Consider the following 67,400-nt stretch of genomic DNA (forward strand, 5'->3'; position numbering starts at 1 on the left):
CTTGCTGAGTTTAGAAAGAGTAAATATTTTTTTGGAGATTCAAGCAAATGGTTTTGTTTTCTAAATACATGCCGGCCTGGGGTCTGGAAAGAAGAAATATGAGCGCAGATTAGGTCTAGGGAACAAGAACTCATTTGAGCCCCAACCGTGTGCCAGACACAGAGCGGGGTGTGTGCGCGGTCCTCTTCTTACTCCTCGCGGCTGCCCGTGAAGGGATGACCATCACCCTCGTTCTACTACAGGTGAGTGAGGAGAGCCTCAGAGAGAGAGGCTATCTGGTCTACCGCAGACACACACAGGTGATAGGACGCGTAACAGCTTGGGGTCTAAACCCAGCCTGCGCATCTGCAACGCCCACGCCGTTTCCAGGGCACTCTGCTCCGTTGACTTGCCCAAGGTCCCCCTTCATTGTCAGGCAGCCGAAGAACAGACATACCATCATGCCAATTCCTCTCCACCTGTCTGAAACCACAGCTATTTCCCCCTTGGCAGATTAAAAAAGTAGCTCCTTAGAACAATAAAATGGTGCCGAGACTCTTCCATCTCACCCCAGAAGAATAATGAGCCATACAGAAGTCGACATATGCTTCCCCTGATTTTATTTCGTACTCAATTGCTAGATTCGATCTGCACGTGCCATGCTGTCAAAAGGCGGAGGATGGTGACAACGAGCAAATCGGCCGATTACAGCAGGCGGTGAACTTGAGCAAGGGTCCAGCCTGGTGACAGACCAGGGTTCCTGGGAGGAAGCCGGCCCCCTCCGGCAACAGCAGGGGCTCACTGGCCTCCGTTCCTGTCACTCAGGGAGCGACAAGCCGCCTCCGGCTCGCGGTCGCATGTCCCTGTTCGTCGACCCCTCCCCTAATTCTCCTTGCTGGGACTCGAACTGTGATCCAGCGTGACAGGTGCTGGGTCCTGTCGAAGCTTGAAATGGAAGGGGAGGTTTGCAAAAGGTCTGGAAGAAGCATTACACGTCGTCGTTAAAAAGTTCAAAAATGAAAGATACCGAGAAAGAAAGAGATAGGTGGAGGCGGGTGGGGAGGGAACACGGTGCCAGGGAGAGAGAGAGGGAGGGAGGGAGGGGGCGGCTTTGCCTAGGGAAGGGGGTCACAGTCGAAACGCAGTCAACTGTATTTCTGGATGCTTGGTTTTCGTTGCGGAAAAATCCAACAAGGTCTCATCTGTTTTATATCATTGAGCAGCTGCTACCCAGAGGCCACTGGTCTGTCGCTCTGCCCACTTTGTCTGGAACGGGTGCTCCCCGAGCATGCCCACACTGCGCCCCCGTGACGGCTTCCGAGAGAAACCGGGGATGGAAGTGAGGAAGTGGGGGGGAGGGCAGGGCAGCGGAGGGAGACTCGGCAGGGCGAGGAGAGACGGAAGACGGACGGCTCTTTGCTGGGGGCCTGCGTGCTCCGGGCGCCCGGCATGGCTGCTCCCAGCGGGTGCGAGTGCCCCCACGGGGACAGGAAGCTGCAGCTTTGGCCCTGTCACTGTGGGCGACCAGCTAGCTCTCACGGAGTCACTACGCTAATCTGATTCGGTGCTGATAAATGGGCCAAAAAGAGTTCTGCTGGGGCAAAGGGGGGGATAAAATTTCTCTCTTCCTAAAATAATCACCATGTCACGATGGCAAAGCTTAGAGTTTCGTTAGATTACGGGGATAGTTACCTTCATCATGAAGTTTACGTTCGTTTTCCACACAGACAGTCCTATTTGGATTCCCGCGAGGTACAGTTATAACCAACACTAGTGCTTCACACTTATTAAGTTTTTGGACTTTTTATTAAAATATGACAAGCTCGGGTCATATACTATCAATGGAAGCTGCAACGGATCCTCGAGGCCAATCAGGCTTTGACTAGGGATGCAGGGTTCGGAGGGTGGGTATTAAATGCTTCCTGGAGGAGGCGCTGACGTCAAAACCAAGTGCATCCTGTGGGTCAGAGAACCTCAGGGACTACGGTCTAGAGCGCAGAGCAGGAAGGAGAGCCAAGGAACCAGGAAAATGAAGCGCCGGCCGCACGTAGTGTCAGACGGAGAGAGGGCAAGTCTGCACCCTGACATGCCTTTCATCCGGCCCAAGTGCACTGTGGGTAAGCGGACCGGAATCGTGTAAAGGACCCATCTCTGACACACTCCATCTTGTCAAAGACTATATTTTTCCTCGCGCATTACAAATTTATCATTCTGGTTTCTAACCAGTTCTCGGAGCTCTGCCTGGCATATGGTGGGCTCTCGATAAATATTGCGAAGTATATGAACTAACAAAAATTCTTTTAGTGTGCCCAGAGATGGAGGTCTCTACATTTATAAACCTTGACCGCACCTGAGAAGAGGCCCACCTGAGTGGCCTGCGGGCATTCACCTCTGCCTTTTCATTAACCACTGAAACCCCCAGTTTGAGAACACATTCTTCCCTGACCAGGAAGCCATTTCCTCATTTGTACAAGAAATCTGAGCTCACCTCTCCGATCAGTCAGAAATATGGACAAAAGACACCTATGGCCTTGTCCTTTATCCTCAGAGGGAACAGTCTAGAAGAAAAATCTATTTCACGAAAGCCAAAGCATGTAGCTGAGCTGCAACCCCACCAAGCTCGTCAGCCAGACAGCTCACCCCGGGTGTGGAGAGGCCCTCATGGAATTCAGCCCAGATACACATTTGCTTTTATACCTAATTCCCTCTAACCGCCGTGAACTCGCTTCCAAGGCTTCATGCACCGATCTAATGTCAAAGCAGAGTCCCTCAGGAATTTCTAGTGGCCAAAACAAAGAGCCAGAGACTTGAGGAAGAAAGAGAAAAATCCTACACGAGTAAATCAGAAACATGACCAGGAAACAAAACTACCCAGAAAGTACCAATATTTTGAACACCATTTTTCTATATACTCTCTGCCTATTTATTTCCTTCTCGCCTTCTCCCAACAGACTTAAGACATATATACATATATGCATATTCATTCCATGGAAGGAATAAAGAGGCAAAAAAATTATGTGTTTTATTTAGGAGCAAGACCACTTGGGGTTTACATTCTGTACACCCCATTGATCACCTGCGGGACCCTGTGTCGATGCCTCTGGCCTCAGTTTTCTCGCTTGTAAAATAAGGATGGTGAGCGTTGCTTACCTCCTAGGAACAGATGCCGAAGAGATAAGTTAATTACATCTACTAATTATACCCATGAAGCACCAAGGCTGTGCTAGATACTATTTCATCCTTAAATTCAATAACTCTAACAACAGTCTTACAAAGTAGATACCACTATTTGCATCTCATAGATGAAATGCCAGAAGCTCAGAGAGGTTGAGTAATTTGACCAAAACGACACAGACAGCAGGGCAAGGCTGCTATTTGAATTCGGGTTTTCCTGACAGCAAAACCTCAAAGCCATAGACGGGGCTCCTCCTGAGAGCCCCGCCCTCACCACCCCCTCACCCCCCCACCCCCCACCCCCAACCTTCCCCCCCCCCCCCCCATCACGCCGCACTTCCCTGTTCTCACAGCGATGGGTGATCGGCCTTCCTCAGGGCTCCACCACCCCGTACTCGGAACCTTCACAACACGGGGACCTCTATGCATGCGCCAGATGACATTCCCCTCTCACGCCGAGCTCTGACTTCTCTCCACTTGAGACGTTAAGGACCCCATTGGTAAAAACAGACTTGGACCACGTTAGAAGAGCACAAATATCACTGACCATACCTTCGAATGGAATTGATCATGGAATTGATCGGGGCGCAGCTTGAGGCCTGGGGACCTTTCAGAAGCCCTCCTGTGATTCCTCAGCTCTGAGAACGACAGACTCAGCACTTCATTCTCATTGCCAAATAAGCGATCCTGATGCATATGAATTAAAGCATGCGACTTTGAAATGGCAGAATGAACATATGAAAAGAATTTGGGAAGTGATTCGGCCCCAGGCAGTATTCAAAGTGTGCTATTTTTTTCAAAATGTCAACGTCAATTTGACTTTAGATTGCCTTTCCTCTGTAATTCTTCCATCTCTATTAAATGGATCAACCCAGCTGATGCAATAAAAACCCAATTATTTTGCACATTTCTGTGACTTTAACACAAATTTTTTTAAGCACCTCCAAAATCATCTTTCTTTCATGTAATGATAACTTCCCTACATAATTCTTCCCAATTTCTCAAAAATATGGCCTTGGAACAAATGCAAAATTCTGCCTATCTGGGACTTCATGATAGTTTTTAATGAATACTTTTCTCATATCTACATGATCAACTCTTACTGTCTAGGTTAAAAAAGAGAGATTAGCCAGATAATCTGAAAATCAAAATACCACCTTTCTCTCAAAGATCACACCTGTCCTAACAGGAAGATATTTTTAACTGAAATATTTTCATCTTTACACCTTAGCTAAGGCAAGAACAGCCTATTACCACGTGAACTAAAGGCTTCTGGAAACAGAGTTCCCAAACTTAAATTTACATTCAAATCTCTTTTAAAAGTTCCCATGCCAAGCTGTACCTCATAGAGTTAAATCAGAGTCACCATGGATGGAAGTCAAGCATTTGTAAAACTGCTAAAAATTTCCCAGGTGGTTCCAATGCTCAGCGAAGATTGGGAACTCCTGTCTTAACACTTTCTGCTAAATCTTCTGTCTTAACACTTTACTGTCTTAATACTTTACTGCTAAATAAATCTTCGTGGGTCTGTAAGCAAAATAGATTTTTCTACATCTCAAACTATTTTAAGAAAAAACTACCTACTTAGATTGGAAATATTCGCATATCAAAATTTATTTCCTGGGCTACACTATATTACCCAGCGAAGAACTTAAAGAATTCAAATCTTTCTTCATTTACCAAGATTTAAAATTAAAATAGAATTCATACTATTTTAATAAAGTGCTACCTTTTGGATTTGGAGGCCAAACAAAAATGTGGTCTATTAGTACCCACTTTTTGTCCCTTTATTATAGCTAACCGACTTGTCTAAATGGCATCAATGTTTCACAAATAAAGACCAAATTTAATAATAAAAATAAGTTGTTTATATTTATTGTAAGAAATAACCATTTATTAGCTTAACTCACAAAACTTACAATCTATATCATTTTTCATTTCTTATCATATATTGCTGCCATGTAACTTCATTCATTAGCTAATTCATATTAATTATTTTCCCCCCAGTTTTATCGAAAGATAACTGACATGCACCAGTATATAAGTTTAAGGCACATAGCCTGATGGTTCGACTTATATATGTTATGAAATGATTACTATAATAGGTTCAGCTCATTAATTCCATATGGCATCTTATTTTTAATGTCTGTCTTATCTTAAGACCCTTAAGAGAAGGGATCATGTTATTTATTGAGCATCTGCTACATGCCTAGAGCTACATTAGCCCATCAAAGGGTTTTCATGTTCCCTATAGCTATTATCCAATTTGTAGTTTACAGTCGGTAGTAAAATCAACTTGGGGGCCTGACCACCTTTTTATTGATGTTGTAGTATAAAATGGAAGCAAATAAAAAGGGACAGCAAATAGCTGCGTTATTCCCACAAACTAAGGGTAAGTTCCACTAAATGAAACTTTGTTTCAGTTGTATATATATATTTGTGTGTGTTGGTGTGTGTGTGTGTGTGTGTGTGTGTGTGTGTGTGTGTGTAGAGTGGGGTCTCAATGCAAGATATTTTTCTCCATTAACATGATTTGAAACGCATTGCTATAAAACAGTATTCTGTGTATCACAGTGGTCTGTAAATATTTACTGATTAAATAAAGTCAAAAGTCCTAGAAATTATTTTTTTAATTGGAAAAAGAGCTGTCGGCCATTTCTCTGGCTAGGTGTCAACAGAAGCCACCTTGGAACAGGCCCTCATTTGGCGACTCGGAACACGTTTGGGGCCTCTTGTAGGGAGAACAATGCTCAGGAGCCCAGTGGTCTGGAAGACCAGCCCCCGGGCCTGCTTGCTCTGCAGAGCTGGTTTGCTGGGTCCTGGGCCTTTTCGTCGAAGTCAGCAAAGCCTCCTGGGAAAGTCAGAGTTGAAAGCCTGACTCCCTCGCAGCCAACGTCCAGAGGCAGCAAAGGGGACCTCTCCATGAGGCGGGCGGTCTGGGCGGGCTCGGAGCTCACAGGACACAATCAATCCTAGCACAGCAAAAGGGAAGAGGCTTTGATGCGAGAAACCATGCTTTCTACTGAAAAGGACTAGCGGAGCCTTAGAAAACCAAAGAGAAAAAGATGGTCACTCTCCTAGACCGATTGTTTTAAACGCATGTTAGTTATTTGCAGGACTGGAACCGACACCATCCGTGATATTTAGGCACTTCACGGCTCACGAAGGGTCAGTAATCGTCCTAGGATTACAATTAATGCAGTCATTCGTTCTTGCTGTCATCCATTCAACATATTTAACCTCTACGACCTACTTATACTTTTAACTCCTTCGATGACCTCACCTCGCTGAGATGAGGGGAATCTGGCCACACTCGGAGTCGGCCAAGAATTCTACAGGGTGCGGCAGAAAAATGAAGCATTGTGCAGCTCACACACAGTCCGGATGCTGGAAAGTCACACGTAAACGGGTTTCAGTTAGCCGGTTTCTAGGTGCTTACCATACGCTAAGCACAAGAGAGTGAAATATGATTGTTTATGCTGTGGAATTATGACACAGCTCTACCTGAACTGCTTGTAGTTATACGTCGAAGCATGTGGGTTCAAAGCAGTGAAATTCAGAGCAGGCATTAAGGTCACCTGAACAAATTTTAAAATATTACCTGATGACACAATGTGAAAATGGAAAAACCATTGAAGACAGGTTTAAGAAGAAGCCACCAACGTACACCTGACTCATCAAGGGGACAGACTTCAAACAGTCATTATCTGGGTACCCGTTTTCATGACTATGTCTTGATGGATAGAATTTATAGAAATGTCTAATCGTATAATCTGTATCTATTATGTTTCATCCTCAAGATGTTTAGAAGTGGAAAGTAATGTTTGGCATACTTGCTTCCTTACACAAGTCATCACAACATTTTCATATAATTTTCTTTCCAAATCGATATGCATTTACATGCATTTTAATAAAACAGCCTGTGTTCTCCATGGTTTAAATTGTAGTGTGGGTGATCAGTGGCCTTCCTTTAAGTAGGAGGCAGTAATTTGACAACAGGCTTCTCTCACTGCAAAGAGGAGAAAAATGTCTCTTTGTGGAATGTTTTTACCCTCCATTATCTTCCCCTCTGTAAACTACCATTTGACAACCCTTCGACATGCCGTGATAAGGAGGAGTGCTGTCGTCATAGACAGGCTCCACGGGGCTGAAAAATAGCTTTCTTCGGGAGGAATGTCATCTTGCTCTCAAGATCTGAAGAAGAAGGGTTAGGAGAAAGGTTTGATGATCTCTCTCTAGGCCAGCTGAATTCTGCTTCGAAGAACCAACTTTGTTTCAGATCTTTCTTCCTCAGAAGACAGGAGGCTTTATTCGTGCCTAGTATAATCACGGTCTTTGTGGTCTTTTATCTTTCTTCCAGGGAGAAATAAGATACCAAGATACCAAGGACTCAAGGAGCTATCTTATCATTCTTTGCTCATGTATCTTAACTTTTAAGTTTCTTCTCGAGTTTTTGTTTCTTACAGCTGTTGTTTTCTGTTCTGGTTATGATAATTATAGAAACTTCCAATCATATTTTGTAATTACAGCTTGTTCAAATCAACGTAAACTACAATTAAAGATCCACGCATCCGTTCAGTGTGCATGAGCCAAGGCCCAGGCCCCGACGGCCGGGTGACCTGAGTGCCAGCTTCCTCTCTGTCACCACCAGCCTGTGTGATCCTGAGCAAGTGCCTCAGCCCTTCTGGACCTGAGTCATCTCATCTTCAAAATGAAGAGTTTAGAGGAGATATTCTTTTCCTCCTTTAGATATTTAGACCTCGTTTAGTGCAAAAAGTATATGATTTGGGCTTAGCGTTGTCTGGCCTGCCAGACCTTCATATAGACTTCGTGCATTGGCTAGTCACAAATACGCACAGTCCCCTCCCTCTTTCCCCTCCTCAATTAAGAGCTGGGGAGCTAATGTTCTTGACTCTCAGACGCCCTTACATTTAGGTGGGATGGCCGTGGAAGCAAGTTCTGGCCAATAACGTTAGTTGAAGTATCTAGGAGAAACTCCTAGAAAGGCTTTCTAAAAGTTTATCAGGTATTATATTATCAGGTATACTATCCCTTCATGCTTTCTTTCCCTGCTTGGACGTGGCCATGAGCCCGAAGCTCCAGCATGTGCCCACGAGGCACGAACGCAAGCACCGAGGCTATACGCTGACATTCGCAGAGGAGAGAGAAGGAAAGTGTGTTACACATGTGTCTCTCGACCTCGCTGGCCTACATCACACTCTCGTTGCTTGAGACAAAGAGATCCTGACGGATTAAGGACTGTTCACCGGGCTTTCTGTGAGCTAAAAATGAGCATGGTCCTCAAAAGCCTTTAAAACGATCTTTCCCAAATAGTAATGATTTCAGAACATACTTCGGTACCCTTTGGCGCTAACCCCCCTCCTGAGAATCAGTTTCCACCAGAGGTGACTGACTGTCCTCGGCCTCTGTTCAGGGCCTCTGGGGCACCTCCCTTCCCCATCCGCCTCCACGAAGGCTCCCGAACTCTCTCTTCAGCGGTGCTGGCCTCAGCCTCCTCTTGCCGCCGCCTGCCCCGCCGCCCTCCTCTACTCATGCTCCTCTCTCATTCAGTCGAACTAAACAGGAGTCCCCAGAAAAACACTCAGCGTGTCTTACGCAGCTTCGTTTAGCCCAAAGCGTGGCTTCGGACCTGGTACATAATGGATGTTCAGGGAATGGCAGTTCGGCTGTTTAATTTTGAGTGAGTGCAGTAATTTCTCAGCGCCGCAATCATTTGGCAAACATCATGACGTGGAAGCGGACGCAGGCGACTAGACTTCACGTTGATTGGTCTATAATATAGAGACTGTGTAATTCTGAACAGTTCTATCTGGACTGTATAACTGACGCTGTCGTTTACCTCTAAACACATGATAAACTTACTTTCAAAAAGGGTTTCTTTCCAGCGTCAAATCTATGCCTAACTCGGCCACTCTCCCGCCTTTTCTGATGCAGCGATAAGATCGAGCCTGGATTTGGTTATTAAATTAAGGGGAATAAAAGATGTCATAAAGGTCCTGAAACTCGTGGGAATGAAAAACGAGTTGCTCTTCGCAAACAACGCCCAGTAAACATTTATTATGCCTGGGAGGCACGCATTACGCCTTTCCTGGGACAGCATTATTACAAATGGAAGGCAGAGCAAGATATTAATTCTTTCTGATCGATTGATTTCCTTGGCATGGCACAGGAAGAAGACATTCAGAACTGCAGATCGTGTGTGTTTTTAAGGCAAGAACTATCCTAAAAAGGTCAAAAAAGTAATTGGGATGTAATAGGATTGTGTGAGATTACATTAAAGCCTACAGTTATTCAGTTTATTACATTTTGCTGTGAACCACTAAAATGTCTATCTATCTAGGTAAATTGAAGCTGATTCAGTTATGCTTAAGAATACTAAGATAATTAATATTTCAGTGGCCCTCACTCACTGAGGCTATGGATAAAACATGTTTTCTCAAGGAAAGTGACTTGCCTGGTGAAAAACAGCATGGTCAAGGAGCGTTCTGAAACTTCAGTAATTCACACACCAAATTCACAATTCGGGCTGTAATTTTGCTTGTACCATCATACAATGAATGAGCTGGCTGCTTTTCTTTAGGAAATTTGTGCTTTTTCTACTCAAGCAAATTTATTTTGAGAGGAAATGCAACTCCCCTGCCACTTCGTGATATATGTATCACGGTTACTGTTATCTGCAAGGCTCTCAGCTTGAGGGTTGATGTTTCTTTTTAAAAAAAAAGTTGAGGGGTGTTAGAAACACACTGGTACTGACTTGAGGTTTTTTTTTTTTTTCATTGACATAATCATAAAGATAATTAAAGATGTGAAACTGTGGTTCGGTATTGTCTCCAAGTGCCATGCGCATACCGTCCGATGTACACACCTGCGGGTTAGTGAGAACGAGCATGGTGGTAGGCGCACAGTTTTGGGAGCTCGAGAGGGCCGGACGGACACTCCGGCCCCCGCAGCGACGCCGCAGTCTGGACACGTTCCTGGAGCTCTCTGCGCTTTCTCTGCCCTCGTCTGTAAGATGGAAGCAACAAAGTGCCGCGACGGTGTGTAATTAGAGAAGAGAAGGTCATCTTCTCGACAAAAACTACTAATAAGTTATCCGAGCACAGACTCAATTTTACCCCCTGACCGTATCCGACCTGGAAGAGAGCTCTGCTTCTTGGAACGCTCCACGAAGCCACCCGGTGCGAGCTTAAACCCTGAGCTGCTCCCCGGCGCGGTCCTTCTCGTGGTGACAGGTAACCCAGGCAAATTCGTTCCTCTACAGATGTGCTGTTGGTGACCTTTGGCTGTGGGCGATGTCAACACCCGTAACTACTCTGAGTCGTTGATCCAAAAATGATCAAAAGCCACAGAAAACGAAAGATACAGAAATAATGAGCCCTCGCCAGACCCGTGTCGGAGGTATTTTCACATGGTTTCCTTCATCTCGCACATCAACGCTAGCAAGTGCCCTCTGCTCCCCACACCAGCCCCCCACCCCACGCAGGTCCCCTTAGCTCCACCTTCAGAGACCATCCCGAATCTGACCAGGCCCGGCCACCACGGGCCACCGCCAGTAGTGTTGCCGCAGCCTCTGGAAAAATCTCTTGACCTCAGTTCTGGCCCCCATACCCCTCCCAGGGTCTGTTTGTTTCATTACAGCCAGAGCGAGCTTTACAAATAGGCAGTATATGTGCATATGGGATATTGAGCTTATGAAAAGACGTTTAATCTCAGCAGGCGACATTTTCAAATTAAAGTTACACATTGCTTAGTGTAGTGCTTGGCACGAAGGGACTACTCCATGAATATTTATTGTATACGTGAAAAACAACTTCTCGTCTGACAATCGGCAAAGATTTTTAAAAATAGAAATTCATGGTGTTGGCAAGAGCTCACAGAAACAGCACTCTGTGTACTTCTGGGGAGATTGTACGTTTTATCAGCAAATATGTCTCAGATATCTCTGAAATGGCCATATACTTTGAGCAAGCAATTTCATATTTAAATGTTTGATTTAAGAATCTAATCAAGGACGTGCACAAAGCTGTATTAATATTTAGTAGTCCGGGCGTGTTAAGTAGCGATTTAGTCTTACATGTTTAAGAACGGATTTTTTTGTTTGTTTTTTAGGTTATAAAAATTTACCATGGAATAAAAAGGGGCATTTTCGTTGTTGAGGGGTGTATTTGTTCCCTACAGCTGCTGTAACAATTTACCACAGACTAGCGACATAAAACAACACAGATTTATTACCTTACACAAGGCCAGAAGTCAGCACTGGGTCTTACTGGGCTTACTGGAGACTTCAGGGGGAGAAGTCTCCAGAAGGAGCACAGCCCTGCTGACGCCTCGACTTTAGCCCCGTTCCCTCACCTCTCCCCGCTCCCAGAGGTCTCCTGCACAGAGGGTCGCCACGTTTCTTGGCTCATGGCTTCCTCCTCCGTCTCCAAAGGCAGCAGCAAATCGTCTTCAGATCTCGCTCTGAGTCCGACTTCCTCTCCGTCTCCCGCTTCACTTTAAAGGACCCTCATAACTGCATTGGGCTCACCTCCATAAGCCAGAACGATGTCCTGTTTCAAGGCCACCTGATCAGCAACGTAGTTCTTTCCGCAGCCTTAACTCCACCTCGCCTGCGACAACATAACGGTCAGAGGTTCTGGACATTTGGACGCGGACACTTTTGGAGGGGCCACTGCTCTGCCCGCCACAGAGGGTATGAAAATTTTGGTCTCACTCTTAAGCAAACTGTGACCCTTCCAACCTACAGGCGGGCGGGTCTTCAAACTTCAGAGAAGGCTCGGGGGCCGCGGATGAGGAGCGGGACCTTCCGGCACATTCCGAATTCCCGCAGGGTGACCTCAGCATCGCTCTTACTGTTTGAAATCCAAATATTCAGGCAATGGAGGTGGCCTGCCCAGAGTCCAGGTGGATGACTGGTCCTCAGGCCCTAGGATGAGTCTGCCTGAAGCAATCGGGAGGGGAAAAGGCCAGATCTGGAGTTCTTAAGCCATCTGAGAGTCAAAGTCAGGGAAACAAAGTTAAAACACAAAATCCACGCGGCAGAAGTTGGGCCGATGCTGTGAGACCGAGCTAATGCCAGAAGCCAAGTCTGACTGGGATGCAACCGGAATTTCAAACCCCAAAAAGTGAAGCTCACTGAGCTAAAGCCCCCACTACGTGCCCACTTGACAATTGCTCTCATGGTGTTTTGGTAGGTCAGCCAGGGTTTACAGTGCAGGTTTGGCTGGCATCGTTTTTCTTAGAGGAGAAATTAAAGCTACCCTCTTGTTTTCACTTATTTTTATTTTCTCCCACAGATCGAAGAGTCTCAGTAGTTAGAAAATGGAACTTTGGCCCCGTGCCTAATAGTAACCCTAATGTGGAGTTAGCATGGGGAGCCACTGGCTGGGTCTCCTCCCCTCGGCATCTTTGCAGGTTACTCCCTTGTCGTGAGTACAAACCAAAGGTAAGCGGGATGCAAACCAGGCCCCTTAATGCACATCACTCACACCATTCCAAAGCATCCGTATTGCAAACGATTCCCCTCTTCTTTCATGCAATAATGGAATTGCATGGGCGAGGGAAACAGAATACTATCAGTGGTGCTCAAATCCTCTCGTCTATTCCCCTGTGGCTCAGAGAAAAGAGCTTTGGTGTCAGATTTCTGATCAATGCGCTTCCTGGATCTGAACACGTAGAGGAGAGGAAAAAAACCTACGGCTAACGTCGTACTCCAATGCGGAAGGTGGGAAGGGTGGTATGGGGTAGAGGTGAAGCAAGAAAGCACCTCGGCTTATTCTATTTTTCCCAAAAGAGGAGCAATAACACAAAAGCCCAAATTTGGGTTGCGAGCTGCCAATAAGCACCAAAATCCCAGAATTCTAAGGACTTATGAAGCAAGAACGAGTTACTAATAAGCTAAAAGAAACCAGATCAGGGACCATCTTGAGACTCAATCACAAATACCAGTCTCCCTTCTCATGCCCATCAAAGTGTCAGGCTGATATGGAAACAAATCCTCTCAGTTTGGCCACGAGCTAAGCTCAGGGAAGAAACAGTTCCTTCTGCCTCGGCCTCGGCTCTACCCCAGGGCTCGTGTGTCGCTCAGGACCAGAGCTCTGGAGCCAACCTCAGGGGCCAGACTTCTCCTCAGCCCTAACGGTGGAAGCCGTGTCGGAAGCCAAGTATTTGATTTCGAAAGAGGAAGGCCTGGTTCTCGAGGCCTAAACATTCAGCTGTAAAACGTGTAAACTGGTCATGGAATTCTGGCTGTGGTATGCGCCAAGCTAAGAAAACAACATTTCATCTCACCACTGTAAGTAACACAGAAGTACAGAGAGGCCGAGGGGGATAAACATGTACATGTGCTGTTCGTTGTGACGTTAAAATAAGGGAGAATTTCTCTGCTGCTGAGAACTTAGAGCTAAAAGCCGTGCAAATTTTGGCTTCATATCTCCATCAGTTATTAAGCAGTGGCTACAAACTTCTGGAGCTGGATATGTACAAAGATAAGGAAATATCTTGTTTTTCCAAGAGTACGGTTTCTGAAAATGCACAGATTTTTGTAAATAAAATCGCATTAGGCATACCATGATTTAAAAATTTTTTATGTAGCATTTATCACCTTCTACCATGCCGTAGAATTTACTTATTCATTGCATTTACTGCTTGCTGATTCTTTGCACGTGGTGGCCGCTGCTGGAGCCCAGGATCCAGGCATCCTGCTCCACACCTGCGGCCCCCCCCTCTCCACTGCTCCGCCCTACGGGCCTGACCCTAACAGGGTGCTGACCCTAACACCTGTGTATCCTAAAGGTGCTCCAGGACTGTGGAGTCCCCGAACAGGCGAGAGCGGCTTCCCTTTTACCAACCTCTCCGCCCCAACACATCGTCCGTGGGCCTGTTATCCCCACCTCGACGTGACCTGAGTCACTATTTCGAACTTAAAATTTCTCAACGACTAATACTTACTGAACACTCACCATGTGCCAGGCACTGTTCTGATTGCTTGGTTGGGATACAAACGCGGACAAAATTTTTTTAAAAAATTGAAAAATTAAGAAGCTCCTTAATGAATTCAGCTAACATTTCTTGAGTGCCCAGTGAAATGGGTCCTCTCTACGAACTGATGCAACGCCTCTCTGTGAACTTACGCTGTATCTCCAACTGGTGTTTAGAATCAATCCCACATTGAAATCTCAGCCTGACGACAGTTTCTGATGTTCGCCTCTAAGATAAGCCAGCAAGAGGGCCTGTAGCTCCCGCGATCGCCAGGGTTTTTATTAAAGAATCTTACTTCACGCTTACTGTAAACGAACAGGCGCTCACCTTCCAGAGAACCGCAGGAAAAGGATCAGAGTGCAGCTTTGGGAGGCTCGTTGCACTCCCAAAGGAACCAAAAAGCCATATTTAATTATTATACGATTCTGGAATAAACTTCCTAGTCCCCTTGAACATCTCTGCCTGCTTCCATCTGACACTACTCCCCAACCCGCCCATGTGGAGACTATTATTCAGGGAAATCACTGTCCGTTTTCAGTTGGAGTGTAATTTATGTGCCAAGTCAAAATAACTATCTTGAAAATATTAGAAAAAGTCAATATACTGTAAAGCTTTCCCTTGTCTCTTTCTTGAAATTCTTCTCCAGCTTAACCCAATTGCCTAAGTCACTTAGAGGCCTTTAAACCAAATGAAACCCTAATGACGTCTCTGCCATGAATAATTAATTGCTCATGTACGATCTTCTCAACGAAATCCATTCTCATTAGATTAGAGGCTTCCTCGAGATATGTGAGTTCATTACGGACATTTTTAGCTCCTTGTTGGAGCTTTCTTTCTTTGCCCATCTTATCTGCGTCTGTGATCTGAGAGTCCGTCACCCCGGCAGCCTTCCAAAGAGAAAGAGTTGTAAGGCAGCTGAAGATCTTTGAGAAGTGGGCAAGTGTCTCTCTGCTTTAAAACATGGCGGCCTCACCGAGGGCACAAGCATGGAGCGTGACCGTCTGGCGCTGCCGGGGGAAGGAAGGGTGGTCTCGTCTTTCCGCGGGAGTAGAGGAGAGTGGAGAAGGTCTGTTTGCCTCGCCACCTTCTTAGAAACTGACTTTTGCAAATCCATGAGTCTTTGTCTTCATGAGAAAGGCCTTGATGACCGGAAAGCTTTGGGAAGAAAGGAACATTATAACAACAGATTTCTCTTCAGATGATGGAATGCAAGGTCGTGGACACAATGGAAGAAACTTCAGAGGTCATCGCCCACCTGTCCGTGGGTGCTAGCCCCTGGACGGGAGTGACCCTTGTCCCTGACCCCTTCGCACCTCTGCCTGGTCCTTCTGCCCTCCTCCGGCCTCACACGCGAATGTGTTCGATTCGTCTAACCGTATCGCTGAATCGAACGAGATGGATTAAATCTCTGTTCGAATTTTTTAAATTAACCTAGAAAAAGAAAAGAATCTCATCTATAATTTCAAACACGTTTTCTAATTTCCTCCCAAACGTGAAACTGGATTACGCCTAAATTATGGCTGTTTTTCAAAGTAACGGTCTGAAGAACACCGAGACATACGTAGCGTGGACTTGGCAGAAGCCACACACTGAGCGTTTTGTTTCACGATTTTACACGGCTCTACTCTTCCAATAGACAGACTTTGTATTGTTTCTTTTTCATCTAGCCGATCACACACACTGTTGAGGTCACCACACCATCTTCACAGCCACCGTTCAGAAAAGCCACGCGACCTTCCACTGAGTGACACGCTCTCTAATGAACCACGCTCCTTTCTTTCCAGTTTCCATTACTATTAATAATACTGCAAGGAGCACCTTTCCACATAAAACTTTTCCAATATTTAGGATTATTTCCATAGATTCAACTCTTAGAAGTGGAGCTACCAAATCAAAGGATAATATTTAGGTCGTTGAGGTATACTGCGAAAAACTTTCCCAAAACACTGCTCCAATTATCCTATTCAATTAACAGGCTGGATAACTGCCGATTCGAAGTGGTCATACCACACAGAAGACGGCGAGTTTAAATGTTTATCGTGAAATGTGTCATACATATAGAAAAAGTATATAAAAGATATGTAGTTTAAAGAACAATAATCAAAGTAACACCCATGTGACCTGTCGCCCAGTTTAAGAAATGGTATACTACAAATAACAGACCGATCTCATAATTAGCTTAAAACGCACACACGTGTGCACACAGACACACACACACACACACACACACATACACATATCTCTTTCACACCACTGTCTATGCAGGCCAAGGGGCTCTCCATGACACTTCCCACAATACTTTAAGACTTTAGCTTGCTTCCATCTTATAATCCTACCATCTTGGAGTTTTTTCTTCTAGTCAAGTATGACGAGTAAGAGAGAGAGTACAGAACAGTCGAATCTGCTTTTAACTGCCTTTCTCAAGAATTGACAGATCTCTGTTTTCTTTGGGGAGAGATGCTGCGAGACCTCAGCTTTACTGCAGAGGAGGCTGGAGATGTGGCCTTGCCTTGTACCCACATGGCCGCCCACCGCACTGCTACCCAAGGCATGAGGTGCTATCTCATTATCAAAAACTGTGGTCTTATGGGTGGACTTTCTGAGAATTTGCCTGAAGTAGAGGCTCTAAAAATCAAAATGTGGTCTGTGCCCAACTCTGCACATAGTGGTCTGTGCCCAGCTCTGCACAGAGTGAGAAGACGATGCTCACCTCCAAGAACCACCCCTCCTCCGGCACCCCTCCTCCAGCGTCCCCCACAGCACCCCGGGGTCGCCTTGGCAAGTGGTTATTCCTATTCTCTATATTTTTCTTTATATTGAAATAAACCAAAATAATGTCAAGGTGATGTTTTTATAAATGTTTTTCCTAGTGAACTTTCAATTTTTAAATCATTTCAGATGACAAAAAAAAAAGAAGAAGAAGAAGTTTCAAAAATAGTACGAAGAAATCCTGTAAACCCGTTGGCCGGCTTCCCCAAACGTTAACTCGGAAGCTATACTGTCACCTAAGCTGCAGACTATATTCAGATGTCACCACCGATTGTCCCATGAAGGTCCGCCGGCCAGGATCCCACGTTACATTTAGCTGCCATGCCTCCAATCTGGGGCAGTTCTCCCGTCTGTATTTTTCATGCTCTAAACATATTTCGAAGAGTCAAAGTAAAAGTTAAGCCCATTGTGTTCACAACCATCTCCCCAAAAATGGTTGTATTAAAGGCGGCTCTTCAGACAGGTGTCAGCGCGTCAGGGAAGAGCCCTGGTGTGGGTTCTAAGCCCAGATGACTCTGTGACCTTGAGCAGGTCCCCAGAAGAGGCAGGAAGGGGGGCTGAAAGTGGTTTGGTAGGACCAGGACTGGACCTCACCGGGTTAACAGACAAGCCACGTTTTTAAATCTCAGGTCTCCCGAGCACCTGACTGCAGCGCCGTGTGCTCCTCGATGCCCAGAAACTACACCCCATTTGCAGGAGCTTCTGAGGTAGGTGAGCCCCGTTGTGGTGTGTGCGCCCTTGTCCGCTCCGCTGGGCTTTGCGGAACCAGGAGTTCAAGCCTGGACCGTCTGAGAGAAGTCCAGGCTGTCGGGACTGCACGTCCTGGAGCTGACTGGGGGCCACCATCTTCACCCCGCCTTCAAGGACCAGAAGCCCAGGCCAGCATCCTGCCCTCCAGGGCCCAGAGCAGGAAAGATATGTGGTATTATAGCGCCATCTAGTGCTGAGGATTATAGAGTGCAACAATACTGTCTGCCTCTCCAGTCACAGCTATTGGGGGGAGGCGGGAGGGTAATTACAGATAATTTGGCAGAGGCTGGCAACCTTGAGGAAGCAACACATCAGGATTTGATCAGCTTGCTCTCACTTCGTAGTGTAGCAAGCCAATGGTTTATTGGGAAGAGCCATTGGAGTCAGGTGACCAGGAGAGAATCTCCTCTCTTCTTGTTCAGTGTGACTTGTTCCGTCTGAATGTCCCTGAAACCTATTTTCCTCATATCGAAATGAGGCTAATAGCAGTTCCGTTTAAGGCTGTTATAATGTACCTGGATGAGCACTGGTTCACCTTAGGCCTCCGGTCAACACCTGTTTCCTCTCATGCTCTTCTCTAACCCCTGGGCACACAGAATTTCCACGACGACCTGGTAGAGGTATGATAACGTTTATCCAAAGAGTCAGGCAAGCTGTAAAGTCCAGAGGCCACAGTGCATGGCTTAGAGCAGAGACGCTGGCGGGGTGTGGCCTCGCCTGAACCCGGCTCTGCCAGTGGCTGGTTTTCGCATCTGTAAAATAGAAACAGTAATCAAGATACCTACCCGCCATCATGAAGATAAAATCAGTGCATATGCAAAGCACTTAGAACCGTGAGGATTTGCTAAGTTCGATCTGTTATTAACAGCATTTCTTAATGAGGCTGACCCAAAAAAGCAGCTGCTGGGGGCGGGTAAGCTCAGAGCCAGCACTTACATTTTCTTTATAAAAAGAAAATGCTACATTTCTTGTCCTTTTGAGAGCCTCTGCTCCATTCCTTGTGTTTTCCCCTGAACGTGCATGTGCGCGTGTGTGTGTGTGTGTGTGTGTGCGCGCGCGCACACACACACACACACACGTACTCTATCTTCAAATACTCACGTCTGGTGCCTCTAGATTGTTAGCTTCTTGGACCATCACCAGGATGAGGCAAGGCCCAGGCAGCCTGTCTGACCTTGATACACAGCGTGAACGCCCCAGCGAGCTGCACATTCACGATAAACTGACCCTTTTTTTCTCGCCATTCCCTAAACCATACAATATCACAACTATTATTAACGCTTACGTTGTATTAGGTATTAGAAGTGACCTGGGGATGATTTCAAGTACAGGGGCGGGGGGATGTAGGTGGGTTATGTGCAAACACTAGGCAGTTTTGTCGTAAGGGGTGTGAGCACCCGTGGGTTTTGGTATTCTGGGGGTGTGGGGGGAAGTAAGAGGGTCTTGGAACCAAACCCCTGCGGATATGAAGGGACGACTGCACTTAAAGTATGCCGTTTTTAAGTCTCGCAGAATTAGGTCTGGTTCTTTACCCAGGCTGACAATACTGTCTTTAACTTGTAGCATTTAGTCCGTTTATGCTTAATGGAGATATCGATGCATTCAGGTCTTCGTACTTTGCTTCCTACATGTTCCCATACGTTCTAGGCTTCTTTTAGCTCCTTTTTTTTTGCCTTCTTTTGGATTATTTTTTTTAAGTTTTATATTCCCCTTCTTTTCACTTTTTAGTTTTCCATTTTTCTAGAAAATTATAGAAATTGAAATATGCATCCTGTTTTATTAATTTCTAATATAAATTAGTGCCTTCGCCATTCCCAGTTTTAAGACAATTCAAAGACCTCAGGATAATTGATTCCATTTGCCTCCCGTCCGACTTTTAGACTATTTTTGTCATGAATTTTAGTTCTTTATACATGTAAGACCCCACAAACCATAAAAGTATTTTAAATCAATATTTTTTTAGATTTATACCCATGTTTACCCTTTCCATTGCTTTCCGATATTTCCTGCACCTCCAAGCTGTGACCTGTGATCATTTATTTCCCTTCGGCTCAGTAGTATTTTTCCTTTAGTACTTTTGGTGCTATCCAATCATGACAAATTATTTTCATTTGACTGAAATTTATTTTTGAAGGGTATTTTTGCTGTAGACAGTCTTCCAGGTTGGCTAGTTTTTTTTTTTTTCCAAGGTCTTTGAAAATATCACCTATTAGACCTTTAAAAATAACATTTTCTTGACTACTTTTACAATGTGTCTGTTTGCAGCAGTTTCACCATGAGGTAATCAGGTGTGATTTTTTTTTTTTTTTTTTGTACTAACCCTACTTGGAAGTCAGTAGCATTTCTTACACCTGTGGCTCAATGTTGTTCTTCTTCATCAGCTTTGGAAAATTCTTGGCCATTCTCTCTTTAAATATTGTCTCCCCTGTTCTCCGCCAGCCTCGGTCTAGCTACCTTCCGAAGTGTCTGTTCACTAATTCTCTCTTAAACTGTGGCTATCAAGGCTATCCACTGATTTCTCAATTTCGGCTGTATTATGTTTCGATTCAAGAATTTTTTTTTTTAGTTTCTAGTTCTCTGCTGAAATTTCTCCATCTCATCACTTAACTCCTCGAACATTTAAATCATAGTTATTGTAAGGTCTCTGTCAGATAATACTGAACTTATCTGAATTTTCTGAGGGCCCATTTCTACTCACTTTCTCATTTTTAGTCAAATCTTGTATTTCTGTACTACTTATTTTTTATCTGCAGACTTTGAAAAATTGTGATTTGAGAAATTGCATAATGTTATCTTTCCTCGGAGGAGATTTCTTTGTGCTTCTGGCTGCCCACTAGCTGTGGGCGAGTTGCCTCAGAGGCAGGTGACCTGAGGCTGGGCTTCAGTCCCTGTGAGAGGCCCGTTTTCAGTTTTCTTTTACTCAGCACGTAACCCTTCGGGTCCCAGCAGAAAGTGTGGGGTATTTAGAGGCCACTGCTACGTGGTGCACCCTGACCCACTTTTTGTTCCGAGTCTTCCAGAACCTCTGCTCAGCTTCTCGGCCACCGCGCTTGAATTAGCCAGGGAAAGGGCAGCACCGAGTGTAGACCTCATCCATCCGGGTCGTCGACCCTGCTTTCTTGACAGCTCTCCAACTTTTCTCATTTTCTCAGCAGAAAAATTGGTGCAAAACAGGCTCATCGCCCAAGCGGAACTCTCCACGTGCCTTATTTGAATAGTTAACTTTAGAGTTCAAGTTCTGAAGTAAAACAGACTTGAGTTCAAATCCCGATTTGGTCCCTTACTAACGCTACGTGACTTTCGTTGGGCTGTTTAACCATTTTGAGTCTTAGCGTCCTCATCTGGAAAATAGAAGTAACAGTAGCACCTACCTTGACTTGTCTTAAGGATTTTTTAAAACGCAGGTATAGCACTTGGCACAGACCCAAGAATGTAGCCAGTGTTCAAGTGTCAGTAATAACATTTTTAAAGCATTATAATAATTTTATTAACTATATAATACACAACGGCAGCCTCTCCCCTACGCATCCTCTGTGCCGAATAGTTAACTGGTAAAGACCCTAGACAGATGTTAATTTTTCCAATTCTCCTGTGGCTTTGGAACTCTGGGATGGAGTGGCAAACTGTGCCACATGAAATAGTTCATGCAGGCGCGGGGATGTGCATTTGGAAAAGTAGATCAGTTGGAGTGAGAGTCAGGATTTTGCAGCGGGATCAAGGAAGTAAGCTTTGGCTAAGAGACTCATGAAACTGGTCCCCTAAGACTAGGGCTTAGAGGTTTTATCCCCCAGGAGGAGCCGCGGTGACCACCAGGCTTGCTCTGGGGAAGGGGGCGGATCCTTTAAGCCCCCATCCCCACACTAGGGCCGAGGCCTCATCATGGGAAAAGCATTCCACTACCTGAGACCCCTGGACAGCAGAGAAGCTCCAGGTGCTCTGAAACGGAACCCTAATTATCCCAGACTCTCTTTGTAAGAAAAACTTTATTTCAAAGATTTTAATGAAAGGCTCACTTTGCTCCACAATAAAGTTCAAGAAGCATCATCATTTATGTTTTTAAATGTTTTAAATGTTTTTAAATGCTACTGTATCGTATACCTCTGTTAAGAGGTAGATCTCATGTTAAATGTTCTGACCACAATAAAAAAAAAAATTCAAAACATGTTTATCTTTAAATGTTTAAACATTGCAGCATCCAAAATACTGCATATGTGCGAGATGCAAGATGTGGTAAACATACTTTGTGCCCACCACGCAGCCAGGTTCTCTCACTTTCCCAGGTCGCCATGAGTGCGAGTCAGCCAGCCACATCGGGGCTCCAGAGAGGTTTCGGGACATGAGGACAGCATGCCCCAGGGCCTGGTACAGTCTTGAAGACACAAGGACAACATCCCAGACACAACACGGCTTGGGGGCCGATTTACGGCACTTACAGAAGCCGACATACAAACCAGCACCCCTCGGCCTTCTCACAGGGACGTAAAAGCTGCCCCTGGGACTAAACGAATGAGGCTCCTCACATGGCCTTTCCTCCCTTCATTTAAAAACCCAAGTTTCAATGGGGATGTGGGAGTCGGAGCCAGAGAAACTAGTCAGTATGATGATGGGTGATGGCGTCGAATCACGCCACCAAACGACGGTGAGAAGTCTCCGATTCTCCAGCCCCCGAGATCACCCTTTTCTTTGACCCCCAACACGATCTTACCGTCTCGCCCATACCACTCGGTCATGTAGTCCCGGCTACACTGGGATGCGTGAGCAGTGTGGGCAGCCCTGGGAAGTGCTTACGACCCCCCGCGAACCCATCCTGGCTGCCGCTCGCCGCTGCTCGGCCCGGAGACCAGGGTCTGGGCTCCTCTGCTGCTCTTCTGCCATCTGGACACCATCTCGGCGCTACCCCTGCCCTCTCGGCCCCAGGTGGCCCCAGTATGGGCTCGGTTCCTCCTTTAATCGTCCAAAACACAGCTGACACTGGGTTGTAGTTTTTGGCAAAGGCTTACCAAAAGTGAGACTAAGGTGAGGAAAACTAGCAACATAGGGAAAATAAGAGTTTTAAATCAAGGGACGCCCTCCAGCGTTCTCGGAACCCTTAGCCAGACCCCTTCACAAAAGGGCCTATGACTAGCACCCTCCTCCTTAGGCCCAACCTGCAGTAAAGATGCTGAGACCTGCCTGTTCCCTCCAGACTGGTGTCCCCTCGACAAATGCCACTGCCCTCCATGAATTCTGCAGCTCCAGTTCTCCCCTCTCCAACTCCCAACAGAAGAGACAAGCTCGTAATTATCTCTGCATTCTTATTCTACCCATCTGCTCTGTTTTAGGGTCTGACCTAGGAAGTATTTCTTCCAGCTTCGACAGTTTATTTATTTAGCTCCCAGGTCACAACCCAGATCCTCCCTCTGTATGCTCTGAAACAAGCCATCCCTAATCCTGGACCCAAACGGTACAAACATCCACACAAAGCTCTCCCTGTTGAATTTATCGGTCAGTTCTTTTCCTACTATAAACAATACAGGGAATATCTGAAAAGCTAAATCTCACTTATGCACAATAGCCTTTCAAACTTTCAATAATTCAAAGCGTATACATTTTTCTTTTTAAAATTTTATTTAGTTTTTTAGGCAAGGCAACCCTTGGTTGACCTCACAGATTGTAAGGGCCTTATCAGTTTACAATCCATTATGTTTTTATTTTTTATGCCTACAGCACCTGGTCTTCCTAGGTGGTCTCCCATCCAAGGACTAACCAGGCCCGACCCTGCTTAGCTTCCAAGACCAGGCGGGATCAGGCTTGTGCAGGGCGGCATGGCCAGAGGCTGTACTTTCCCAATTACTCACTCAGCACTGAACTAACTGCTAGGCACTCCTCCAGGTCTGAGGACATAACAACGAGCCTAAGTATGCGCTCCAACTTCACGGCCCTCACATCCTGTGACAGAGACGAATAAGGACGCAAACATAAACCACAATGGGGACTCGTACAAGAGCAGCGCTCTAGGGACCGCTTCCCTTGGGAGCTGGCCCTGCGCTGACACCTGATCAGTGATTAGCACGGGGTCGCGGGGCGAAGAAGGAAACCACAGTGTTGCAGGCACCTGGAAGACGAGCCTCGGGGGGTGGAGGGGGGTGAGGGCCCAGCCTTTCAGGACTTCGTAAGCCAAGTTAAGGAGTCTGATCTTTATTCCGGGAATAGGGTGACACTGAATGACTCTGCACACATGTTGAAAATTTGGTAACTTGGAGAATCTATATACTATTTTACATTCACCTATAGTTTCATCAATACTGAGTATTATCTTACCAACTCGGTAAGTTTTAATTTGTACACGTTACATTATTTTTTGTTTATTGTCCATATTTTCATCTGTTATGGACTTAATTTTTGGGACCCCCCCCCCCAATTCCTATGTCGAAATCCTAACCCGCAATGGCTAGTACTGGCAGGTGGGGTCCCTGGGAGGTGCTTAGGGCATGAGGGTGGAGCCTTCGTGACTAGGATTGGTGCCCTTGTAAGAAGAGATGGGAGAGACCCTGCTTCGGCCCTCCGGGCCCTCTGAGGACAAACAAGGCAGCAGCCGTCCATCCACGAACCGGAAAGCGGGCCTCTACCAGACGCCGCCTCTGCCGGCACCTTGATCTTGGGCTTCCCGGCCTCCGGAACTGGGAGAAATGAATGAGCTGTCCAAGCCCCCGAGTCTGCGTGCTTTCTGTCAGCAGCCCACGCTAAGAGAGTGTGTCCTGCCCAGTTCCTAGTGGGGTGTTTTCAACGACATTTTTAAAGACCTATTCCCTTTTTAAAAATCTTATTCTTACTCGTTTGCCTTTTAATTATGTCAGAACGTTATACACATAGCAACCTTCTCTTTCAGTGATTCTGCCACGAAGATATTTCCTCACCCCAGTGCTGTAAGTATTCATCTATATTTTCTATTAGTATCCCCATGGTTCAATGATTCACATTCAATCATGATGTCCTGACTGACATCTATGAACAGAAAATGAATTTTACTTTTCAGAGGGTAAACCAGTTATCTCTTTATGTCACAGTTATCGTCATAAGGAAACAACTTAGAGAATACTTCATGGCTATTTTCTTAATCTCCTATTTTATTGTTACATAATCATGTATCACTGTACTGGTACCACACACACTTGTGTAATATATTTCATGTGAGACAAAGCTTTTCCATGGGAAGTTCTCCCATCCTCACTTGTTCAATTTTAATTAGCTACCCTATAAGAAACTTACTACTTCCTTAAGAAATATTAAATTGGCTTTCACAAGGATTTTTTAAAAACAGTTGAGGCTTCCGGCTACCTGCGAACTAGGAGTTATCCATCTGGAACGGAAGGAGGTGCAAATGACCTTGAACACTTCAGTGACCCTTCCCGACAGCTACTGAAATTTATATATATTTCTGTACATATTGGGTACATTACTGAAGAGTTTAAACAAATATCCCATAAGACAGTTTACCATAATTGACCTTTTATTTTAAAAAATTACAGGGGATGATTTCCAGTATATCTTATTTTATAAAATTACTGCCTATATCAAACATTTTATATCGCTGTTAATTCCATTGAAGAGCTGCCGTTTTTTAAGGTACTAATTCCAATTGATGGGATACATGCCCTTAAAATAGAAAGTTTTCATTATTTATTCAAATTTCAAAACCAAGATTATTGAGAAATTTATTGCTTTATGGTTGGGCAAGATGCTACTAGTACATTTTAGGTAAATAATAATCTTTAATAAAAACTATGAGGTCATTCTGTTTAAAACTTTCAGGATAATTCACAGAAAATAGATATATGTATTCAAACTACACATTGAAGGGCTGGGCTATTAGTTATAGACACTTATGTGTGAAGCAGCTCTTTAAAGAAATGAGATGCACAAATAGGTCTGTGGTGTAATATGCATAATTGAAATTAATAAAACCTGCAAGACCAATATTGTTATACTATAATCTGTTAGGATCTCAAAAAAACACACATTTAGTAATCCATTTGTGCTTAAAATATTCATATGCATGAAAAGCAAAAAGAAAAAAAAAAAAAACCTCTGTACATGATGAAAGAAAGTAATAAATTTTTTGAAATTGCACTGTTATTTAAAACACTTTCCTAAAACCTGACCCTCCTCTGCAGCTGGCACAGTGTTTTCATGTCTAATTGGCAACCTGGGGAGGCCCCTCCGGTATCAGGGAGGTGAAGAAGGTGGTGACAAAGGACCACGCTGACGCCATCAGTCCGGGTCGCGGGGCTGTGCTGGCATCTTCGCCCGCATCTTCCCCACTCTCGTCTTCGAGGCCATCATCCATAAGACGCTCCTTTCAAACAAAACGAGAAGCACACTCCTGAGTCATTACACGGCTGGCTCCAACTCATGACCCACAAGGAGGGGGTCACGCGCTTCCCTAGAGGAAGGGGCCTGTGAGGGCATGGCAGGGACGCGGCCCATGACGGTCATCAGAAATCCTCGGCAAGTCCGAAGCTGGGCGACCCCTCGGTGTTTAAGCTCAAAGGGGCAACTGCCAAGTTAACACAGCGAAGTCGCCATGGGCGTAACTTTCTTTCTAGGTTATTCTGGGGAAGAATAATGTTAGTCTTTCCCATCTGATTCTGACGTATGACTGACTCAGTATCATACCCTACGTTCCCCTGGATGAAACCACACAGGTTATGTTCGCTTTTCTTTGCGTGTCATTCTACAAACACTATGGAGCACCTCAAGATTCATTTATCGTGCTGGTCTCACACAGTGCTGAGGACACATCTGTATTTAAATTATACAAGAACCTCGTTAGCATACCATCTCTTCAAGTTCTAGGTTGTTTGCATTCTGCCCTTCATTAACGTCGGCGTTATGGTTAGGAGCCTGCTGCTGACCTGCTTCTTGCCTAAAAGGAAACCATCCGGCTTGGTGTCTGTTCGGTGAAATAAAGAGAAAACAGTTTTTATTTGTAAAACTATAAAATATTAGTGTCCTAAAAGAGAAAAATGATTAGAACTATAATAAAAAGAGCAAATCTCCCTTTTGGCTGAGAATTGCCCCGCTCAAAACAATGAGAACAAAATAGAAATCAATTTAATCTAAAAGTCTATCATGAGCTTAACTGGCTCTATGCTAGATATTTAGACATATCAGGAGTCATAAAACCTTTTCTGATATTTTTCAAAATGAATTAAACTAGATATTTGTTTGACTCCTGGGGAAACGGGTGGGGGGGGGGCAAGGTGAAGTTAGTCTACTTATGAAGAAAAAATCCAACCTGTACGTAGAGGACTTACTATTGATCATTATAATTAAAAAGAACATCTTCATGCAAGAGAGCATCACAAAATTCCTCAAGTCTTAAGTAACTGAGCGAGTCTAGCTGAATTAACAATTTTTATAAATGACAGCAAAGGAAAAATCTGTTTCTAGACAATTCTGATAAACACTTTCACTCAACATAACCTGCCCTGCTCCGGTGCCAGCCCCGAGACGCCCATCTGCGACAGACCACATGCCGGACTCCGTGCCCAACGGCTGCAGTCACTGAAAGCAAGCGCCGGAAGCGCGGGGGCGTCACTCACAGGTAGACCAGCAGCATGGCTCCCATCACCATGACGAAGCGACTGAAGGACGAGTAGAAGTAGACGATGCTGAGCAGGATGGCGGCGCGCGAGACCGTGTACACCCAGTCCAGCCAGTCGCGGTGCAGGTCCTCCTCGTTCAGCACCGGGCCCCCCTGCGCGTTCATCTGCGCGTTCTCATTCGCCGCTCGATTTTCCTGGGCCCCCAGGTTCGGAGCCGGCGGGGGCTCTTCCCCGGGAACGTGCGCCGCATTGAGAGGCTGCGACGAGGCGGGCGGGGCTGGGCTGCCGGTCGATGTGGCCTGAGCTGAAACGGCGGCTTGACTGAAACGGTCGCAAAGCAAGCATTAAAAGAAAAAGAAAAAATTGATCACGATGTTACACCCGTCAAAGCTTCCTGGGTCAGCCACGTGCCTTTCTCACAAAGCCAACCTGCAACAGCCCGGCTCCCGCGGCCCCTGGGGCAGGGGGGCTGGCACCGCACAGGGGGGGCCCGGGAGGGCGCGATCGGCCGATCAGCCATGAGTCCCAGGTGGCAGGAGCAGCAGAAAGACAGGACTGGCCATGTTAATCACTTTTCTCTTTCACTGTTACTTTATAAGGTAATGACCAAGTCTCTTTTCAGATCTTTTCACTAATGGCCCTTTTGTCATTCGACATGGAATAAAAATCCCCACACCCACCCCTCTCCCTCAGAGCCAGGTTTTGAAGGATTTGTCTAAAAATGAACATTAATCATGACCCTCTGTGAACGCTGTCAGTGATCAGTTACTTGTATTAGTATTTTTAAATATTAACTAGATTCCAGACTACAACCCCTCTACCCCAACCCTGACTTCTAGGAACTTCATCTGGGGACACTGACCATAGGTTCTTGTCAACTTCCGAAGAACTGTGGTCCTAATGTTTACTTATAATTATACTGCTTGAAAATGAGAATTTTCCTGTGTAATGCTACCAAAAATGATAATATATCTGGAATTTGCTTTAAATTATCCAGCACGGGGGCGAAAGCTACAGACGAAGATGGTCATGAATTAAGAAATGCTGAAGCTGGGTGATGAGTACACAGGGTTAGTTTCACTATTCCATCTTGTTATATGTTGAAATTCTTCTACAATAAAAAGTTTAAAATACTTTCCCAGGCTACAAAGCCTATTTAGGCTTTTATGCTAATGCCTTGTATTCTGTACAGGGCATTTCGGCTTCCAAAACGCCTCCAGCCTCATGGATATTCTGATTCATGGGCAGTTATTTCACTAAACGCAGAACGTGAGGCTCAGAGGTTAAAGGACATACATACAATCATACAATTTTAGTAGCAAGCCAGGACACGCCCACTTACTCTGCACAGTTCTTGTCAGGTTATAAACAAGACAAGGGGTGTGAAACTTCTAGTAGCTACTGGGCACAAAGCAGTTACTCACATGGTAACTATTACCACAGCAACAGGTAAGGTGCGAACAGCGAGCCTGGGGTTGTGCAAGGGAACAATAGGACATCAAGTTCACAAAGCAGGTTAGCTTTACGAGGAAGGTCTAGAGGGAGAGTAGGATACAGACTGCACACTGTAGGCAAGAGAGTTACAAATATTTGACGGATGGGGAATGACTGACTCAAGTATGTGTTAAGCAAGTTAACCTGGCAATAGTACGATGAGACATAGTAAGAGCCTAAATGGAGAAAAATCGACTGCGAAAAAGTAGGTCTAAACTAAGAAGAGACCTGAGCAAAATACTGGAAGTGAGCTACAGGGGAAAGACGGAAGCTAGGAACAACCTAGTCACTCATCTCAGGACGGGTTCAGAGATAACGGAAGCCATAGGCAAAACTGATTACGGTTAAGAGCCTGGAGAAGGGTTTCGAAGAGACAGCATCACTGGCAGGAAGTCAGGAAGGAGAGCGCACTTCGTGAGGATGGCAGAATCAAATTTCAGACATACTGAATTTAGATAGATTGAAAGGCAGGTTTCCCTGTGGAAATCTTTCAAAACTGAAGATACAGGATGACGAACCGGAGATGGAGAATTGGGAGTCGTCGGTGGAGAGCTGCCAACTTAGGCCACCGCAGGAAGAAATCCCCGAGGACTGGCCCAGGGCCCAACCCTGTCTTCCCAACAGGACTGAGTGTCAGAGGAGCACAAAGTACACGAATATGGCTGCCTGAACAAGGAATGTTAATGTTTAGAAAAAGAAAAAAGTGGGTTATTGAAGGACACAATGTGAGTGATGGGAAAGATACGAAGAATGAAGAGGGGAAGGGAATCGCAGAAACAAGGAGAGCAGAACATTCTAGAGAAGCTGGGAATGTCCAATGAACACACAGGAGGTCTAGAAGAGCGAAGGCTGAGAAACTACTCAGGGCGGAGACTGTGCCGTGCGGCCCGAAAGCAAGGCTCACTGCCTGCGGACCGCGCAGAGAGCACGGCGGCCACCGCGGGCCGGGCGGCAGCGAGCCTCGCTCTCGCCCCCTTTTCATTCACCTTCCGGCCTCTTCACGTAGATTTGCTGCCCTCCGGTGCAACTCTCCTAAGTTCTCTTAAATAGATGAAATTATTAAAGAAAACATCTGAATACTGCTAAATATAACTGAGATCTGAGATCTTGTTCCTTTGGCCAAATAATTTAAAATGCGGCTATCTGCTGAGATGCCGGCGCCCTCCTTTCCGTAATAATTTCTGAGAGCTCGTGCAACGCATCAGTCGGCGAAAGCCCCGGGCGCGCGGCGGACTTACTATTGCAGGTAGTACTGGTGCGCGTACATCTGCCGCCACCACAGCAGCTGCAGCGGGCTGAGCGCGGGGTACGCCGGGAGCGCGGCCGCCACGCCGGGCGCGGCCGGCGGGTTGTCCACGTTTCTGCCGCGGGGAGAGCAAGAGTCGCCGTTTAATGCTCTAGCGGTTGCAAGCATTTCTCTACATTTTCATCTCTGAACAAGTTGACAAAATGTATTAAACCTTACTGAAAAGAAAAATACCTATTTTCAATATTCTTCAAATTCCTTAGAAGATGACCCTGACCCCAAGTACGCAGAACGACTAACACTTCAGCGCGGTTTTAGTGGGAAAATTAAAAAATCATCCACAAAAATGTGTGGCAAGCCTGAACATCTGCTATCTTCTTATTTTGGCACAAAAGGTCAAAAATATTTTCATTACACTTTGAGTACATTCTCCTTAAGAGCCAAACCCTAAAATAAACTTTATGGCAAAATATTTTGAGGAATGGGAGAACTAGCCAGATGACATTTTACATTAGTAATAAAATATTATTAAAAACATAGCACCTATCAACTGTAAAAAAATGAACATTACAAAAAATTGTGAAATATTTTTAAAAGAACTAAGATTAGCAGCAAATATGCATTTTTTTAAGTCTACATGGTATACGACATAACATTAGCTCCAGGTGTACAGTACAGCGATTCCACAGTTTCATGCCTTACAGCGTGATCACTCCACGAAGTCCACTGCCTTCTGTCACTGTGCAAAGTCACCACCATATTACTGCGCGTAGTCTTGTCACCTCGTTCACCCATCCCCCCCCCACCCTGCCCTCCCCTCCGGCAACCATCAATTTGTCTGTTTCTGAGTCTGCTTTTGTTGTTTTGTTTATTCATCTGTTTTGTTTTTTTAAGATTCCACATATAAATGAAACCATATGGTATTTGTCTTTCTCTGTCTTATTTCACTAGGTCCATCCATGTTGTCACAAATGGCAAGATTTTATTCTAATTACTGCTGAGTAATATTCCATTTATATATGCATTCTAGAAGTAGATTAACCTACTATTTAGTAAATTTGTGGAAGGTCACATTTAACTTCCCTATGCCTCAGTTGCCCCATCCTTAAAATGGGACTAATAGAATCTTTCTCATAGGATTGGTAGTCTGTACTCAGTATGTTAGTTATTTTTATTTTTACTCTCCCCAACCCATAACTCTGAACATGACTTCAGAGTGTGTAATGTGAGATTTACAGAAGGTCACATACATCAAGATAGCTACAGAGATAAACATAAAAATAAATGGAGAATTTATGAATTTTCTCTTTCATATTACTTAATTTTATCTTTAGCTGATATTAGTTTGGTCTCCTGTGGGTGAGACAAGAATTAATAAATTCACGGAAACTGTTTATATTCTAAAGACTGTTAACATATAATTGGTAATAACTGGTTATAGAAACCTAATTCAGAAGCTCTTGGGAGGCGCCAACTCCCCGACACGTTCCCCAAACTTCCCTCCTGTCTAACAATATCCAGTACTGGCAAGGATACAAATGGAACTGACTCTTCTATTACTAGCAGGATAAACTGGAATAAGCCTTTAAAAAATTTTACAAAATTAAATGCTTTTTAAAATGTTCACTTATACCCAACTACCCAAGTTATTCTGCTTCTGAAAATTAGCTTAAAGAAATATGAAATATGGAAAAAATTTCACACCTCTGCCCTTTGTACATACTCAGCCCTCTTGGGAACCACACGCTCAGCCTACCCCCAAGCCAAGCCTCCTTTCCCCTAATAACAGAGAGACTGGAGACTGGGACAATAATTCACGATTAAAGAGACAGCCGGAACCGTACCACAGAACTTGTCACCATGCTGAAACTGCTGAAATTCCACAACCATGAAGGCATTTACTCTCTGAGCTATCAACTTTGACCCACTTCTACATCTAGCATCAATCCTAAATATAACTGGCAAAAATGTGAAACCACGAATGCACAGGGTATTCATCACAACACTATTTTAATAGTAAAGACTGGAAATAACTCAAATATTCACCAACAGGAGACTGGAGGTCATGATTTATACTCAGTGCAGATGTAAAAAGGAACAACATCCCTATACACTTCAGTGGAGTGATTTCCCGGATGTTCTGTTAAGTGATATTTGGTTTAAAAGCAAAGTTCTTCTTTTAAAAGAAAAATATGCATAATATGCTATCCTTTGTTAGAAAGAAGATATACTTATATGTATGTACTATGTGTCTGTGTATGTGTGTGTACACACTTTCTGGAATTTTCACAAAGAAAAACAGTGAAATATAAACCAAAAAATAATATAATGGGGAGAGACCACTGTGGAAAATTACACAGAACAACAGAAAAGGCATAAAGCAAAAAAAAAAAAAAAAAAAGAAAAGAAAACTGGAGGGGAGGATAAGGGATTCGATCAGGAGAGCCTCGAGAAACACCAACCAAATGCAGTATGTCAACCTCTCTGAACACTGATTTTAAAGTGATTCAATCAAAATTATAAAAACACATTTGAGACAATCACAGAAAAGTGAACACGAATTGGGTATTAGATAATATTAAAGAATTTTTAACTTTGTTGAGTGTTCTAATGGTATTGTGATTAAGATTTTTTATAGTCTTTAGCTTATCTGTTACAGACACATAGTATTTACAGATGAAATATGTCGGTTTGTTTTAAAAATACTCCAGCCAGAGAAAAAAGGAGGAGCGACGGGCGAATAGATAAAGAATGGGAGTCCGTTAACAGTTGTTGAAACTGGGTGTTAGGTAAATGGAAGTTCATTTTAATATTTTCTATACTCTGTGAACGTTTAAAATTGTTTTAGTTTAAAAAGTAATGAACAAAAATACTGACTGTTTAATGTATATATACAAAGAGCTCTATAAACACAGAGAGAGCTCTCTCTATATACATATTACTATGGGACTGATTCGTTAAACATAGCAATCTAAGCAATGTGCATTTAATGAAGAATAGGACAGCTCTTATTAATGGGACAATGCTAATATATTTAGCAGAACAATTAAATGTAGGCCAGTATGTACAGGAAGTATGCTACTGCTTGTGTTAAATACATCCACCCAGTGTGCAAGCACACACATACACACACGTGTTAAACACAGTTTATCCCTGGAATAATACACAGAAAACAAATCATTTAAACAAAATGGTACTGTTCACATGTATTACCTGTTATAACAACTAAAAACAGAAATTGCCTGTTCATTCTCCTGTGTCTCTGGCCAGACTCTGTTCCAAAGAACAGGGAATGGGGCTGTACCTGTTATATCTCCAGCATTCAGCACGATAAACATCCTGAATGACTTCATGTGAACACAAGAAAACACCAAAATGAAGTATTGATTAGGTGCAACTATTTAATCTAATAACTTGAAATTTTCACTTAATTAAACTATTATTTCAACATTAAATGAAAACATGTTGTTAATATGGTAAAAATTACAATTATATTAAAAACATTTGCTAAGAAAAGGATACTGGAAGGAAATAGTAAATGTTAACAAACAGTTATCTCTAGATGATTGGACAGGGGTAATTTTCCCCCTCCCTTTATTGTTTTTTTTTTTATAATCTCGTTAATATGCATATGTTGCTTTTATGATTCAAAATAATTAAGTGGAGGGGTTCGGGTTTTGGGGGGTTTTTTTGGCAAACAGAGTCAAAGATAATAGCAGAAACACAGGAAAAGTGTAAGTGTTTAGAATGCATAATATGTCTGTCTCCATCTAAAATGCCATATTCTTTATGCAAAGAAGAAAAGTAAGAGGCCATCTCTCCCTCTGGCCTGAGGGAGTGAGAAAGCTGCTCACATGCACACGTGGGAGGAGCCAAGTGACCACAGACCTGGCAGCCCTTCACTCCTTTCACATAGGCCGAACCAGTTGGAACCACTGGATAAAAAGTAAACACGGAAAAGGGGGGCAGGGGAAGTTCATGGAAACACAGAGAAATGATGGATTACAACAGAGATTGAGACAAAACAAAGACCTTGAAATGCTGTTATTTACAAACACGTGCTTGAGAGCTATCCCAAAAGATAACCATGGGATGTTTTTGGAGTTCAGAATTATAAGGAAGAGGAGATGAAAGGAACTAGAAACTTCAACAATCAAGAACAAATTCTTTCACAGGAAACCTGTTAAGCTTTCTTTCCCCACCGCTCCACACAGCGATGCAGCCACTGTGCGGAATCACCACTTTGTTCCCAGAAGGTGCCTCTTCAAGACTCTGCGCTTGCTTGGTTCTCCCTGCTGACCTTCCCTTAAACTCAGCTCCTACGCTGCCACCTACGAAGCCCTCCCCAGCTCCTGAAGCAGAGAGAGTCACTTCCTCCTCCAGACTCCCAGGGCACTGTTTTCAAGACCGTTACAGCACATCAGTGCTGGGTAATTTATCTGCCTATCTGACCTACTTCCATGAGGGCAAGTACATGATTCATTTTCCTGCCTTCAATGCCTAGCCTACAGCAAATTCTAAAGTAAATTTTCAGTGAATAAAGTCATGACATCTTTATACAAATTAGATTAGCTTACTCAGTCACCAATACTTAAACTCTGACCAGTAGATCTGCCTAGGGAAAACTTTTAAGTGGGAGGGAAGAGGGAGACAAGTATCACTATTACGAATGAAGTCAAAATACAAATGGCAACCTAGAAAAAAAATAATGAAACAAAGAACAGACAAAATAGAGTCATTTCAACAAGACTGTTAAGAATACAAACTTTCAAGTCAGATACGGATTTGAATTCTAGTTCTGCCACTGACCACTGAAGCAAGCTACATAACTTTTAAGCCTCCTTCTCCTCATACTTAGACCACAAAGTTGGTGTAACCCTTAATCTATACAGAAATTCTGTATGATAAGTACTATTATGATAAGCAAACTGAAGCAAAGTAGGGAAGAGACTTGCCCAAGCTAGTCAGTGAACAGAGCCAAAACTCAAACCGAGGCAGGCTGGCTCCGGAATTTGTACAGCCACTAAGCTACACTGCCCTCCTGATTTAAAACCACACATTATTTATCTAGTAATAGATTCCCAAAGTGAAGCTCAAATATCTTTAAAGAGTTTATTGCTCATCATTTGAACACTCACTTTTGACAAAATAGACACTATTTCAGATTTTTGTAAATTTTTTAATATACTGCTAAGAGGCGAATGCCTTTGCCTGTCACGTTTGTCGATTTCCTCAATAGTCTAGTTTAGAGAAACTATTAATCTTTTCCAAAGTATCTAAGGTCTTATTCTCAGGGCCTGCAATCTTGTAAGCTTTGTTTTATTTATTACAAAAGGAGAAAGTTAAAAACCTTGCTGTCCAGAGCTAACTACTGTTCATATGTTGTTACACATTCTTCCACGTTTATCACATGCATAATACTCTCACTTTCCACTACTGCCACCAAATAAGTCACTCCACACAAACTGAGAGAACTGAACTATCTTACTCTGCAAAAAGAGAGGAAAAGAATCACTGTGAGAAAATTAAAAGTATTTTAAGCTACTATTTATACTGTACATACACCCTGAGAACATTGTTTTTTACCAATAACTAAATTTGGGTTTGTAGTAATCATTAAGCATCGGCATCTTCAGGGAGCTTGTCAGAAGTACAGAATCTCAGGCCCCATCAGACCTGGTGAATCAGAGCCAGCATCTTAACCAGATACGCAGGTGACTAGCGCAAACATTAAAAACAAAAAATACTGCCCTAGATGATTTCGATGTATGACCAGCTTTCGAAAGCACTGCTCTGCTCAACCTTCTCATTCTCAAAATTCACAACCAGTTATATGAATAAACTTCAAATGTACTTTGATTACCGCGCAGGGCTAGCACGAAAGTCACGAGTGACAGATTTTCAGTGGCCCACGGCTACCACTCACCCTTTCACTCACCCTTGCATTACATATGGGAACCGATGACTCTGTGCTGGCTCGGTTTGTGCCTGTGGAAGGGTGCGGTGCCTCAGTCCTTCTGAGGAAGAACTGGCAGCTAATGGTAAGGTTTCTTGACTGGGTGATGGAGTTGTTGATCCTGACTGATCTGAACTCTGCAAACAGAAATGGATATTTTTTTCAAGGAGATTTAATTCATTATGATTGTGAGATTATAGACACATTGCTAAAACTGTATTTATGAAATCCCTCTGCAAAGAGTGAATTTTCTGGAAATTAACTAATTTGAATCTTGTACCCAGTATAAGTAGATCTTAATTATATAACAGTTCATTTCTCAACCAGAAAAGGCTAAGTAATGAAATAACTGTATCTGAAATAAAAGGATATAAAATTGTAGATTAAATTAACACACGCACAGCTCTTTCCACAGGCCTAAAACACAGGAAGTGCTCAATGACGGTAGTAATTACTGTGTCATTTAAACACTTACTGTGTGTCAGGTGCTGTACAACATGCTATTAGTAACACACTGGTTCGAAATGAGGAACATGCTAGGAGTCAGAGGATCCAGGATCTGGCATTACCTCCGACATGAACAAGGAACGTAACCTTAAAATTTCACTTAACCTCTGAGTCTCACTTTCCTACAAAAAATAAGATAGAAATACATATTCAAGATTCCTTCAATTCTAAACTTCTGTTAATTTATAGAAATCACCAACACATATTGTTTTTTTAAAAAATGAACAAGACGCCAATCAGGATTTTAAAATTCTCACTCCGATGATGCCGGGAACTCACGGATTCAGCAACCTGAAACAGCACAACCCCCTGAAGATCACCTGAATTTGCTGCTCTTTGGAAAGAGTTTGCCAAGTGTCTTGTATAAATTTAAAACACGATTCGATTTTATATAAATTATAGTTCCTGCACTTTAAACAGCAAGGGACAGTGTAATCTGAACACCCTCCAGGTGTGTTAAATTGTATTCTACCTGTAGGTCTTCCCATGGACAGGAGGACTTCTAGCTTGAATACCTCCCTAAGTCCTGTGTGGGAAAGGCCCCAGGGACACTGGTCTTTGCGAAACTAACAACAAAAGCTTTCTTTAGGGTGTTACTCCACACAAAATAGATACCAAATATATTACTAGGGAGTCTGATTCTTAGAGTAATACACTGAAAAAGGCTCCTTTTTAGGGCAAATTTCTCATTAAAAGGACATGAGAAAGGTAGTTCAAAGAAAGGCCGAGCCATTGGGCAGCACGGCCTAATTTCTCTAAAACTAATGATCTCTGACCTTATTAGGTAACTTTCACGACTAGATTTTTTAAGACATTTTTCAATCCCACTGAAATTTCTCAGCCATAAAAAATTAAGGGGAATTCAACTTCGTTTTCCTTTGAAACTTTTGAGATTTTCATAAGATGCCTCAAGAAATGTGAATATACTGGTGACATGAAATCATGGCTGAGGAACCACAAGTCAGAGGATTCTTTCTAAACAAAAACTAGAGCAATGTAACTGTCTGAAGACTAAATACAGAACTTTAGTCTGATGCCAATGTTGTCCCTTCTTATGCAAGATAGGAAGTTTATCAAGACCCCTGGGTTCATAGACAAAACATACTGCAGTTTAATGTAAGCTAAATTCCCATGACTGCTATTAGAGAATACCTACCATGGAGGCCATACTAATTAAATATAGCAACTAGCAACTAGAGGATCTAGTTCTTTAAAAAGCAGTTAACTAGTATCTACTGGAAAATCCTTCAGCTAGCTATCACCTCTGCCACTCATCCCTCTCCTTAAAGTTTTGGTTAGATTATTGACAAAAAGGAAGTCTATTTAGCAGTATAAAAGTTCCCTGCCCAAGAAGTTTAAGCCAAGCTTCTACTCATCCAATTCTTTTGTCTCAACGCCTAAGGTACCATATAAAGCTTTTCTGGGAAACCAAAAATAATTTCAACATAAAAAGATTTTGGACAGTGTCTTTAAAATGCATAGAGTATGTCTAAGTTGAAAAGTTCACCTAGCAAGAAAAATGTCCAAAACAATTTTAGGTAGATGAAAAAAATAAGTAGGGAGAAATGAACACCAGAGTCGGAAAGAGCTGCACAGGTAACTTCTCCTGCGGTTGGAATGAATGCCCAAATCCCATTACTTAAAAAAAAAAATTCCTGACCAAGCTATCTACTTCAAGAAGATTTAGCATACTTAAAATTTTAATAATTTAATCTACTTTGAATAAAATATACTATATTAAACACCTTAAATATTTCTGAAACTTTACCTTAAGAGTTCACAGTACATAACCATATCATAAATCTGTTTTTAAGTATTTCAGTAATTACACCCCTGAAAATTGGATCTATTACTGACCTACCCTACGGCAAATTATAACTCATGGGGAATAGGCTTCATGGGATAACACTGTATACTGTATCTCTAAAAACAAAGTTTAAATGCCTAACTCAAGCTGTTCAAAACACAATCTGATAACCCAAAAGCTCCAATTGTTCTGTTTTTCACTTAGTTTTTGGAGGCAAAAAAAGATCATCGGAAAACTTCAATGTTTACGCCTCCCAAAATGACTCACAGAATTGCTGCTGGATGCCAATGCTTCATGACCTTCTCTACTGCTGCTGGATTCTGGAGAACTGGGAGGAGTCCGAGAAGTACATACTAGATGAACCATATGATACTCATCTTGCTAAAATTAAAGAAGAGTACATTTAAAGGGCAGTACAGGAAAATGTACAGTTTAAAAAGTTAGTAGCTAAGCTGAAATACTTAATTTTATTAGTAATGAATTGTCATTTGACGGTAAATTTACCATTTTACAATTTGGGGCCCTTTTGAGTTTGATATTTTCTCCATGCGTGGTAAATGGCTTAAATACTCAGTAATCATTATATAAAAAAAATGATTACTTTGTATACTAAGGAGTCTTGAAGCAAACAGTGCTTCAAGTCCATGTGATTATTTCAATATAAAAACATCTAGCCACTTCATATCAGAACTGTAAGTCACATCGAAGCTTAGACCTACAAACTTCAAGTAGTGAAACTACTTCCATTACTTAAGACTTTGCAGCTATAATAAACACTTCACTATAATCTCATTTGCCTTAATTTTATCAAGATGATATATCGCCTATTTTTTAAGTCAAAAACTGATTTTATCTACCACACTTATATTTATATAAGGCATATATTTGAACTATATTCTTTAAATAGTCTAAGTGTTTTCATAGACCTACAACTATGAAGGAAAATAGTCTAATAACAGATAGAATTGGCACTTTAGTTTAGTGATTTCATGAATATATTTATACTTAGGCATGAAACAAGTAAATAAGAGGGTGAAAAGAAAGAGAATAAAGAAGGGCAGAGAAGAACACAGGTAGCTCGGCGATTTTTTTAAAAAAGAAAAAAACAAGTGATAAAGAAAAGGGGGTAGGAAGAAAAATAAAGATACCCAGTTGTGAGAAAGAGAAACGAAGCTACTAAAAACTAAGAATTTGCCAACCGCCTACCATAAATCTAAAATTGTGCTTAACTCTGAAGTGAATCCCAGAAAGAGTAAGAGTCGCCCCCCCCCCCCCCCCCCCCCCGCTGAGGGAGGTTCGTGACATCGTTAGAAGGTCAGACTAGCACTCTGAGAGCACAGTTAGGGAAATAAGACTTCTGCACAGAGCCGAGACACACAAGCCACTGCTTTAGGAGTTTGGGGAAAGGCGTTAATGGGGGGTTAGAATGGTAAGAAAAGGCATTCCCAGAGATGTGCCTAGCAGGCAGGTAGAAGGCACACCTGATGTACAACGTCCCCTGGGCTTCGGAATGCAGAACATTAAAAAGCAACCAAGCATAAAATGCTCACCCTTAGAAACCTAGTTCCAAAGGTCATATTCATCACAATTAATTCACAGTATTCATTCACCTTTGGGGACTGTTTCTGTAAAACATTTTATTACTAAACAGATAAAGCTAATGGCAGAATTTAATTGAAAAAAAGGAGGAGTATCCTGACCTTAACAAAAAACAGTTCAAGGTCTATTCAAAGTTTAAACATATTATTCAAAACGTTTTTATATAAGGAACACAACAGTCCTCTGATTGGAGCATTTTTATTCTAAGTCTTCTGGTGAGAACCCATTTCAGGTAACAAAAACCTTTTAAAAAGGACTTGTGTGTAGACTCTAGCTATCCTTCAGTTAAAACAATAAATCTCTATGCAGAAGAGCATACAGCAGAAAGGCTTTTAAGCATAAAAGTGGGGGGGGGATGCATAGGTGGAGCACAGAGGATTTTTAGGGTAGTGAAACGATTCTGTATGATACTATAATGGTGTACATGTGTCATTATGTATTGTCCAAACCCGCAGAATGTACAAGAGCGAACCCTAATGTAACTACGTGCTTTGGGTGACAACGATGTGTCATTGAAGGTTCACCAGCTGTAACAAATGCACCTCTCTGATATGGCGCGTTGTTAGTGGGGGACGCTGTGCACGTGTGCAGGCAGGAAACATGTGAAATCTCTGTACCTTCCATTCGATTTTGCTGTGGACCTAAAATGCACTAAAAAAGAAAGGGAAGAAGGGACTATCTGGTGCGAACACTACTATTTTTAAGAGAGAGAGGTTACTAAACCATTTTGGCAACCTGAAACTACGTGATTAAAATGAAAATGACACCAAGGAGTCATGCTGGCAAAGCTACAATGTCAACTATCTACACAGAAGGAGTAGACCAGTATACAGGAGAGGATATAGATCTAACCAGATCAGGGATATCTAGAACAACAATAAAAATTAAATCAAAGATCTAAGGCAAAAAATAAAAGCTATCTATTCACTTCTGCTACATTCACAAATAAAAAACAGTACCTCAGACGCAGAAAAGTTCTAAAAAGTATAAATCCCAAAAATGAACATGAGCTAAAAGCTGCCCTTTAAAAAACTAGCATTCAGGCTGATTGTCAAAAAACGATACTGAAATACATTTTAGCTTGAAGTGCCAGCTTTCGAAGTTCGCTAACTGATAAGCCAGTCAGGCTTCCTTCTACTTCTTGTCCTAAAATTAAACTCCTAACCCAAGCAACTCGTATTGAAATGTCATGCAGTTTGGTCAAAGGGGATAAAAGAGAGGAGACTGTTATCAATGAAAACCCTTTACCACTACCTGAACACCTGTACCGCTGACAAATCGATAGTGTTTTCTTATACAAGATGACAAATATCTGAACACAAATAGATAATCCTATTTCAGGTTTAGCTTTCAGACAGATATACAAAACTGCTACCTAAACTAATCAGAATCTCTCATTATATTCTTTGCTTTCTGGTTCACGTTACCTGTTGGGCCACCCAAAAGGGTTCATTTTAAGTATCTAAAACTGAACTGGGTGGAGATCAACAAAGTTTCACAACATAGCTCCTCTTACACTCTGTGTCTGGTAGCAAGTAGTGTAGAAATCTGCTTACTTTTCTGAGAATGTCTTTCAGCTGCAGATGATCGGGAAGCAGTCTGCCCGAATACACCAATCTCTGATCCTTCGTCAACTAAGAAATGGGACAAAGAAAAGAATTCAACTTTTTCTAACCATACAAAATGAAGGCTGGGAATAACATGCCTAAATATGAGTAAAGTAAACTCTCTTTAGGCACAAATAAACAGAAAACTGACATAATTTAAAATTTTTATTTTTCCAAATTCCACTTAACACGTAAGAGCTCTGTAAAGGGTAGTGTGTTTATTAATTTCTTTAAAAACAGAAAAAAGGTAAATTGGAAATCTGTCTTTTCAGCCACAATGCAATGCATGTGTGACTATTATTAAAAATCTTCAGGCTATCAATGAGAAGGTGGCTGACCTTCTATTAACATGGAATAAAATTTCAAGCTCACCAGAGTTATTTTGCATCATTTTGTCAGTTTTTTTAATTAATGTAAGATTTACTTAAATGTAAGATTTAGTTTCTCCTTTATTAATATCATGCAGGACAAGTTATTGGCTTTAATTCAAGAGCCACTTGGATTTAGTTACGGCTTTAGGTAACTACTCTAGTTTTTATTATTACTGACACTCTCATAAATACCTTTGCACATTTTTCAAAATCACAAGACTAAAGAAAAATTAAGTCAAGTATAGAGATTCTGTTGCCATCTCTATATGCAACCAAAAATAATAAATATGTTCTGGTTATCTCTGCTCTGTTTTGTACTTATGATGAATCTGCTGAATGTTCCTATTGCTAGCATTAAAATATTTAAAATTAAAGAATTTATGTATAGTCCCCAGAAGACCTCCTATTTCATAATTGAGAAACAGGCAAACATTCCTTGAAGTCTGTTAAAACAATTAAAATAGAAGCTATATCAACAACTGTTAATTATGCCAAATTCAAACAAAACTATAACAATTTTTAAATAGACTATATATATGTGGCATGGCTAATAAAAAATGGTCTTATATTAAAAACGATCATAATAGAAAATGTCATACTGTGGTTCAGGAGTCCTTAGGTACCAAAGTTCAATGGTTCTGGTTTAAATATCATTATGAGCTTGTGGAATTTTATGTCGTTCAATGCGCTGGCTGCCGTTTTTTTCTCAGACCTCAAACTGTACCATTTTTGGTCAGTAGGTGTCCCTTCAAGTTGGCTCCTGTGTCATTCTGACATGACCTTTGTAGTCTCAAATAGCAACCTTGCTTTCAGGTACAAAATGCCCCTGGTCTATTTGCCACATTTTCTACCCACATATATCAGCCATCGTTCCGGGGGTCTTGATTCCTTTTAATGGGAAACGGTATCTAAAAACCAAAATCTGGGATCTAAGAGTCCTTGAGAACTTCGCTATTACTTGTCATTATTTCTAAGATTCTTTATTAAGACAGGTAGAAAATGTGTTTTTGAAACAGAAATTTAAATGCTGAGTTCATATTGATATTTCCAATGTAAATTAGTAGTGCAGTAGTTCTTATTTTTATATTCTCTCATTCTAAAAGTCTTGCTTGCTAATGACATTAACATACGCCATTAGCAAACTTACTTATATGTTTTATCCCACTATATATCGTCTCAAAATAATATCAACAGTATTGGATGAAGGTTAAGATTGCCCGTGGCTTTCTTCTGTCCTTACATATATCCCACTGAAAATACATAATTAAAATACTGTTAGGAAATTACTTGAGATAATTCCTCTTGTAGTTATGTTACCATCCAGACATTAAATTACTAAAATTATTGTGTTACTATTTAGGTGTCACTTTCTTCTATCAAATTTTTTAAATTATATAGCAACAGAGTAAAAATTATAAAACAAGGTACATTCAAAGAGGTTTTAGTTTCTGTCCCTGTTCCCCCCATAATTCTGAATTACCCTTCCATCATTTAACAACATACAAATCTGAATGTAAACACACAAGGATTTCCCTTCTTCTCTCACATTAAAGATCATACGCTATACTTACTCTTTTGTACTTGTTCTCTCACTTAAAACCCCCTGGAGATTTCACCTTAGCATTATTAAGACGTCTTCCCCATTCTTTTGACAGGTGCATAATGCTCCATTATACAGAAGTACTACAGTTTATTAATGGATATTTGAGTATTTCCAGGCTTTTGTTATTACAGTGACCTTTCATACCATCTATTTATTTCTGTATTTCCTCAGAGTATCCTGCAACTTAGACATCCCTAGTGATCTTGATAAAAAACATAAGGTAAAAAACTTAGTTGGAATGGATATTAGCGAAAAGGAGACAGTGACTATATACAATTTATAAGGAGTTTTGCACTGAGGACAAGGAAAGAAATAGAGCAATAGCTAGAAGGAAGTGGGATTAAAAGGGGATCTTGATTGTTTTACTTCTATGTTTTTGTTTTACTAAGAATAGAGACTCAGTATGTTTGTATACCCAAAAGAATAATCCAGTAGAAGGGAAAAAAACTGATGGAGGAGAGAAGAACAGAATTTCAAGAGTGATGTCCTTGAGTAGCTAAGAAGAAATAGACTTGTGTGGGGGAGTTGGACTTACGGATGAATATATTGGTACAGACAGATGAAGAATGCTAAGAAACTTGGACGAGATCCCACGACCACCACCCTGTCCTTCAGTTTTCTTATCTGTAAATAGCATCTATTCCACAGAAATGAAAATGCACATAAACCTCTCAGAGTAAAGCACAATACCTAGTAAACATTTCATGAGCCTTTGATGCTAATTTCTAATACCTGCTACTCTGACATCATACAATTTCATAAGGATCCAACGTGAGATTACGTGAAAGTATAAAAAAGTCTTAAGACCAACAGCAGACTGTATATGTTCATTATGCATAAAAACATGATTAGGACATTGCTAAATAGATTTGGTTAAAGCTGCGATGCCTATCACTTTTAATGACTAAAAAGAAAGCCCTAATCAACATTAGAACTATTTTCGAGTCTCTGTTTAAAATGACAAAAGTAACAAAAGGAAAGCTTTTTAATTAATTTTACCTCCTACACAGAGAGCAAAACATTTTCATGTTGGTGAAAGAAAGAAAGAAAAGAAAGAAAAGAAAGAAAGAAAGAAAGAAAGAAAGAAAGAAAGAAAGAAAGAAAGAAAGAAAGAAAGAAAGAGAGAGAAAGGGAAAGAAAGAAGTCCATTTGCCTCCCATAGCTAACCATAAGCAAATCCTATGGACTCCTATTTCCAAAAGTCCCTCTGCGATCAGTCCATTTCTTTCCATCTCCACTGTCATCACCCTAATCTAAACCATCATCTCTTGCCTGAGCTTCTGCAACAGTTTCCTAACTGGTCTTCACTCTTCCATTCTACATCGGTAGCCGGAGTGATGTTTTAAAACTGTAAATCAATCCCGTCACTCTGATGGATTCCCACCACACTGGATTTAATTCTAATTCCCTACCACAGCCAGATGGTCCCAGCGGACCTGGTTCCTGTCCCGACATGACAGTATTCTTTCCTCCTCACTCACTAGCCAAAGTGGCATTCACTTGGACCTCTGCATAAGCCAAGCTCTTTCCCAGCTCCGACATCCTACCTGCGGTATTCTCTCCTAGCTCTTGTACGGCGAGCTCTCAATCATCTTTTAGGTCTTAGCTTTAAAATCTCCTCCTCAGAGAGGTCTTCCTCAATTTACAACTCGGAGCATTCCCTTTCACATATCCTGTTGGTCTCCTTCACAACCAAACTGCAACCTGTGATTATGTTCACGTGCTTGTTTCCGTAAGCAGAATATGAGTGCCAAGAACAAAGGGTTCACGTCCATCTGTCTAGTTCATCACTGTTCCCAGAGCCAAGCACAGTGCCTGACAGAGTAGAGGGTAAATGCCCATGTGTTAAATGAAGTGTTATAGGTCCAAAACTGTTTACGAAAACTTGGAAGACAGCTCATCTGAAGTTCATTGTATCAGTTATTTTGCATGTGATCATTAAGAATGAAAATGAAATATTTAGTCTATGAATTATATTACAATACTAATTTAAAACACTCGCTGGTGCTAAATTCATCTGGTTCATTTCTACATCTGGTACCGATAGTAGCAGATTACTATGAAGGAGCAATCACGTGTTAGTGTCATAGTATTAACTTTTCCCTAAATTAGTAGTCAACCTCAAATAAACTTTTATCTTTCAACAGAATGGGAAGATCAATTTTCAAAAAAGCAGAATACAATAGTGTAACAAAATAACATGGTACTCTCCGCCAAAAAAACACTTGAAACAAAAACAAGTTTGGACAAAGTTATGGAGAAATTGGAACCTTTATCTGTTACTTTATATGTTACCTTTACATTTAGGAATGGAAAATGGAAAAGTCTTTGTAGAAAAGTTTGGCTGTTCCTTGGAAAGTTAAACAGAGTTACCATATGACTCTGTATAAACCCAATTCCATTCCTAGGTATATACTAAAGAGAAGTGAAAACATATGTTCAAGAATGTTCGTAGGTGCATTTTGGAATTATCCATAATTCCAAAAAGTGGAAATAACCAAATGCCTTATCACTTGATTAATGGTCAAATGTGATAACTGTATGCCACAGAATATTATTCAGCCATAAAAAGTAATGAAGAATTGATACATGTTACCACATGGATGAATCTTGCAAACATCATATAAGTAAAAGGAGCCAGACACAAAAGGCCACTTATACTGTAATTCCGTTGGCATGAAATTTCCAAAATAGGCAAATCCATAAAGACAAAAAGTAGATTTGTGGTTACCACGGACTAGGGGAACAGAGAATGAGTGCTATTGGGTACGGGGTTTCACTCTGGGGCAATAAAAATGTTTCGGCATTAAACGGGTAATTATTGCACAACTTTGTGAACTATTGAAATCCACTGAGTTGTTAAAGTACAAATTTTATAGTATGTGAATTATATCTCAATAAAGAAGTTGTTGCTTTAAATTAAATATTCAAATGCCTTCAGGTAAGTAGAAGTTTTAAAAGGAAAAGGAATTCTTTAATTTTACTGTGGTTGAAAACAGAAAAAGAAATTTTCATGTGTGTAAATTAGGTAAGAAGAATTAAAAATGTTTCCATGTCACTAAAAAATTTGCCTCTTCAGTTTATATATCAATGAATTTAATTTAAATATCTGGAAATTAAATATTTAATAATCAACTAAATTTTCAACTAGTTATTTTGTATTATAAGTACTAGTTTTTTTGGATTATAAGTATTAGGGAAAGTATAGATTTTGAGATATCAAGTCAAGCTAGATTTAACTTGTAAAAGTGACACAATTTTAATTTATCCATATCTGCTAGCAACAGTATCTTTTAGCTTGCTTGAAAACCCATTTCTATATTAGTTAGAGTAAGTAATGCTAGTTGCTCCAACAAACCCCAAGATCTCAGTAGCTTAACACAATAAAAGTTCATTTTTCTCTCCAAAAAAAATTACATGAACACACAGTGTAAATATATATATATATATGTATATGTATATGTATATGTATATGTATATGTATATGTATATGCCTTACTGTTAAAGTGTACAGCTGAAACACTGGATTTCGTTAACCACTGTCACCATAAAAAATAATTTAATAATAATAAAAGCAAGATATTTTGTGGCAAAAAACATTACATGGCACCCTTTAAATACAAGAACTGAGAAGACTCAGGATTGGTAAATCTAAAATACAAATTAAATTGTCAATTAAAAGCTTCTACTGCTAAGACATTAGCTATGCAGATGAACATATAAATATACTTGACCATCTCTGAGAACTCTGCAACCATTCTTCCCTTTGCTCACCCCTGACATTCAACAGTCGGCAAATCCTAGTGGGTATGCTACTTCCACACCCCCGCTGCTCCATCCTAGACAAAGCCTGGTGATGGCCGGCAGAGCAGAGGCAGCTAACTCACCAACTTGGGGACATCCTGACAGTGCTGAGTAGCCCAGAGACAGAACCCTACCACTGCAAATGAACAGCCGGTTAACCAGCTGGCCTCCAAATTCTGCTACCCACTAAAGAGATATTCTTAAAAACCAAGGTGAGGAAAGCTCACCTGCTGGTATAATGTGCAAAAATAAATCTGAAACTGGGGGGAAATATTTTTCTTTTTAAAAGGTTTACATATATTATTATCTAAAGTGTCTGACTTTTCAACGTTTAATTAGATATCAAAAACATAAAATGCTATGCATCCCTATGGCATTTAAAATATTCACGAGTCTAACAGTTGAGTTTTACAAAGCCAACACTACTTCATATCTTTAGAAGTTACGGAGTAGGTAACAAAAGATTTTTTTTTATGTGAAGACCTAAATGGGCCTCTCATAATTATATATAGCTTGAAAAATCATGTTCTTAGTATATCCAACTTCAATTTAAACCAATAACTCAGTAAAAGCAATCTTCAACTCACATGTTAGTTCAAAGACCTATAACCCAAGTCCTTTGAAAGTAGCTACTTAACATCTCAGTACTTACAGAGTTGTCACAAGTGTCAAATAGCTTTAAAGAGCTGGTTCCCAAGAGGTACACAAAATATGGTTTCTGCAGGAAATGAATTCTGTGAATTTTACTGGAATATATCTCACCCTCCCACAAATTCACCCAACCTAAAGCCCCAGGAAATTCAGAAACACCGTAAACGGAAACGCAGAAAACCCAAATGCCTCTACCCCTTATCTCCTTGCAACAACAGTGAGCAAAAGCAGCATACAGAGCATAAGGAAGAATTTCCTCTAGGACTTCAAAGGAGCACTCCCTGCTTAGCTGTTTCCACTCACAGGTCATTCACAAATCAGATCTGGGTACGACAGAGAATGCCAAGATACAGGACTGCTACGGTTCACACAAACAGGCCGGGATGTGAAGATAGGGCAAGGCAAAGCACTCTGAGGCCTCGAGATAGATTATGTTTCCTGATGATTTATATCTTCCCTATAATTTATCAAAATAACAGAAACAACCACACACTAAGCTGATATGCATCAGAACAGTATTAAGGCTATGCTATCCATCTGTAGCCTTTAGATGAAACACCACCTAAATACATACACCTTTTTTTATAGTTCTTTTAATCTGCAAGTAAACAACTGAGATGGCCAAGTCCCTCAAAGCCTTTCTTACTCTTTTTAGATTTAACCATCATATATAATGTTGATTGTAATGGTTAAGAGCTGAGGCTTGCAAGTCTGACAAATCTGAATTCTACTATATAGAGTTCTATGAACTTGTTAATAAAACTTAACCTCATAAGGGGTCTATGAGAAATAAATGTGATAACCCATATAAAGTGCTTAGTAGAATGTCTGGTACACATAGCAACCACTCCGTAAATGGCAGTGTAAAATATAAGTTAATATAAATAGTTAAATAATAGTTAAATATTATTTAGTTGTGTAAATATAATAGTTAAATAAAAGCAGTTGAGACTATCAGATCAGTACTTATTATGTAAAGGAGAGAAACTTAAAGTAAAAGATCTGGTAAAAGCCTATTTTTAAAAAGCATTGATGCATGATTAAATAAAATAATACCTTCAAAGTACTGTTATTTTCCCAAAAAAAGGCATTAGAAAAAGGCTACAAAGAGTTAAATAAATTTTTGTCGGCATTCATTTAAAACTTTCATGAACCTTCACACTTAATTTAATAATATCTTCTATTCGAAACGAGTTTTAAAAATTTGAACTATGCTGCTGTGACACGAAACCCTCTTAAATATAAGTACTAAGATGTTGTAAGACAGTAGTCTTATAAAACATTTTTTTAGTGTGTATGAATCAACAGTTCTGAGGTGGTTAAGCAAGCAAGTTTTTAATAAAATGATCTGCTGAATAAGGTAAAAGGTAATTACCAAAATGAGAGACATAAGCCTCAAATCACATTACACAAGCTATTTCCACTGATAATGAAAGTAAAACATTCATCTGTGCTTTCGGCAATTAGGTTACAGAATGTTATATTTTCAGAATAGAACTTATACGACTGATTCTAGTCCTGTTTCTTTAATTCTAACAGAATCCCAAAGGAAAGGAACAATTTGAAAAAGCAGCATGAACCCCCCTGACTGAGCACGAGAACTGGAAGAAATGAGGAACGAAACTGACTGCTTTGGTTCCCGGTATCAAACACCGGAGGAAATCTACCCAGAACTGAGGGCTACGGTCAGCAGGCATTTGATCTCAACACTGACAAGTAGGGAGCCAAGACATATAAGCTCCAGAAGGTTTGCATTCAAAATTGGATTCGGGGTGAGCTACGTCCATCTTAGTTAATGTCTGTGTATGAAAACAGTAAGAAAAAACTGGATTTAGAAATTCTTATTTTTTAAGATTTCTCTAGTCCATTCTACTAGATAACATTAAATTCAACCTTTATATATATATATATATATATATATATTTACATCTCTAGTAAATAAGTCTAAACTAAATTAAAGTCTGAGACTACTCAAGTAAAAGTGGTCTTCATGAGAAGCTTCACTCCCTAGCAGCAATTACTGAAAGTTCAGAATTATTTCAAACTACAGGCCAGTTTCGGGATCTGAAAATCTAAAGTCATGAAGTGATGGCAAATGTCATATTAGCATATGATTCACAATTCTTTATATACATTATCAGCACGAAGTCGTGCACTTCCCAGTTTCTAAACCAAGTCCTCAACCAACAATACCATTCATGGTTAAAACCCCAAAGGAGCTCAGTTCTGAGGTTTGTAATGATGACTGTAAACTTCTACAAAAAAATGGCAACTGCCTTACTTCCTAACTGGAAATCAACTTCCCCTTCGTAGCCCATTATGAATCTATAATCTTTTTACATAATACTATATTATTAAATTGCTACATTATAAAGCATTGAGAATCAGCAATGCAATGTTAGCTCTGAGAGAATATTTTTAAAAAAGAAAAAAGAAGCTCTTATCTTGTCTGCTTAAAACTGTTATCAACTCTAAGAAAAATATCCCAGGCAAACCTTTTCTTAAAGCAGCTACACATTCCTTACACCTGGACTCGAGTTGCCCACCCCTTCCCTGGGCTCCTACAGCACTCGGTACACCCCTCTTGTACGACACTAGTCCCATAACATTAGTTATTTACTTACATGTCTGTGTGCCCCCCACTAGGCCTGAGCTTAAGAGCAAAGGACTCTTACCACCACCTTCAAGCTTAGCATACAGATATTCAAGTGCCAGGACAATAAAATCCTAATTAAATAAGTAAATGAAGCCCAAGAAAGTGTGCTTGGCAGGGGACATATCTGTTGTGAGTTTACAGAAGGAGGGGGGTTAAATTTAAAATATTCATCTAGAGAGTCTATGATTAAGTCACTATCTGACCATAAAGCCAGATCTTAAGATTTTACACACTGCTGTAGAATCCCATTAACAGTACGCAAACAAGAGACCTGTCCTTATAGAGATACTAAAAGGACAACTTCAAATTCCACTCTTCTCCCTCCAGTAGACTCCATTTATCTTCCTAGAAGCCACTGCCCACGGGAACCAAGGCCCTCCAACCAGCCCTGAACCATGGGACCCAATTAAGAGCAGTGCTGATCAGAGCCATCAAGTTCCCTACTTCTTACCTGGGTACGAGCACTTCTGCGAGGCACTGGGAAGATGTGCTCAGAATCCGGCCTGAGATGTGACCTCTGTTCAACAACAAAACAGCACCTGAAATGCTGTGGGTGGCCCTAAGGACTTAAATTCCCTTATAATGTATTATGTTAGTAGTGTAATATAGCTTATATCACACAACGTTCTCTGTTCTACGTAACCTTACAAAGAAAACTTTTAGGACTCTAATTCCTATACCGAGGACTACTATGGCCTTGAGGTATCATTAATGTCTGTTCAACAACTACGATACTTGAAATCAATTCTCTCATGATAAATGAGTTAGAATGTAAGAAAACTTCACAAAGTTTTCAGTGAAGTTCTGTGAAAATAAATACGTGCCCCACCCCCAAGTCATCCACTGTGATTAACAGAGAAATAAACTTCGGATCTTACAGCTCACTTGGAGAAGACTTGCTGGAGGAGAAAAGGCAAGTTTCCCTCAAGGTTAGGTAATTAACAGGCTGCATATTATTTGCACGGCCTCCGAAAGCATCTCGTGTACACGAGAAGCAGGCGGATTGTGGGGGGAGTGGGGCGTAAAGAAGTTTGCAACCGATCTGGCTTGGGCAGCCGACTGCTCCACATGGGCAATGACGGGCCTCCACTGGAGATCAGCTTCACACTGCTCTCTCAGATACTTTTTTAAAAAGAGAAAGTTTTAGAAAAGTGATAACTTTTGGTCTATCACAGTGTAAACCAAGTCCCTCCTGGCTCAATCATATTATAAAGATCCTCGCATAAGTACGTACTTGAGCATATATACTTAGATACGTACGTACTCAGGAATGGTGTTTGGGCTGTTATGAACAGTACTATGGAAGGCTATGACTTTAAATTCTAACTATTCTGAAAAGCTATTTTGCCACTTGGAAAATGTGCAAAATGAATCATATGCAATAGGAAATCTTTTGTAAAGCAGAAATTTTTAAAACAAATGGTTCTCCTCTGTGTAAATTTTAACTTTCAAACAAAAGGTTTGAATAAATGACAGTTCCAGCTAGTTTGTTTCAAGTACTTAAATACTTCAGCATTATTTCTCCTACTAAAAATACTTCTCACAAAGTCCTGACAATTGTTTTTCAAAACCTCCTGTTTTTGCGATACCTGCCATATTCCTGTAGTTATTCTAGTAAGTCTAAACTTAATACTGTTAACACTGAAACAGTCCTAATTCATCAATATCTTAATACAAATCAAATGCCTTCTTACTATATGCATAAAACAAGTGTTAAGTAAAGCTTAGAAAGCACAGCTGCCTTCCAAAAGATCCTTGCTTTCCCACCCCAAAAATCCACCCTCTTCGTTAAACACTGAGCACTGCTTACTCAGGAATGAAAATTTTGTACAATGGAAAATGTGAAAGCTTCACTTTCATATACTCTACATGACATTACTTTCCTAAATTGTTTTGATACTTCTTATCGGTGATGTCCTTTTAAATCTAACTCTGGGGACAGATGGAGCTTTACTGTTTGTATTTATCATTTTTGCAATATTCGGATGTGATTTAGAATGGAAAACACTGCCACTGATTTATGAACGCCACATGACAGGAATAAAAAGATGCGCCAAATGGTGGGCCGTGCTAGGACTGTTCTCTTCCAAACCAGAGAAACTTCTGCGCGGCCTCCGCAGGAGAAAAGTGGAGGGAGAAGCAGAAAGAAGTAAACCTAAAATTTACAATTCTTTGCTTCGTAAAAAAATATATAATAATCTTGAAAGTGTAATTTTTATAGAGGTCACAGACTCAGTTCCAAGAAGGAAAAAAAAAAAACTTCAACAGTGAGCATGTTCTAGGCCGAGTGGTGAAAATCAAAAGGAACTTTAGCCTAATGAGCTTTAATATGAATTGCAGTGCTTCCTTACCTATTTTTTTTTTTTGTCATGCCATATTAAGTTGATGACTTTAAGTCCAAGGAAAATCGTTTTTTACGCCTGCCAATTCTGATGTCCCTTGATATTTCTGTGTACTCTTACTAATTAACTGAACCTCATCTGAATTCAGACGCTCAAGAGACACGCACAACCTCGGAACTCAAAATACTTCGCAGTCGACCGAAAGAGACCCATTTGATTCCAGAGGGGAGGGGGCGAGTACGGGGCACGAAAAGCTGCAGGCCAGGGCGGCTGCGCCCAGCTTTTTAGGCACTTACTGGTTTGCTAGGGTACACGTTAGACAGATGCATTTTTAGTTTCCCCACGGTCCAGTTCAAGAAGCAGCTAATAGTCTGGTCACTGTATTTCTGATTCGGTGCTTTAATGATGAGGGTCACAGGAATCTCCATCCCACTTTGGTCCATGGTGCCCCCAAAGTCGAAGAGGGTCGAGAAGCAGCAGTTAAGCCCAACTGAGCCGAGGTGGTTACTCCCGGCCCGAGTGGGATGCGGACGGATGCGAGTGAGTTCTTAATATTCCGTATCCAAGTCAGTCACAAGCGCATCGGGCGATACAAAGGCCATTGCCGGTACCAAGGATGATGGACAGCGGCGGCGGTGGCGGCGGCGCGGTCTGGGGGCCCGGCCGTGGGTGCAGCGTTCCCCGCCAGGTCCGCTCCGCCGGGCTCCACCGGAGTCCGGACTGCGGACGGAGGCCGGGGAGAGAGAGAGAGAGAGATCGATGAGAAGGTCGGAAGAGAGGGGTGAGGGCGCGACGGCCCGAGCCACCGCCCCGCCCCGCCGCGACCCCCAAGCTGAAACGCAACAAGGCCCCTACGCGACGGCCCCGCCACGCGGGCTGGCGAGGCGGCCGCCCGGGCAGGGGTACCTGAGAGAAGGCCGCGGGGCGCCCGCCGCCGCCCCCCGCCGCACGGTCCGGCCGGGCGTCCTCCGCGGCGGCCGCTCCCTTCCTGCTGCGGCGGCGGCCACGGCCCGCCCCGGGTCTCGCGAGGAGGCGCGCGGCGGCGGGCACGGCCGGCCGGAGGGCGCGGTCCGCGCTCGGCCCGACCCCGCGAGCAGGGCAGGGCCGCGCGGCGCGGGGCCAGGCGCGGCCCGGGCGGCGGCAGGTGGCAGGAGGGCGGGGACTGGGGCCGGGCCGCGGCCGCGAGCGCGCGGGTTTTGTTGTCGTTTTGAGGGCTGGAGCCCCTCGGAGCGGAAGACACGGGGCGGAAGTGCGTCACGCGCGGCTCTGCCCGGCGCGCGGCCTTCCCGCCGCCGCCGCCGCCGGCGCGGGGTTCCCCGGGGCGCCCGGGGAGGAGTTCCTGCCCCCCGCCCCGCCCCGAGGCGCCGGGCGCGTGGGAACCCGCCCGGCCGGCCCTGCGCTCGGCCCCGAGCCCCAGCCGCGCTCCGGCCACCCCACCGGCGTAGTGGGCGCCAGCGAATGCTGCTTTCACCGCGCCCCGAAGGCCTGGGAAGTGTTCCTTTGTCCCAAGAGTTGTCTCTGCAAGAGTCAGCATCCTTCCTGATGCCGAATGGAACTTCTCAACATTTCTTCTGTCCAGGCTTTGACGGAGGAGAGACCGTGCGGTGCACTGCATAATAAAGAGCAAAGGCTTTAAGATTAACCTCAAGCCTACCTCGACGTGTGCCCCCGGCTAAACTTTCTGAGCCTCAGTTTACTTCTCCGAATGGAGTGGGTGATGCCTACCTAACTGCATGCTGAGGAGTAAAATGAGCTGTGTATGGAAAGCAGTGGGTACAGTTCTGGCGTGTGGCAATCTTTCAAATAAATGTTAATTTCCATTTCTTTCCTCTTGCCTTCACGAAAGTTGACAGGTGTTTCCTGAGCACCTACTGTGTGTTGAGTACAGTGGAAAATGAATAGGGATGACTGTTATTTTTTCGTTTTACGGCTTAGATATAGGAACACAATGGTTAAGACCACTGCCCAAGGCTGACTTACTCTCCATTTTCTGCACGAGTTTAGGAGTCAGTACAGTAGGTTAAAATGTGTTAGATGTGCATTTTCAGAGCTCCAGGCTTCCTCGTAAAGGAGAAGGCAAGCGGATGACAGAGGGAACTTTGGGAAGATGGTCTCTTTCCCTCAGCTTCAGAGGTGTTAGTGAAGGTTAGCTACCACTGGGGGAGTGACAAGGGGAAACTCTTCCCCTCGACAACTCATACAGCAGGATCCCTTACAGCCTCTCCTCCTCTACCTCTTTCTTTGTGGTAGGACACCCCCCATATCTTAGCCATACCCTCGCTCTTCTGAAATAAGAGTGAAGTCTGCTTTATTTCTTGTGATGGAGGAAGGACAGCTGGCTCAGGCTTTCTGTAGCAGAAGTCTCCTGGACTTTTTCTGCCTAGTATTTAGTCATCATAATAGAACCTTAATTCTAGCTAAAAATAATATTTTTTTTAGACTTCCTTACATCTAGGGGCAGCCATTTGATACAGTTCTAGCCAATAAGAGGAAAGTTGGAGTTGCCACTGGGGCTTCCAGGAAAGCTTACAGATGGTCATTCTCTGCAGATCAGGACTCATCCTTGCCCTAAGGGCGTCTCTCTCTCTCTCTCTCTTTGGAGGAATATGTTGCTGAAGGTGCAGCAGCCATAGCTCAATCATGAAGCAACAACAGAACAAAGACCTGCATTCCAAGGAGAGAGGAGCAGAACAATTAAAAGAGGCCAAATCCTTTATGGCATCATCGCGCCACCATGTAAGTCATACACTGTCATCTGGAAGACTTCTTTTTTGTCAATTCCTGTTTAAGCCACCAACCAAACCTGCAGTTCTTGTCACTTATGCTTGTGACCTAAACTTCCAGGAATCCTTTAGAGAAATGCAATTATCTCACCTGGCACTGTAAAATGTACATTATTAATGACATAAACATTTATAATATTAAGACAGAATGTGCATTTCACTGTGATAAGCACTATTTAAAGCAAAGTCCATCAAAGGTTCACTAGCATGGATGAAAACATTTAAAAAATGTAATGAACATTCAAAAAAATTGAAACAGAGTTATAAAGATGATATGGTATCTGATAAAAATGGCTCTTTTTTATTTTATAGCCACCAGAGTTAAGTACCTAAAAATACTTTCGATGCTGTTGAACTTGGCCACAATAAAAATAGTATGTAAATATCCCATTTTTGTTAAATTATAATTGTATAATGTGTATAGAACAATGTATGAAACCAGAACACTGGTAGTATTTAACTTGGAATTGGAGGTGGGAAAAGTAGATAGCACTTAGTAGGTACAAGAGAGCAGTTGTTCAGAGGCCGCTATGAGCCTTCAGCTACCTACCTAAGTCGTTGTAGGTGTCGCATATAAGAAATGGAACTATGATAGATCAATTTCGCATCTCAGTTACTATTTGTTATTAAAGACAGCCTCTAATGAAATGTTTAAGAGTACAATGCTAATAGGTAAGAAAACGACTTGTGATTGTTAACACTAAATCTACTTTGAAAATATTAACTATTCAGTACATGTAATCTCAGTGGCTAGTCCAGTAATTCAGGGTGATCTGCCTATGGAGTAGCTTTCTTCATTAACAAAATAAAACATGTAAAGAAAATTATCGATAAGTAATAAAAAAATTTTACTGTATTTGTGGGATATTTATTCCCATTATTTTAATCTCGGGTGGAAAGGACAGCTAGAAAAGTATATGTTGACTCATTCTCTGACATTCCAGTTTCTTTTAAAATTATAAAGAAAATGCTTGTTACTGAGTTTTCCTTACTGAAATTTGGACTACCTCTCAGAAAGATAAAATACTTTATCGATGTTTAATGTTTGCAGCATTTGGGGGTTTTTTTTGTTTTTGTTTTCATTTTTTTGTTGTTTGTTTTTTTGTTGTTTTTTGTTTTTTGGGTTGCTTTTTTTTTTTTTTTTTTTGATAACTTGGGAGGAAAGATTTAGTCAAGTGATGATTTTGCAGTTGCAAATTTCAAAGATGATGGCCATCTGGCTTCTGATTCCTTCTATTTCTGCTTACACCAAACTCGTCTTTTCCTTTTTTAAAAAGATACTGTGCCACAAATCAGCTAATCAAATATTAATCAAGTTTATTGTTTAAAAACAAATGAAATCCTTCACTTGAAGCCTAGGAAAATTAGCTCGTTTCTAAATTGCACTCTCAAAATCTTAATTGGTCCCAGATGTTTGATTATAAACCATATTGTAGAAAATGGAAGGAAGAAAGCCACACATGCATTAAATGGCAAAAGGGCGATTTGAGCGACGTGTCATCAAATGAATTCTCAGAACAACCCTGAGAGGTGGTGAGGACAATGAAGCTTGCAAATGCTGAGTGTCTTGCCCAAAGTCACACAGCTAGTGACTTCCAAACAGAGTTCTGAGTCATCTATAATACATGCTCTTCCCTCAACACTGAATTTTCATATTTAAAGATATTCTTGGATAACAAGACACATTCGGGGAGAAGAGGCTCTCAGAAATAACACCTAAGAGTCATCTAGGTAAGTTTCCCAAGTACTGCCAGAATCATTCTTACCATATCTCTGAATGGTAATCAGCCAATTTTGGCTTAAACTCTTCCAAGGAGAGGGATTACCATTGTTTTTACTACAGCATGTCCTGTTGTTAAACAGCTATGGTTATTGTAAGTGAATTATAATCTGTGTTTCTATAATTTCTCATTAAGACACTTTTCTCCTCTTGATCAATCCAAAATAAAACATTCCATATGCCAGCCCTTCAAATGAGTAACTATTACATGCTCTCTCTATATATCGTCTCCAGACTAAACCACCCCAGACCCTTCAACCATCCTCAAAAGTAGTTTCCGGATCATTCAGAATACTGACTCACCTTTGCACACACTATTTTGTATATCCCTTATCAATTATGGCAACCATAAAGAGCATTTATACATGCTGAGATTTCCTTAGAATAGTTTTCATGAGGACACAGCTGTTATGTCTTTTAATTTCTATATTAATAGAAATCTTCATAAGCTGGTTTAGCAGTTGCATTTCCTGCGTTTCAGAAACTACATGTCTAGTCAGTAGTTAGGGTGAGCATTTGGCTAACATGGAAGTCTCTTAGTTCTCTGGTGATTCAATCAAGTGACTATGATAATGCTTAAATTACAGCTGAATAGCTATGTCGACTCCTTTAAGGAAACATAGAAGTGGGGAAAGGGAACAAATCTTTTATATTTTTTACCCTTTAGAGAATTTTGACCTAAATGTGTATTACTTATCTATTGCTGCCAAAAAAAAAAAAAAAAAAATTCCTAAACTGTGGGTCAGAATATTGGAAGCAGCTTAGCTGGTGGTTCCAGTTTAGTTTCTCATGAAATTGCCATCGGGGTTTCAGATGGCTGTCAGTTACCTGAAGGTTGATTGGAACTGGAGGATCTACTTCTAAGGGGACTCATCCATAAGGCTTGCCATTTGGGCTGGTTATTGGTGTGAAGTCTCGGTTTCTCCCCATGCAGGTGCCTCCACGGCACTGCTTGAGTTTCTCACAACATGGCAGCCGGATTCCCCCAGCATGGGAGACCCAAGAGACCAAGGCAAAAGCAGCAATGCCATTCGTGACTCAGGCTTGGAAATCATACTCAGTTACCTACACAGTGCTCTGCTGGTCACAAAGACCAGCCCTGAGTCAGTGTGGGAGAAGAGAACATACAAGCATGAGTCCCAGGAGGCAAGGATCATCGGCTTCGCATCGGAGGCCAGCTACCATAATGCACCTTACCAAAGCACAGCAGGTCATGATAGATGCCCTGCTCCTTCTACATACAACGACCCAAGTCCAAATCTCAATAACGGTCTTGCAGCTTTTCACAACTGCTTGTCCTTCCTCTTGCATTCAGCCTCTCTCTTCCAGAGATCTTTCACCAATTTCCTCCTTGCCAAAAAAGAACTATCTAGCACGATTGGCCATATTTCTCAAATGTTTATCTGTGCTGCTAAAAGCAAACATAATTTTGTTGAGTTTGGGGGTCTTAAATTTGCCTCTCTACTTTCAAATGAAGTTAAGACTAATCACTAACTTGAACCTGGAGAATAGTCATTGACCTAACCCAGGGGTTCTTAATTTGTGTTCAGAGATTTACCCTGAATCGTCTACAAGACTGCACATATGCACACATGCGCATCTAGAGAGAGAATCCGCGGCTTTTATCAGGTCCTCGAAGGGGCCATTTGTAACATTTTTCAGAGTCCCAATAAAATCCAGTTCTCACTGTGTTTTTTCAGTTAAAGGAAATGCGTTATTGAGCTATATTATTTCCCCAAGCGTCCAAAAAAACACTTCATGGCCTGCTTTGTGATAATAGAGATAAATTCTGTAAATATTTCTCCTTTTCCAGCTGTCTTGAAATTAAGCTTTGTCATGAAGGGCCTTGAAGGAAGAAGAGATTTCTCTACCTGAGCAGTGCAGTGTGCTCCTTTATGCCAGTTCTTACAGCACATGTGGCTTCTGCAGCTCCCATTTCTAGCAGTGCCCAGTGGCCAGCAGTGTGGAGCACCTGCCACAAATAGCTTCTCCAGGACTCCCCTCAAGTGGCTTCACAGCAGAGGACCACCAGTACAACAGCTGCCATGAACAGCTTCCCCTCACACCCCTTAGGCAGCTTGGCACCCTCAGTAAACTTCTCTGATGCCAAATGAGCCACAGTCACTAGACTTCTTCAATAAAGATCTAATCTCAGCCCTAATGGCAATAGATAATCCCTGTATCTGATTTTCCTATACCCTTTACCATTCTCTTTGCAATTTACTAGCCATCTACTTATCACTCCGATTCCCTGTTATAAGTAATAGCTCTCATATTAAACCTTCTATGTTCAAAATATGGTTTGGCCTCTGTCTTCTGATTGGACCCTGACTGATACAGAATTGGTATCAGCAGTGGTCCCATGAGACACGTGAGCAGTGCTTGGCCAGGCCTTTTGGCTGAACCCCTCCCCAGAGAGAATAGAGATGAGGACATTACGATTAACCAAACTGTCATCCGTGGTTGATTGTGATGACATGCTAACTGAAACAAGGGATTGCCCAAGCCGTTGCTGCACTTGACCCTTACAGCAGTTAAGATGTCTATAAGGCAATAGAGATAGAGTCTTCTGCGTGCACTTTAGCAGTTTCAGAAAGAAAATGATGAGCTCGTGCCTTTTGACTGTCAGCTCGAGTTGCAGTCTAAGACCAGAATGCTTCCACGACAACTGTAAAAGAACCATTGAGTTCTTGCAGACACAAGGGTAGTGTTGAAAATCAAACATAAATGTTATTTTAAGGATTTCTGAATTTTGTCAATAGTTGGATTCACAGTCACATCAAATTTTCATATGAAAGTTAGGGTACCGAATGGGAAAGAATGAGATCCTGAAAATTTGGAAGAAGACATCTGGTTGGACCCAGATGAAGCTGACGATCTTGAAACTCCAAGTCACTCTAAGCCTCCCTATTAGTGGAAGTAGCTGGCTCTCTGGATGCTAGCCTTCCCTTGCTTAAAAACACACAGTCTCACCTGGAACACCTCCTTTAAAAGGGGATCTCTGTTCTCTCAAGACCCACCGGAACCACCACCAGTTGCCATTAGACCTAAAACAACAGTTAAATATCAGCATTTTCACAGGAACAAGGACACACTATGACCCAGGAAGGACTACCTTACACACTGAAGTAATTGCAAGACTTCTAATATTAATCAGGAGAAATAGGGAACAGGAGTGGAAGTATATTCTAAGAGTGTTAGACCGAGGAGGGTGAAATATGACACTAGATTGGACCAAATCAGTTAATATGAGTGCACTTACCAGAGGTTCCAGATCTAACGGTCATATCATGAAGCCGAAGGTGGTTCTCACCATTTATTGATTGATTGACTAAAACCTTGACTGGAAATGTAGGACTCGACCTACATTTGATACTGCTAAGATACCAGAGCTTTCCCGGCATGATGTAGATAAAGGAATCCAAGGGTCCAGGTGAACAGGGATGTTAAATTGTGTCATGATTTACCTGCACACACACACGCGCGCACACACACACACACACACACACGCTTCAGCGTTCCATGAGGAGGCACAGAGGACATTCATTTCACCACGGCCCTGAGAAGTACACTGCTGCGCAGAGCACTGACATGCTTGCTCTCGCCTGCAGGCCAGTGTGCCGCTGACGTGGGCTCCCCGGCGTCAGCGCCAGTTGGAAGTCAGCACCCTGAAAGGATGGGAGTCTGTTTTACAGGATGCGGTACAGCGTTGAATCTGAGACCATTATCTGCAGAGAGGCGTGTGGATTCTTAGCTTGACCACAGAAACACTTACTGTCCAACTTTTACGTTAACAATATTGGTGCCAGTCACTCGCATAGAGAACACAAAGAATAGAAAGATGTACTTCCTTTCAATGAGTTTGCGGTTTAGTAGGAGAAAATAAGACAAGCACATAAGTGACTATAAACTGAAACCCAGGCAGTTTATGTCTCAGCTGCGAGCAGAGGAGGAAAGTGAGGGAAAGTGTGTGGTCGGCCATGTCAAAATGGGCAAACAATAATTTGACAGGATTCTTCTTTGCCTCAGCCTCTTCCAAGTTTTCCTCACATTTCCCTCAGATTACATGCTCATTAAAACCCCATCCACTGCCTCTCCTCCAGCGCAGCTGAGACGCTCAGTTCAGCCACTAGAGAGATGCCCCGCCATGCCTCCGAGATGAGTGGGCCTCACACTAAAGGCACACGTGTTCACCACGTTAATGCCTGCTTTTCACTGTGCCGTTCTCCAAGACAGCTTCCTCCCTCATCACACTCTCCACCACTCCTCACATTTCAGTTCTAGTGACTTCCACAATTTCTTTATTCATGGTGTCTTCTTAATTAATTATGCTAAGATTCTGAGGCCAGACGTGGGACCAGCAGAATAGTTGACTGGTTTGACAGTCAAGGGTAAGGAAAGAAGGCATGATGGCTAAGGCATTTACTTCCAATACTGGACACTAGAAACCCATTTCATTCATTCATTTATTCACTCATCCATTCATTCAAAGCATTTTGCACTCCAAAGATTTTGTACTTTTTAACATCTTGGAAAATATTTCCCAAAACATGCATTAAAATGTTTAAATGGTTACATAACAGGTCGAGAGAAAAGGCCACAGTTCTTGAGAAAATTCTTGGCTGAGCTCACATTTTTTTCCCCTTCTTAGTTTCTTTCTTTGTGTATTACTCTTCCTGGCTCCCTAGGGTTTGTAAACTGGGTTGAGTCTTTGAAACAGCAAGCTAGCTTTCACTAAGAAAACTGGTTAAATGTCAGGCTTGAGCAAGTCATAGGACAGCGTCTTGATTATAGTCTCTGTAATACTCACTCTCAAAGAATGCGGGATTTTATCTCCCCGAAGGGGTATATGTTTCACAGCATCGATATTGCCCAGTGCAAAACGCTCAGTCCTGTCACAAGAATCTGTAACTAAGATCACTCCAAAATGAAGACAAAGCAACTTAACATTAGTAGAGCGCCTATTATACAAGGGTGGAGTGTGCTACACGCTTTTATATTGTGATCTCTTTGAATCCTTTCAAGATAAACCCTAAGCCCCCACTTTAAACTCATTCTACCTCATGCTTAGATGTTTTCTTAAAGTTTCCAAGTGAAATCCATTGCCTTTATCCTGTGATAATTATCTCTTGATCACTCTGTCTCCCTCACTAGACTGTCGGCTTCCTGAAGCTAGATATTCTGCCCTAACCATATTTTTATCCCTATAGCCCAGCACAATCCCTGCTGTATAATAACAACAAATATTATCGACTAAATGATAACATTCATTTTTCAGAGAAGGGAGGTGAGCTACAGAGAAGTTAAATGTGTCCAAGGTCACTCAGTTAATCATTGATAGAGCTGTTGATCAAAAGCCCACGGATTTTATGGCATTTCCTATTTGTTTCTATTTAACATCACTTCTGGCTCTGTTTCTATAGGGTGTTTGTATTCCCCTCACCCATGTCCTCTTTCAGGTGTGCAATTATAGACAGTTAAGTGTCTGGGAGAGATACAGGATAAAATCCGGCCCACGGGGAGGTGATATACCATGAGGTCAGCAAGCAGACTACAGCATCATCCCAGGGGCAGAGTTCAGAAGGGATGGGGGAATGGCGCTCCTCGAACATCTGCTAGGAATCTCAGGTAGCTGAGAGTGGAATCCTTGATTAACTAGAGACTTACTTATTATTTACCCAGAAAAACAACCGCAGGAATGTCAGCATTGCACCTGACTCTTATCTCATAACTTTTCCCGTCATTTAATGATTGACCACACCACAGGCATTTTTCTCCTCAGCCAAACTCAGCATTTTAATCTATTATGTATTATTATACGTATAATTGGAATCTCCTATAGTTATTATAAGCTTATAGCTTTTTATTGTTTTGTGTCTATGAAAGTCATTCTTCGGCTAACAGAACCATTTTTTATTCATTCTCACCTCAAATTGCAGCTTATACAATATCACTTCAAGAAGGGACAATATTGAGGCATCCTTTATAAACCATCCGTATTCATGTGGATGCCAAAAAACCTACGAAAGTAGAGAAGCTTAAAGAAAGAAAAGAAAGCTCAGCAGAAACTGGTACTTTTTTTCAGATTCACATGAGGTGACCTTTGCTCCTCACTATATGTATTGATTCTTTAGTTTTTTCAAAATCCCTGTAAAAACTTTCTTTCTCATTTTGACTTATTGTCAACAGAAACCATTTTTAGGGTGCTATTTGATAAGATTTTTTTTATCAGCTATTATTTTCTTTTATTTTAAACTTATTTTTTAATTATAGCCTAATTTTCATAACCTCCCTGTCCTAAGTTAGCAACTGTCATTATTTTTTATAATGTCTTCCCATTTTTTATTTTATACGTATGCATATTTATAATAAATTCATAAGGTTTTATAATATAAATATGTAAAGTTTTATAACATAAAAATAGTAGGCACACACAATTTTTAAAAACTTCTTTTTTCACGTAAAAGTGTTTTTGTACATTCTTTTTATTTCTATTTAATTACTTTTTTGTTTCTACAGAGTCATATTTATCAGTGCCAGAGTTTCAAAATATAATACTATATCAGCATGAAACTTTATTTGTTTCGCAAGTGTTAAATATATGAGTTCACAGTTTTTCGCTTCTAAAAATAATACTCCTATAAATATCTAGGTATACTTAACCCTTATTCTTGCAACATATTCCTGGGAGAATGCTTAGTAAGTCAAAGGACCTGAATATTTTGTCACTCTTGATATACACTGGCCATTATATTTTTAAACCAATTAAAAATAAGTTTGAAATGAAAGTAAGAATTTGGCATTATTTTAACTTGTTTTAGTTCAGCTGTTAATATAAAATATTTAGTCATCAAATACTTTGAAAGTTACCGAAAATGTCATTTAGTTCATTTTGTTACATATGATAGATAGTAAGCTATCAAAAACACATGGCTGAATTCAGTTCTTTTTCTGTTTTTTGGTTATTTTCCAATGACATTTTGGTATCATTCCTCAGTGGGCTTTCTCTATAATAGGAAAATCAACCCCTGGAGATCTAAAACCTATACATTTAAGTCTTAAGGTGTTTTTTATATCAGATTTCATTCAAGGGTCCTGATTATCCTTGCTTGGCTTTGATGACTGCTCTCAACCAATCATTATGTCCATGAAGATGTTGTACCAGATCTGATTGGACCATCCTGGTCACACGCTGACCCCTGCAGATGAAGGGCAAGGCACTGAGACTAACAGTCTTACAAGGAGCCATGGACTTGAAAAGAGGGGATTTTCTTAAAAGGGCTATTGGCAGACAAAAGCAACATATCCATTATGTGCATTTTCTAAATTGTTTATAAATCTCTTCACATTTATTTATAAATGTAAATGTAGACTTGACCCTATTTAAGATTGTGAAGTAGGAAGTTTTACTTTTTTGCTCTATTATCTCTCCTTTTCAGCGTCCTTCTTCCTTTCTCCCAGACCTGTGACCTAACGTTCTCTCTAACTTGTTTCCTATCAAAACTACTTAGCAGGACTTGCAAAGAGTCTGAAAAATCAAATTAAGACCCAGGATTGAAATCACTACCCTTCCTAGAGTTTGGTTAGTTTTTTATTGGGGACAATCATAAAGGAATAAAAAAAGGTAGAATTTGCAGGAGAGGCAAGACATCTGAGCACCTTCAGATACTTGCCTTCTACAGGAATTCATTTTTCCCCTGAGGATTGCTAGTTTTATCTTTGGTGAAAAGAATATAAGAGATGGCTGGGACCCAGGTTCTTGACCACTTGAATCTTGTCCATTTAGCCAGATCCCCAGAGAACAGGCACACGCAGAAGTCAAGCCTCGCCAATCTGTGCCCTTCGTTGCCGTGAGGTGTTTGCCCAGACCCCGCTGTTGAACAAAGCAGAAGTGGTTAACGGCTTAGGCTCTGCCCTCAGACCACTCTGTGCCCAAATGTAGCTGTGTCACTTATTACTTATCTGGTCTTGGGCAAGTGACTTAACCTCCTGGAGCGTTAGTACCTTTGACTATAAAATGGGGGTAGTAATTTCTACTTCATGAAGTGCTGTGAGGATTAAAAGAGACAATGCACGCAGACTCAGTTCAGTGCCTGGCACGTAGTGAGCCCTCAATAAATGAGAGTTGCTTGCTGATGATTATGAGGAAGAGAAGGAAAAAGAGAGGGAGGAAGAGGACTGAAAAAGCCAAATCACTCAGGAACCTTTTCACTTTGCTACATGAAAGTCTTGAAATAGTGATGTTCAAAATGTTTGTCCCTATACTGCCAAAATAATTTTTACAACTGTGAAAGCCCTCATGCATATTTAAGTTCACATCTAAAGTTTTTCATCAGTTTAAAGTTACAAAAGGATATCATTCCTGGCATTTTACAAATAGTGGCATTTTTAAAATAAAACTTACATCACTTTTAGCTACCCAGTTGTCATTCTCTTAGTTAATGCTTAGGGTGGTCTCATGAAAGTCGATAACAAGACAGCAAATAATTATTCGTTGTGCTTGTATTTCTCTTACTTGGAAGCAACTTATTGAAACTATTATACTCAGAAAGGGAAACTGAAAATTTGTAAATTTCAATATACCTTTGTCATGTATTTTTGAAATGTATTTTCATAAAAATCTTGGAGCTACAGATATCACTCATCTATTTCGTGACACATATCTGTTATTTCAATTAATTACCAAAGCCAACCCTGATTCTCAAGCCAATCAGAGATATCAGACTATTTTTTTTTTCTATAGGAAAAATATTAACTTCCTTTTTCATTGCTATGTATGGGCTGATGAAGGGAGATGAATTCTAAGCGTATGAGATATATATATAAATGTGTGTGCGTGTATATATATGTATATATTATATAGCTCATACATCATACACACATAGTTTGGAGATCCAAGCTGCATACCAACCAAAGCAGGCCGAGCCGCCTCTGGTTCATGGGCCCCTTTCCTCTTAAAGCCACATCAAAGCCCAGTACTGCACAGCCTGACACTGAGAAGTGATCGACTCAAAGAAAAGGACAAGAAACTGAGAAAACATTTGTGAACGACAGCCCGTTCCTTCACTAATGAGACCCTTAGGCCCAGTCCACTTGTGTTAACTCCAACTCAATGGGCGAGGTTTTCACTAGAGGCCCCGCATGCCTACTACCGTGTGAAATAGTACATACACAGTGAACTGAAATTCAAAACAATTATATTTTCAAATACCGGAAAGGAATCAAAGGTACGATTTTAGCACTGCCAATGTGTCAATGTGACATACCGTGTAATTCGATTTCTCACTGAGTTCATGGACCAGCAGATTGCACTTACTTAACGGTCATTCCCTCAGATGGACACCTGATAACTGCTTGCAGGAGTGTAAATGAACACCACATTTCTGGGGGCAGGGGGACAATTCGATAACCTATATCAAAATCTTACAAGGGAACTGTAATTGAGAAGGGATGAGACTGTATTCTGGGGGTCTAGTGTTGGTCTGGTGATGACTTCAGTGGTGGATTCACTTGTTTATAACTGTTTGCTAAAGTGTCTGTGTAAGTTGAATGTACTTTTCTCTTTGTTATATTTCAATTAGAAACTGCAGTAAAATATACCTACTCAGTTATCCACTTTACGTAGGTCTGCCTAAGTTTAAAAGAGATGGATCATTATTTATAATAGCAAAATATGAAAACTAAAAGTCCAGTATAAAAAGGTTTGGTTATATAAAGCGTAATATAGTCATAATTAGAATACTATACAGCTTTTTAAAAACGATGCATAGACAAATATGGACTGAGGTAGAAATTGCTCATGACACAAAGTAAAATCAAAATGCAAAAATTATGTTCAGTAAAATATCTCTTTTTACTTAAAAGTTATATAATTTAAATATAAAAATAATTTCTGAAAATATATAAGCCAAAGTACTAATAGTGGAATCGTGGT

General features: G+C 41.7%; 1 protein-coding gene and 1 pseudogene across 4 annotated transcripts; both read right to left on the minus strand.

The window, feature by feature from the left end:
• Positions 1-23,370: 23,370 nt before the first annotated feature.
• Positions 23,371-23,489, minus strand: LOC118611031 (annotated as a pseudogene).
• A 1,270-nt stretch (positions 23,490-24,759) lies between these two features.
• Positions 24,760-54,011, minus strand: HERPUD2 (HERPUD family member 2). Of its 4 annotated transcripts, XM_036230472.1 has the most exons (9): positions 53,810-53,958; positions 53,200-53,623; positions 41,426-41,503; positions 38,538-38,651; positions 35,939-36,093; positions 29,993-30,115; positions 27,258-27,581; positions 26,491-26,605; positions 24,760-26,008 (listed from the first exon to the last, which is right to left on the minus strand). In XM_036230472.1, exons 2-9 carry the CDS (start codon positions 53,344-53,346, stop codon positions 25,847-25,849), a joined length of 1,218 nt encoding a protein of 405 aa, XP_036086365.1. In that variant the 5' UTR covers positions 53,347-53,623; positions 53,810-53,958; the 3' UTR covers positions 24,760-25,846. The 4 variants fall into 4 exon arrangements, with proteins under 4 accessions (XP_036086365.1, XP_016015442.2, XP_016015448.2 ...); XM_016159956.2 differs by lacking the exon at positions 41,426-41,503 and having other exon boundaries at positions 53,200-53,989; XM_016159962.2 differs by lacking the exon at positions 29,993-30,115 and having other exon boundaries at positions 53,200-53,887.
• Positions 54,012-67,400: the final 13,389 nt, after the last annotated feature.

Source organism: Rousettus aegyptiacus, unplaced genomic scaffold, assembly GCF_014176215.1.
Source record: "Rousettus aegyptiacus isolate mRouAeg1 unplaced genomic scaffold, mRouAeg1.p scaffold_m13_p_13, whole genome shotgun sequence".
Taxonomy (NCBI): domain Eukaryota; kingdom Metazoa; phylum Chordata; class Mammalia; order Chiroptera; family Pteropodidae; genus Rousettus; species Rousettus aegyptiacus.

Coding starts and splice junctions, on each gene's coding strand:
- HERPUD2 (XM_036230472.1), bottom strand. CDS start 53,346: ATGGACCAAAGTGGGATGGAGATTCCTGTGACCCTCATCATTAAAGCA. Junction 36,094..38,537: donor TGGCATCCAGCAGCAATTCT/GTGAGTCATTTT, acceptor TTCTGTTTGCAG/AGTTCAGATCAGTCAGGATC. Junction 26,009..26,490: donor ACCTAGAACTTGAAGAGATG/GTATGCTAACGA, acceptor TTTGTTTGAAAG/GAGCGTCTTATGGATGATGG.